Genomic DNA, 72089 nt, shown 5'->3' with positions numbered 1-72089 from the left:
TGAAAATTTTATGGATAGAAGATATATGAGTCTATTTTCAGGGAAAATTAACAGAACTTGATTTGGAGTTTCGTAGCTCCAGTTATAAATAATTTAGTGACTGTTGCTCAGGAAGACAGCTTGCAGTGAAATTATGATTATGTGGTAAACATTGACATAAATTTGTTAATGAGTTGCTTATTGTTTTCTTATAAGCTTACTATGATCTGTAGGTGTGGTTGGCCGAATATTGTAAGGGGTTAATACGTAGTTCGTATTTGAATAGTTAGATTAACATGTTAGTAATCAAATTGTAGGCAGTTCATGTGTGGATCTCGTCAGCATATCGTCGCAAACAGGTGTGTAACTAACACCCTCTTTCTTAGTCTAGATCGGCAAAAGTCGAAAATCTGAAATGCCGAAAACCGGTATTTTGTAGATTTACGAGTGTGCGAATATTCGTGAGGTAAATCGATTAATGTTTTTGGTAAGCTGCAATGTTTGGACTGCAAAGTGCATGATTTTTGTGCCCTCGATATTTTTGGGCTTAATAGGCCAAAATTGGAATGATGGGCCAACGGGCCCAATTCGGTAAGAACCCTCGGTACGTGATTCTGTAGTATGTGAAAGGTAGGAATATGCATGAAAAACCCTAAAATAGATAAATTACTGAAATACCTTTAAATGTAGAAAATTTACAGTTTTACCCTTAGGAGATAAATTACCGAAATACCCCTAGGGTTAAATTGACTTAAATGCATGTTTGACTGTTGTTATTTACTGCATGCCATGTTGTTATTATCTGATGCATGAGATTGGGATATTGACAGAGGAAGTACTGAAAGTGGCTTGTCCACGTACTGGAGCCTTTGCCTCAATTTACTGTTAACTGAGCAGCAATGCTGCAATTGTGGAGTGTTGGGCTGGGTGGGTTGAGCTATCCCCACATGAAGTGTATGGCTGGCACGGGTGGAGTGTAGTGGTTGGTGGGTTAGTAGTCTCCCCAAATGGGCTTGCATATGTTATTGATGTTGCATGTATTTTGAAATGGGCCTATGGGCCATATTGTTATCTGAATAAGGGGCTAAGGCCCAGTTTATTGTAATCTGAAAAGGGCTCTGGCCCAGTACCACTGTTACCTGAATGGGCTTAGGCCCAATGGGCTGGAGCTGACTTGGGCTTTGAATGGGTTTTCCTTACACACTGAGTTTCCCCAAACTAACCCCTTTTATTTTCATCCATGCAGGAAATCCCCAACCATAGTGGGCTTGGAGCTGTGAGGGAATTTGGAGTGGCCACCCGTTCTGAAAGTTTGATTTTCTTCTGGTGAACTGGACATCCTTTTATTTACGTTTGAAGTTTTGGGTTTTTAAATGTAATAAGGCCGCTTAATTATTTTTGATGGTTTTAATATGTATTACTAAGATAGGTATTACTTATTTTAACTGTTGAAATTGGATAGCTTTAGGGCGCGTTTTCAAAAACAACAATTGATTTCAAAATAACACGACAACAAGCAAAGCTTCCGCAATGAAAGTATTTTCCAAAATTAATCACTTTTCCTAAAAATTACTTAATCAAATCGGTTTCCTAGAAATATCCATGACGTTAAGGTGTGGCAATGGCGGTATACATGTCTAGGATTGGATCCGAAGGGAGCTTGGTACTTAAGCAGTCCGATGGACTCACCACCTCTTTTCCAGTTTCCTACCTGGTGCACAGCTTCCATTCACTTTAACCTATAATGAAATTATCTTTTAAAACACTAAGTAAGTTTTTCTGGATCAACAATATAAAATGTTTTGAACGCTTCGATGTGGCATGTCAGATCCGGTCATAACATCTGGACCGGGCTTGGGGTGTTACAATTCAAAACTTTTCGAACACATGCATAACAAACAAAGCTAATTATATCATCACATCAAAACATAGGACATGACACGATTAATTAAACTTATAAACCATAATGGATAAGGACTACATCTCATGATTTTATATGATAACTCAATGCAGACTTATACGTATGGTCAAAATCATAATAAAAATACATATCACAAACCAACTTCCTATACATGCCGCTCACTTGATATTTCTAATATTTGAATTAATTTTCCCAAAAATGATAGTTTGATAGTGTGATTTTGCCTCCGACGATCTCCAACCTCGAGCTGACCTGCCAATACTAAAGAAATGGAGAGGATGGGTAAGCTTTACGCTTAGTAAGTTCATATGAAAATAATAAGCAATTACTACCATGCTTTTCAAGATAAAACGCTATAATTGTACAATTACACATATTCAGGACAGGCTGTTTTCTGGAGTCCCGATGTTAAAAAAAATTATATATCAAGTTAAAAAATTCAAAATCCAATTCCGTAAATTTTTTATGAAACTAGACCCATATGTATACTTACTAATTTTTTTCTAGAATTTTTGGTTGGGCCATTTAGTACAGTTTATTAGTTAAAGTCTCCCCTATTTCAGGGTATGACTACTCTGACCCCTGTGCACTACGAACCGAAATTCTCCCTGTACAGAATTCCAACGACCATTCCGTTTGTTTCACATAAAATTAGATTCAATAAGGAATCCATGCATGTAAGGTATGACTCTCAATAATTTTTTTTTTACAATTTATGGTGAATTTCTAAAGTCAGAACAGGGGATCTCAAATTCATTCAGACCCTATTTTACAAGAATTCAAATATCACACAATATAGAATTCTTTTGCTTCCCTGTTTCTTTCATGTGAAAATAGACTCATTAAGCTTTATTTCCATAATTTTTTTTAAATTTAATTCAACTTACACAATTTTTGGTGAATTTTCAAAGTCATGCACTGCTGTTGTCTAATACTATTTTACTACTAAAGTTCACTTTTACACAATTCACTTAATCCATTCTATTTTACCGAAGTTCGCTCAAATATCGAGCATATTGCTCACAAATTAAAATAAACATATACTTGCACTTGTTCATCACATAATCACTTTCACATGTATTTTCATTTAATCGATTTCCCATTGAACTCATCGGAATAATAACAGATACACAATTGCCTGCACATTTTCCCATTTCCACACTTGTAGCCGAAGCTATCTGGTACGCATAGTTGCCTGCACTTAGTACTACACATGCGACCAATTATCCAGTACACATAGTAGCCTGCACTTAGTACTACACACGTGATCATAGTTTTCGGGTACGCATAGTAGCCTGCACTTAGTACTACACATGCGACCTCACAATAGATCATTCGTATCGTTTTTATTCCGAAGGTTCAATCGGGAAATTCCTCACTTTTCAACATTTTACTAAATTGTCCGTAATCAATTTAAATTCATAATTTACATCAAATAACCATTTGATAGGCAGCCACATTTCATATGATATCAAAATATAATAACATAAAAAGAATCGATAGATTATTTATGTACGAATTTACTCGAAGTGTCGATCTCACTATCCATGGTACAAATTGTCCATTCATAGTATAATAAGACACAACTCAAATATCAAATCAGCTTTTAAGAATTTACATAACATATATCACATATTTCATATATCACTTGTCATGTATCTTCATTTTCTTGCATTTCATGTAACATTCTTTCATGTCATATTTCCACATCATAAACACCATTCCATCAACTTTTCCAATATATTAAATCATAAAATATATGCAATAATAGTAAGAAATATAATTCAAACATAACATTGCATTATTATTATCATACGAACTTACCTCGATCTAGAAACAGTAATTTACCATTTTAGTCCATAACGTTATATTTTCCCGATTTAAGCCCGAATCTCGATTTCCTTCATCTATAATACCACATTTAGCCTAATAATTAGTCACACTATTCATACGGGTCCAAAAATCATATTTTTAAAAATTTTCATTTTGACCCCTAAAATTTTGCATATTTGCACTTTTGCCCCAAGGTTCAGAAATTAAACTTCATCCTATTTTCTTATGTTTTATGACATGCTGATCATTTTTCCATTCTATGGCAATATCAAATTCTCACTCTAACATGTACTTATAACTATTAGGTATTTTTACTGATTAAGCCCTTTTACTCGTTTTCACTTAAAACCGAGTAGCACAAGTTGTCTAACATAATTTAAAACCTCATATTCTATCATAAAACACCAAAATACACAAATTTCACCTATGGGTATTTTTCGAAATATGAACCCTAGGTTGAATTATTGCTAGCATAAGCTAAATCAAGTTACCGGGACTCCAAAAACGTAAAAATCATTAAAAACGAGGCTAGAACGGACTTACAATCGAGCTTGGAAGCTTGGAAACCCTAGCCATGGAGTCTCCCTTGGTATACATGTCCATGGTGAAGAAGATGAGCAAAATTGGCTTTTAGTTTTGTATTTTAATTCATTTTACCCCTAAGTGACCAAAATACCCTTACTACTAAACTTTCCAAAAATTCCATTCATGTCCAATATTTGTCCATAAACTTTGAAATTGGTCAAATTGCTATTTAAGACCTCCTAATTAATATTTCAAAGCAATTTCATACTAGAAACTTCTAGAATGCAAGTTTTGCAACTTATTCAATTTAGTCCCTAACTTCAAATTAAGCACTTTATGCATAGAATTTCTTCACGAAATTTTCACACAATCATGAAATCATATCATAGACCTCAAAATAATCATAAAATAATTATTTCTATCTCGTATTTGTGGTCAAGAAACCACTATTCTGATTAGGCCCTAATTCGGGATATTACATTATTAGAGCACATGTCGTTATAAGGGATTTAGCCTGAACTGGTAATCCCGACATTGCCCTATGAGTTTATGTTATGGGGCATTTAGCCCGGACGGGTAATTTGATTTAGGATCTAAATTTAGCCTGGACTAGCAATTTAGATTCGAGCTTATTAGAGCACATGCCATTATAAGGGATTTAGCCAGGACTGGTAATCCCGACATTGCCCTATGTGTTTATGTTATGGGGGATTTAGCCTGGACTGATAATCCCGCAGTAAGAGCGAGGTTCACGGGAGTGTATACTTGCAATGATCACTTGTATGATTTGATAGTGAATGGGATATCCATCGAGATTCCGAGAAATTCAACGGGATTAAAATAAGAAATGAGAATGGAAATTCTTGAATTAATTAGCTCATCTATGATTAATGCTATAATATATTGACAGGAGACTAACTTGATGATTGAGTGTATGTGATAGGGAAATTATACTATACTAGTTGGAATGAATGTCTAATATAGTAGTATGTTAAACAACTGGTAAGTTTACCTTCTATTATCTAAACTTACTAAGCATGTTAATGCTTACCCACTCTCTTTTCTCTTATCTTACAGAGCTCGGGGACTCGTGAAGATTGGAAGACAGTTGGAGTACAGATCACACTATCAACTTGTCTTGCTTGGGTATATAGAAACTTTTATTTTGTTATAATGGCATGTATAGGATTCTTGGTCATTTTGTTTTATATGTCATTTGGCTAGCCAATGTAAGGGCTTAAAGGATATGTTTATTCATTTTGTATATGGCCATGAGATATGGCTCATGTCGATGTAGGTTGTAAACCTACTATTTGTGCATGTTTATGCTTGAATCTTCATGAGATGGTTAATGTGATATACAATGAATGGATATGTGTATATGGCCAAATCACTTGACGATGGTTTAGGTCATAATTGGCATGATGTATAAAATGAGCTAAGTATAAACTATGGTTTGAAAAAGGGTAACTCTAAAACAAAGAAGGTAATATCAATATAGGTTAAGAAGAGATATGAAGCACCATGCATGACCTTGGCTAAGAAGGTTTTAAGGGTACATTTATACCATGAAAGATGTCCAAGGAACATATTAGTGTGTATGGAAGTTTGAGGGTGACCAAAGGCTTGAAATATAGCCTACAAAAAAGTCCACACGGGTAGGCGCACGAGCATGTGTCTAGGCTGTGTGTGACACACAGTTAGTCCCTATGGGCGTGTTGTACGGCCGTGTGTCCTCTACACCTAAAATTTTAGGTCAGTACGCATGGTAGTAAACACACGGGCAGAGACACGGTCATGTGTCTCAACCGTGTGAAAGACACGGCCTAGTACACGGGCGTGTTCCTCAGCCGTGTGCCCCTGAATGAATGATGACGTCATAAATAGAATGTCCAGGTTTTTAGACACAGGCTATGGCATGCAGGTGTCGTGGCTGTGTGAGGGACACAGGTGTGTGCTCGGTCGTGTGAAAACCCCTGTAGGTTCGAAGTGGAAAATAATTCCACACGGGTAAGGGACACGGGCATGTAAGGCCTAAACCTAAGAGTTTTTCTAAAAATTTTCTTAAGTTCTCGGTTTAGTCCTGGACCTCTTTTAACGCATGTTTTGAACTTCGTAGGTTCATAATAGGGACAATATGATTTTGGTTTGATTTGTTTTAAATTGAAAAGAAATTTTATAGCCCATTTTTCCTGGAATGTCCATGTTTGTGTACGGTAATGCCTCGTACCTTGCCTCGGTCTTGGGTATGTGTAAGGGGTGTTTTATTTATTGGTACCAGAGCTACAGTTTAGTCGATTCTCGGACTAACATAGCATGTATCGAGTCTAGCTATGCATGCCATTATACAAGTTATGATAGTGTGACAACTCTTAACCCTTTTAATTGTATTTTAACATAGTAAATGTCTTCTGATCAAGCCCAATATCAGTCTGAGGGAGTCGAGAGTCATGCTCCAGGTTCCGTTCAGCGAGCTACTTCTAGTAGTAGTAGAAGGCCTATGTTTGAGGGCCGGAAAGAGGTGAAGGCTGCCTTTTTTGAAATGATGGATGAATGGTTTGGGGTTACCTAAAAAATCGCCTCAATATACCATGACCTCCTCCGCCCCCTGCTCGACCTAAAGAAGAAGTGCCACAAGCTATGGCACCCGTGAGAATTGGTAAGGCCACAGTGGATAAACTTAGGAAATATGGAGCTGAAGCGTTTAGGGTCACGATTGATGATAACCTAGAATGTGTTAAATTTTGGCTTGAGAATACCATGCGAGTTCTCGATGAACTATCATGTACTCCTGAGGAAAGCTTGAAATGCGCGATGTCGCTATTGAAGGACACTGCATACCACTGGTGGAAGACTATATCCTCAGTGGCTCCGAGAGAGAGTATCACATGGGAATTCTTCCAAATGAAATTTAGGAAGAAATACATCAGTCAATGGTTCTTAGATCAGAAGCGAAAGGAGCTCCTGGAACTCAAATAGGGAAGTAGAACCGTGTCAGAATATGAAAGAGAATTTGTAAGGTTGAGTCAGTACGCAAAGGAATGGGCCCAAATAGAGATAGAAATGTGTAAGCGCTTCGAGGAAGGTCTGAATGAGGAAATTGAGTTGTTAACTAGGATCCTCGAGATACGAGAATTTGCTGCACTATCTGATCAAGCCAAGAAGGCTGAATAGCTCAATAATGAAAGGAAACAAGCAAAAAGAGAATCTAGAGTTTTGAGTAAGAGATCTAGCAACAGAACACACTCTTTCCCCACGAAGAAATCTAAAGGTCAACAAGAACGTTCCACTACATTGGTGGGATATTCAGGTAGGACAAGAAGCTCTAAGCGTCACAACCCGAAGTCTTCTTCCCCTATGGTAACTAGTGTGGGAAGTGTAGATGATCAAAAGCCGAGATGTAAAAGTTGCAACAAATTTCATTTCGGATAGTGTCGAATGAGGACTGGAGCATGCTACAGATGTGGTTCTCTTGACCATTTCCTTAAAGATTGCCCAGAGCTAGCTGATAAAGAGGTCGAATTAGCCCCCGAAGCCGAATACTCTTATTTCTAGAGGTAGACCTCCAAGACATTCTGGAAGTGCAAGCGACAGTCAAATTGTTGCCAAGGATATTACTGCAAAATCTAAGGCTCGATCCCCAGTGAGAACTTAAGCGATATGCGCTCGAGAGGAAGCCTCTGCTCCCGATGTTGTTACAGGTATATTTTCTCTTCATAATGTCCATGTCGTTGCCTTGATTGACCTGGGATAGATCCATTCATACATTTGCATGAAATTGGTGTCTAGCATGAATATGTCTGTGGAACCTACAAAATTTGTGATTAAGGTGTTGAACCCTCTAGGCAAGTTTGTTTTAGTCGATAAAGTTTATAAGAATTGTCCTTTGACGATTCAAGGTCATTGTTTTCCGACTAACCTTATGCTTTTACCTTTCAATGAGTTTGATGTAATACTTGGCTTGGATTGGTTGGCCATTCACGATGTAATAGTAAATTATGGTAGCAAGTATATTGCATTGAAATTTTCAAATGGCGAAGTTCTCTGAGTTGATTCAAGTGAGTTGAATACACCACCGGTTGTGATTACCTCAATGATGGCTCAAAGGTTTATGAGAAAAGGGTGTGAAGCTTACCTTACTTTTGTACTGAATACTAAAGAATCAGAGTTGAAGATTGAGTCGGTACCAATAGTGCATGAATATCTGGATGTGTTTCTAGAAGACTTGCCTGGTTTCCCTCTTATTAGAGAAGTAGAGTTTAGTATTGAGCTTGTGCTAGGAACAACACCTATTTCTATTGCCCCGTATAGGATGGCACCAACCGAGTTGAAAGAGTTAAAAACACAGTTGCAAGAACTGAGGGATAAGGTTTTCGCAAAACCAAGCTTTTCACCTTGGGGTGCTCCTGTATTATTCGTAAAGAAGAAAGATGGTTCGATGAGATTATGTATAGATTACCGCCAACTCAACAAAGTAATTGATCGCGTGATTTGTAACAAGTAATAAATATTTATAATGAAGATCAAACCTAAAATAACTTAACTTGGGCTCAGTAGGGACACGCCCGTGTCTGATTACCTCAGGCCGTGTTTGAGCCTATTAGAATGGCACGGGCATGTGCTATGCCCGTGTGAGTCGTGCTCTAATTCTGCCAGATTGACACGGCCGTGTGATCTGCCCGTGTGAGGAGGTCCAGGCCGTGTTGATTTCGTACTTTGGCCCATTTTCTCTGTTTTTGGCCCGTTTCTTGTTCCTTTCGCTCTCCTATGCTCTCCTAAGTATAAAACATGAAATTAAAGCATTAGGAGCATCGAATTCACCAATTCTAATAAGAAATCATCCATAAAATGTATTAAATATGGGGTAAAAATATGTATAATTTATGGTTTATCAGTAACTATTAAGAATAACTATCTATTGCCAAAGATTGATGACATGTTTGATCAGTTAAGGGGAGCCATTGTGTTTTCTAAGATAGATCTAAGATCCGGCTACTACCAGTTGCAAGTTAAAGAGTCGAACGTGCCTAAGACTGCCTTCACGACAAGGTATGGTCACTACGAGTTCCTTGTCAAGCCTTTTGGTCTAACAAATGCCCCAGCTACGTTTATGGATTTAATGAATCATGTTTTCCAACCATACTTGGACAAATATGTTGTGGTATTCATAGATGATATTTTGATTTATTCCTGAAATGAGTCCGAACATGCAGAACATCTAGGAATTGTTTTACAGGCCTTGCTGGACAAACAGTTGTATGCCAAATTAGCAAGAGCGAGTTTTGGCTCCGAGAGGTAGGATTCTTGGGTCATATTGTTTCGGGTGAAGGCATCCGAGTTGATCCAAATAAGATATCTGCTATTGTCGAGTGGAAGCCACCAAAGAACGTAACCGAGGTTAAAAGCTTTTTGGGCTTAACTGGGTATTACCAACAATTTGTAAAAGGATTTTCTATGATTGCAACTCCTTTGACGAGATTGCTATAAAAAGACATTAAGTTTGAATGGTCAAATAAGTGTTAGTAGAGTTTCGAGAAATTGAAGACATTGCTGATTGAAGTTCCAATTTTAGTACAACCTGAGCCGGGAAAGGAATTCATGGTCTATAGTGATGCATCCTTGAGTGGACTGGGTTGCGTGCATATGCAAGAAGGTAAAATGATAGCCTATGCTTCAAGACAACTAAAGCCACACGAGAAAATTTATCCAACACACGACTTGGAGCTAGCTGCCATTGTATTTGCCTTGAAGATTTAGAGACACCATTTGTATGATGAAACTTGCCATGTATTCACCGATCACAAGAGTTTGAAGTACTTGATAACTCAAAAGGAATTGAATCTGAGACAGCAAAGATGGTTAGAATTGATTAAAGATTATGAGTTGATAATTGATTATCACCCGGGAAAGGCGAACGTAGTCGCTGATGCCTTGAGTAGGAAGTCCTTGTTTGCACTGAGGACTATGAACACACGATTGACATTGTGTGATGATGGTTCGGTTTTGGCAGAGTTAAGAGCCAAACCAACATTCTTCCAAGAAATTTGTGCAGCTCAGATCAATTATAGTGACTTGCAAGTCAAGAGAACTCAATGTGAGTCAGGCATTGAATCAGATTTTTGGATTAGCTCCGATGGTTGTTTAATGTTTAGAGATAGGGTGTGTGAATCAAGAGACGACGAGCTTATTCAGAAAATTTTACAAGAGGTACATGATAGTCATTTGTCTATTCATCTGAGGAGTACCAAGATGTACAATGATTTAAGGAAAATGTACTGGTGGAATGGCATGAAAAGAGACACCTCGAATTTGTATTGAGATGTCTGATATGTCAACAAGTCAAGGCTGAACACCAAGTACCTTCGAGTTTGTTACAACTTATGATGGTCCCCAAATGAAAGTGGGACAAGATTACCATGGATTTTGTGATTGGATTGCCGTTAACCCAAAAAAAGAAATATGCTGTTGGGGTTGTGGTTGATAGACTAACGTCTGGATAGATTGACCGACTTGTACATATCTGAGATTGTAAGACTACACGGGGTACCGTTATCAATTATCTCATATAGGGACCCGAGATTCACTTCAAGATTTTGGAAGAAACTACCACAAGCCTTGGGTACAAAGTTGAGTTTTTGTACCACCCACAGACTGATGGTCAGTCTGAGCAGATGATTCATACTCTCGAGGACATGTTATGGTGTTGCATCCTTGAATTTCAGTGTAGTTGGGAAAAACACTGGCCATTGGTGGAGTTCGCTTACAATAATAGTTTCCAGACGAGTTTGAAAATGGCACCTTATGAGGCATTGTATGGCCGAAAGTGTCGAACTCCATTGTATTGGACAAAGCTCAAGGAAAGTCAAAATCATGGGGTTGAATTTAGTCAAGGAAACTGAAGAAAAGGTTAAAATCATATGGGACTGTTTGAAAGCGGCATCGAATAGGCAAAAGTCATATGCTGATTTGAAAAGAAAAGAGATTGAATTTCAAGTTGGAGATAAAGTGTTCTTGAAAGTATCTCCATGGAAAAAAGTCTTGAGATTTGGTCGAAAAGGCAAACTGAGTCCAAGATTTATCGAACCATATGAGATTACTGAGAAAGTTGGACCGTTAGCCTACCGCTTAGCACTACCATCCGAATTGGAAAAGATTCACGATGTATTCCATGTGTCTATGTTGCGTAGGTATTGATCAGATCCCTCTCACGTGATTTCACCGACAGAACTTGAGATTAGACTGGACATGACTTACGGTGAAGAACCGGTCAAGATTTTAGCTCGAGAAGTCAAGCAATTAAGGAATAAGAATATAGCCTTGGTGAAAGTTTTATGGCATAGACACGGAGTGGAAGAAGCCATATGGGAACCTGAAGAAGTCATGAGAAGTCAATATCTAAACCTGTTTTCTGGTAAGACTTTTGAGGATGAAAGTCCCTAAGAGGGAAAGAAATGTAATATCCCGAAATAGGGCTTAGTCAAAATAGTGGTTTCGGGACCACAAATCTGACGTAAAAATATTTATTTTATGAATCTTTTGAGGTCTAGGATATGAAAACATGCTTGTGTTAAAATTTCATGAAGAAATTCTAAGTATAAGGTACCCAATTGGTAATTAGAGACCAAGTTGAATAAGTTGCAAAACTTGGGTTCTAGAAGCAATTTGTATGTTTAGAAGGTCTTAAAGAGTAATTTTCCCAATTTCTAAGTTTTTGGACAAAAATAGGCATGCATGGAAAATTTTTAAAGGTTAGAAAGAAAGGACATTTTGGTCATTTGGTAATAAACTAAATAAAAAGAGAAAATGAAAGCAAAAATCAACCATTTTTCTTCTCCATGCAACCAAAATTTGAAAGGTCTCCATAGCTAGGGTTTTCAACATTTTCAAGCTCAATAGTAAGTACTTCCTAGCCCCCTTTTTAATGTTCTTTGTATTTTTGAGATCCTTGTAACAAGCTCTCTCTATTTCTACCCATATTTCAAGCTAGGGTTCATATTTAGAAATTTACCCATGCATGAGATGCTTGTGCTTTGATGATTATAGAGGAATATGAGAGTTTAGACGATATTAAACAACTTCTACTAAGTAGTTTTTCATGGAAATGGCTTAAAGGACCATTTTGTAAAAGTTGTGAAACTGTGTAGTAAAATATGAAATAAAGGAAAATGTGGGCTGATATAAGCATGAAAAATATTCGGCTAGGCTTGGGTAACCTAGACATTTCGTGCATTTAATTATACGAGCCTTAGGACTAAATTGTAAAAAGTGTGAAAGGTTAGGGGCAAATTGGTCATTTTGACCGGGGGTGAGTTTATGCCGAAGATGAACAATGTGAGGTATTAATGATTTATTTTTACTAATATAGACCCCGAGGAACCAATTCCGGAGGTTCATCCCAAAAAACGAAAGGTTTCGGAATAACTGAAATAGACACCCGAAATAATTACCAGGTAAATTCGTATAACTCGAAGTAAACTCTTAGTATACTAAAAATGTTTATTCTTGAATGTATGATAATTTAGATATTCATTGCATGATAATACATGGAATGTGGTAGTATAAGTTACCAAGAGAATTGAAGATCCTGGTTGAATAAAGAGGATATCTCATGGATTTCTCGAAATGAATTGATGGTAAAAAGGATCTAGCCTAGACGGGTGTTCCTTTAGTGATCGAGCCTCCCGAAGAATATGTGTGATAGTGGATTTAGCCTAGACGGGTAATACGATTTAGGATATGAATTTAGCCTGGACTGGTAATTCAGATCTGAGCTCATTAGAGCACATGTCGTTATAAGGGATTTAGACTGGACTGGTAATCTTGCTGTAAGAGCGAGGTTCACAGGAGTGTATACTTAAAATGATCACTTGCATGATTTGACGGTGAATGGGATATCCATTGAGATTTTGGGAAATGCAACGGGATTAAAATGAGAAATGAGAATGGAAATTCTTGAATTAATTAGCTCATCTATGATTAATGCTATAATATATTGACAGGAGAGACTAACTTGTTGATTGAGTGTATGTGATGGGGAAATTATACTATACTAGTTGGAATGAATGTCTAATATGGGAGTATGCTAAAAAACTGGTAAGTTTACCTTCCTGTTATCCAAACTTACTAAGCATGTTAATGCGTACCCACTCTCTTTCCTCTTATCTTACAGAGCTCAGGGACTCGTGAAGATTGGAAGACAGTTGGAGTACAAATCACACTATCAACTTGTCTTGCTTGGGTATATAGAAACTTTTATTTTGTTATAATGGCATGTATAGAACTCTTGGTCATTTAGTTTTGTGTGTCATATGGCTAGCCAATGTAAAGGCTTGAATGATATGTTTATTCATTTTGTATATGGCCATGAGTTATGGCTCATGTTAATGTAGGTTGTAAACCTACTATTTGTGCATGTTTATGCTTGAATCTTCATGAGATGGTTAATGTGATATACAATGAATGGATATGTGTATATGGCCAAATCACTTGAAGATGGTTTAGGTCATAATTGGCATCATGTATAAAATGAGCTAAGTAGAAAATATGGTTTGAAAAAGGGTAACACTAAAACAAAGAATGTAATATCAATATAGGTTAAGAAGAGATATGAAGCACCATGCATGACCTTGGCTAAGAAGGTTTTAAGGGTACAGTTATACCATGATAGATGTCCAAGAAACATATTAGTATGTATGGAAGTTTGAGGGTGACCAAAGGCTTGGAATATAGCTACAGAAAAGTCCACATGGGTAGGCGCATGGGCATGTGTCTAGGCTGTGTGTGACACACGGTCAATCCCCATAGGCGTGTTGTATAGCCTTGTGTCCCATGCACCTAAAATTTTCGGTTAGTATACATGGTAGTAAACATACGGGCAGAGACACGGTACAATTCTTACATTCTTTATCAACTAGAACTAACTTTCCTAGAGGGTTTGACACCTTAATCATAAATTTCATAGGTTCTACACACATGTCCATGCTAGACACCAATTTTATGCAAATGTATGAATGGGTTGATCCTGGATCAATTAAGGCAATGACACAAGTATCTTAAATAGAAAATGTACCCGTGACGACATCGGGAGCGGAGGCTTCCTCTTGAGCTTGTATTGCATAAGTTCTTACCAGGGCTCGGGCTTGGATTTTGCAATAGCATCCTTGACAGTAGTTCGACTGTCACTTGCATTTCTGGGATGTCTCGAAGGTCTACCTCGAGAAATAGGAGCATTCGGTTGCAGAGCTAATTCAACCTCTTTAATAGCTTGTTCCGGACAGTCTCTGAGAAAATGGTCAAGAGACCCACATCTGAAACACGCACCACTCTTCATTCGACACTCTCCGAAGTGAAATTTGTTGCAGCTTTTACACTTCGGCTTTTGATCATCTACGCTTCCCACACTAGTTACCATAGGGGAAGAAGACTTCAGGTTATGTCACTTGGAGCTTCTTACTCTGCCCAAATATCCTACTGATGAAGTGGAACTTTCTTGATGACTTCTCGATTTCTTTGTGGGGAAGGAGTGTGTTCTTCCACTAGACCTCTTACTCGAAACTCGAGCTTCTCTCTTAGCTTGTTTTCTTTTATTATTTAGCTCTTTGGCCTTCTTAGCCCAGTCAGCTAACGCGACAAATTCTCACATCTCAAGGATTCTGATCAACAATTTAATTTCCTCATTCAAGCCTTCCTTGAAGTGCTTACACATTTCTATCTCTGATTGGACCCACTTCGTTGCATATTGATTTAACCTCACGAATTCCCTTTCGTACTCTGACACAGTCTTATTTCCTTGCTTGAGTTCCAGGAACTCCTTTGCTTTGAGTCCAAAAACCTTTGACTTATGTATTTCTTTTTAAACTCAGCCTGAAAGAACTCCCATGTAATGTCTTCTTTCGGTACCATTGAGGATACCATCTTCCACTAATGGTATGCAGTATCTTTTAGAAAAGATACAGTACACTTTTACACTTCTCAGGAGTACATGACAACTCGTCCAAAACTCGCGTAGTGTTTTCAAGCCAGAACTCGGTTCGTTCAGCATCATCATCAACCTTAGCTCTAAACTCTTTAGCCCCGTATTTCCTAAGTTTATCCACTGGGGCCTTACCAATTCTCAAGGGTGCCATACCTTGTGGCACTTCTCCTTTAGGCTGAGTAGGGGGCGGAGGAGGTCGCGGTATGTTGGGGCAATTTCTCAAATAATCCCCAAACCATTTCATCCATCATCTTGAAGAAGAAAGCTCTTGCCTCTTCCCAGCCTTCAGACATATGTCTTCTACTACTACTAGCAGTAGCTCGCTGAACGAAAGCTGGAGCATGTCTCTCGGCTCCCTCGAACTCATCTTGAGCTTGATTGGAAGACATTTACTATATTCAAATACAAATAAAAAAAGGTTAGGAGATTACACACTATCATAACTTGTATAATAGCATGTATAGCTATACTCAATACATGCTATGTTAGTCTTAGAACTAACTAAACCTTAGCTCTGATACCACTAAATGTAACACCTCTTACCCGTACCCTAAATCGGGACAAGGTACGAGGCATTATCAGACATATACACGGACACTTTCGAAAAATACGGGTTATAAAATTTCATTTTAATTTAAAACCAATCAAGCAACGTCATAGTGTCCCTATTATAGGCCCATGACATTAGAAGTGATTCGGGACTAAACTAGGAACTATAGAAAATTTTAGTAAAATTTCTAGGGTTATGCCTCACACGCCCGTGTGGAGGTAAAACACACGCCCGTGTGCAGGTAAAACACACACCCGTGTGCTTAGGGACACGCCTGTGTGTCTCACCCGTGTTGAATTATTTGGATTTATTTTTCACTTCGAACCTATAAGGGATTTCACACGGCCAAGCACACGCTAGTGTCCTTGACCCGTGTCCCTCACACGGCCTAGACACGCCCGTGTCCACAAACCCGGACATTCTATTTATGACATCATCATTCATTTTGAGGCACACGGCCAAGGCACACACCCGTGTGCTAGGCCGTATCCTCCACACGACCGTGTCTCTGCCTGTTTGTTTACTACCATGCAAACTGACCTAAAATTTTAGGTGCAGCGGACACACGGCCAAGCAACACGCCTATGGGGCTATCCGTGCGTCACACACGGCCTAGACACATGCCCGTGTGGACCTTTCTAGGGCTATTTTCCAAGCCTTTGGTCACCCTCTATCATCCATACACAGTTAGAGATTTCAATGGTATGTAACATGGCCTAATTATACTCTTGAAAAACCTTGCCATGACTTATTGCATGCTAACCTCATCTCATCGGATTAGTGCATGCTAAATTATCCTTTTCACATTAGGGATTAACAGAGCACATTTTATACTTAGGTCATATTATACCCATATATCATTGTATACTATGTCCACTCCCAAATTATTAGGTTTCATATCAAGCATCCATTCATGATGAACCTTATCATCATATCTCGTGAAACATTTAAACATAAACATGTATCAATAGTAGGTTTACAATCTACATCAATATGAGCCATACCTCATGGCCGTATACAAAAGAATAAGTTTACCATTTAGGCCCTTACATTGGCTAGCCTAATGACACATATAACAAAATAACCAAAAACCCTATACATCCATTGAACAAGATAAAAGTATCTATATAGCAAAGCGAGACAAGTCGATAGTGTGTTGATTATCCAACCGTCTTCCAATTCTTCACGAGTCCTCGAGCTCTGTAAGACAGAGAAAAAGAAGGGGGTAAGCATTTATATGCTTAGTAAGTTCATAACTGAAAAGCAAACTTACCGGTTAATTAGCATACAACCATATTAAGCAATAATTCCCACAAGTTGAAATAGTTTCCTTATCACATGCACTCAATCATCAAGTTAGTATCATAACAATACATCATGTCATTAGTCTTAGATGAGCTCATCAATTCAATATTCTCATTCTTTATTTTAGCATGTTAATTCCCGTTGAATTTCTAAGAAATCTCAATGGATAACCGTTTACTGTCAAATCATACAAGTGATCATCTCAAGTATGCCCTCTTGCGAACATTACATCTTATGGCTGGATTACCAGTCCAGGCTAAATCCCCCGTAGTACTAACTCATAGAGCAATGTCGGGATTACCAGTCTAGGCTAAATTCCTCTTAATGACAATTGCTCTCATAAGCTCAGATCTGAATCGCCAGTCCAGGCTAAATTCAGTTCTCAATCGAATTACCCATCCGGGTTAAATCCTTAATGCACCATGTTCTTCGGGAGGCTCGATCACTCAAGGAACACTCGTTTGGGCTAGATCATTTCTATTTTGAGATCATCGGATTACCCTTCTGGGCTAAATCCTTTTCTGCAACACATGCAGGATCTCATGTCATGTAAGCCATAATTTATCCATTGGATCTCCCTTTCTATTTCAATCGGGACAATTATCATCTTTCAATTTCATTACCACCTTTCATGGATTATCAAGCAATGAATATCTAATCTTTCATACATTCAAGAACATGCATATTTAATTATATTAAGAGTTTACTTCAGGTTATACAAACTTACCTTGTAATTGCTTCGGTTTCGTGCCTCGGTTATTCTGAAACCTTTCATTTTCCACAGTTGACCTCCGAAATTTGTTCCTCGGGGTCTATATTAATACAATTAGATTATTAATACATGAAATTATTCATTTTAGGCGTAAAACTCACCTACGGGAAAAATGACAATTTTCCCCTAACCTTTCACAATATTTACAATTTAGTCCTAGGGCTCGTATAATGAAATGCATGTAATTCCTTGGCTACCCAAGACTAGCCGAATATTATGCACACTCATAGAAGCCCATGTTTTCCCTTCATTCTATATTTTCCTACCTATTTCGACAACTTTTACAATTGAGTCCTTTAAGCCATTTCCATGAAAAACCACTTAGTAAAAGTTGTTTACCATCCTTTAAACTCTCATGTCCTTCCATAAATCATCAAAACACAAACATCTCATGCTTGGGTAATTTTTTGAGCATGAACCCTAGCTTGAAATATGGGTAGAAATAGAGAGAACATGTTACAAGGATCTCAAAAATACAAAAAACGTTAAAAACGGGGCTAGAGAGCACTTACTATTGAGCTTGAAATTGTTAAAAACCTTAGCTATGGAGACCCTTGGAATTTCGGCAACATGGAGAAGAAAATGAGCTGATTTTAGCTTGATTTTTCCCTTTTTATTCTTTAATTAACCAAATGACCAGAATGCCCTTCTTTACTAAACTTCCAAAATTTTCCATGCATGCCTATTTTTGTCCAAAAACTTAGAAATTGGCCAAATTACTCTTTAAGGACCCCTAATTAACATTCCAAAGCAATTTCATACAAATCGCTTCTAGAATCCAAGTTTTGCAATTGATTCAATTTGGTCTCTAATTTCCAATAGGACACCTTACACATAGAATTTCTTCATGAAACTTTAACACATGATCATTTTCATATCCTAGACCTCATAATAATCATGAAACAATTATTTTAACATCGTATTTGTGGTTCCAAAACCACTATCCCGACTAGGCCTTCATTCAGGATGTTACACCACATGCGGCAGTGGTTTGTAGTGAGATGGTGCTTGTGAAAAATACATGGGGTTCATGAATTGAACAGGAATAAGTTAAGCTAACTAACCTATATATTGCATAGCCATAGGTGGTGTATGAATTGAACAGGAATAAGTTAAGCTAACTAACCTATATATTGCATAGCCATAGGTGGTGTATCTTTTACCAGAGCCTATGACGAACCCGTCGTGTGACTGCATCCCCTCCTACGCTGCTATGGTAGTCGACATTGCCTTTTTGGTTGAATTTTCCTACTCTTCGCCTCTGGTAAACTAGATATGGCTTTCTGATGGCTCTAAACCATGTCAAGTAATCATTAGGTATTATTGTGTCCGTTGAGAAAAATGGTTCGTGAACGGGTATAGTTTCTATCTTACGATCCCAAGCTTGGATGTGCTCATTGTGCTTCTCCGCCCAATCCTCATTGTTCTTCCCTTACATGTCCACATTGTCCAGTTCCTTCATGTCTCGCGTAGTAGTGGAATTTATTGCCTATACCCAAATTTCCGTAGAACTCGGTCCGATTTGTGCATTTCCACTACTGCGTACACTATCAATGGCACATTCGTGTCCCACATCTCTCGATTGTCCAACACTTTCGACAAAATGAAAAATATGATTTTGGGGTCGGCATACAACATCCATTTAAACTGAAAATCATAAATTTTAAGTATCATTATGTACGGATTTTTTAAACAAATAATTAATATAAGTTTTAGGAAATTAACCTCGATTTTTTAGTGTTGATCTAACAGCAACCTAACATCTTCCAACTCGTCGGGCAGTCCCATGTAACTCGACCCATGGTTCCACTTGTACAAGCTATATATTAGGTGAAACATATAATAAATAAAAATATTTACTGCACAACTACATATTTATTAATAAATGATGTTTACCTCGTCTCTAATAGGAACGTGTATGGGTCGGTCACTCTGGGATGTAGAAATGATATTCGCCACTAGGTCCACGACTGTAGCAGTAGCAGGCAACCACCAATCGACATCTTATCCAATTGCATTGCCCGACAAAGCTCCCGGTATAAGATTGATAACACGACAGATCCCCAACTTAGTTTTGTGCACTGAAGTTCATTAGATGTAGAAGCCACTTTATGTGCATAGAATTTCTAGATTTATTAGGTATTAAAATTCCCTCTATTAACTGCATGATGAATACTCAGGCGTATTGTTGTATGACCTCTTCTGTTGCGTCATCGGGAAGCTTATAGAAATTTTTCTCCAACCAGTTGATCGATATCCAACCACCTTCAAACCTGTTTGGGACCTTCCCCAACATTGCTGTCCAGAGTCCACTTTCCTTTGAACCACCACTGATCCCGTGATGACTGACCCATCCACCGATAGATCGAGCTGTAACGCTACGTCCTCGAGTGTGATTGTACATTTGCCGCATGGAAGGTGGAAAGTGAGTGTTTTGGGCCTCCATCTTTCTACTAATGCGTTGATTAATGTGGGATAGAGTTTGCAGCCCCTTTGTATGCGAGTGCATGCAAGAATCCAACCTTTTACAGATACCCATGAATTTCAAGGATCAGAGGCTCCCCCACATTATGTATGAACGCCTCCAGCACATGATTGCCCGCCTATTTATAACATAAAAAAATCATTTAGATTTATCAAAAAAATTAAGATAATTACAAATAATGTATTACTATTGCTAATTGGGTAGAGGAAATATGGTTGTCGTCGAAGCAGATTAGAAAGGCGTCCATTCTCGAGAAATTGATCTGAACGAATAAAATATGATATAATTAAAAAAATAATATTTTTAAATGAAAATATAAATAAATTTTGAATAAAAACTTGGGAGAGTTGAGAGAGTTTGAGAGAAGGATGTGAATGAAAAAAAAAATTTGGGGGGTATTATAAGTTAAAAAATTTTACCGTTGGGTTTAAATCTTTTTTTTACCATTTGGCGTGGCAACGATAAAAAAGCCGTTGCAGTTTACCGTTGAGAGAAAATGCGTCTAATTGGGCACACCTTCCTACCATATGTGCAGAAAGTGTAGCCAATTGGATGCGCTTTCACTTTCTCTCTCCTAAAATTGGCCTATTTTCCTAATTAATATTAAAAATGGCCTAAAAGCCTAATTAAAAAAAACCTATAGCCCTTATTTAGCTCAAATACTTATCCCAACAATTTAGGTACCTCTCTTTTGACCAAAAAATATTTAGGTACCAAAATGGGGAAAAAGGGACATAGTTTAGGTATCAATTTGTAGGTTAAGTTTTTTTTTTTAAATAAATTTAATAATTTGACTAACAGTTGTACTAACGAAGGTACAAACTTGAGAAAGAAAAAAGGTAGTTTAGTACCACTTGTGACCACAAAAAGTTTAGGTACCAAGATGGGAGAGATGATATAGTTTAGACATCAATTTGTTGATTAAATCAAATATAAAAGAGGAAAATAAGGGGAATAAATTCATCTAAAAATTAATATGTATAGTTAAATTATAATTAAGTTTTAAATATTTAACATATATTTACATAAAAATATTAAAAAAGAAATAAAAACAAAATATACTTATCATTTGATAATAAATTTTAAAAATAAACTTATATCATTTAGGCCTTGGTTTATTAGTCAGGTTAATGTTTTAGGAACGGTAAGAACCCATATTCAAGTTTCACTATGTGTAAATAATGGATAGGTTCTCGATTCATATTTATTTTAGTTTACATCCCACTATGTATGAGTTTTGTATAAATCTCTTTTAGTCTAGGCATAAATATATTCTGATCAACAATTTGGTTGTTCTTTTTAATTATTACTTCTAGTTATAGATCAGATTTATTTTTTGTAATTGCAATTGTGATTGCACTTTTAACTTTAAAAAAAACAACTTATAGTAAAACCTCTAAAAAATAATACCTTTGGGACCCAAAAAAATTATTATTTTATCAAGGCTAATTGTTTATCGATAAATGAATATTTTATTAATTTATCAATAAATTAATATTTATTAATTTAGAGAATATTTCATACTTTATGCATGAGATTTTTTTTTATCAAAATCCAATATGCATGTAGGTGCAATAAATCAAAATTAATTGGTTCATGTAACAACAATAAAAAGTTAATTAATTGGTTCATGTAACCAAAAAGAAAAAAAAAAGAGTTAATGGTTTCAAAATCCAAAACATTTATATTCATTCGATAGATTAAAAATTTTATTATAAATAAGCACATGTACGTATCAAAATATTATAATTCATATAACATTTTCCTTCATGGCTTCCCATTCGAAAGGTGTAAAAAAGTCTACATTGACAGATGAGATGAGAAAAACATTATGTGAGTACAAAAATGAGCATCCCTCTTCAAGTCAAAAAGATTTACAACAGTGGGTTCAACAAACATTTGATCTCTTTGTTAGCTAATTAACAATAATAAATACTCTTAAAAGGTTATCTGAATATTTGTCAAAAAAGATAAAAGAATAGTAATGTTAAAAGGCACAAATCAACCAAATATCCCGAATTAGAAAAGGCATTGTATGAGTGGTTTCTCCAATATCAAGAGAAAGTAAACATGATTAGAGAAATGATTCAAACTAAAACAAAGGAGATTCGACAGAAAATGTATGGTGATATAAATTCCGAATTTAACTTCTCAATTGGTTGGCTAGAACAATTGAAGGCAAGACATGAGATAAGTCTTATAGAAGATTTGGTGAAAGTGGTTCAGTTATTATGGAGAATATTGAATATGCTTTACCTCAAATAAGAGCTAAATTGAAAAATTTTGATTGGAAGGATATCTATAATATGGACGAAACAAGCTTATTTTATCATTTGTAAGCAGATCATTCACGGGCTACAAAGCAATTAGAAAGACAAAAAAGGATAAGACTTACAATTGTGGTTTGTTGCAATAGGGATGGTTCATATAAAGTGCCTCTTTGGGTTATTGGTAAGTTTGCTAATCCTAGATGCTTTAAATATGTAAATATTGACAATTTTAACTGTCATTATCGAGCCAACAAAAAAACATAAAAGACTAGATTACTTTTTCAAGATTTTGTTATCTAGTTTGATGCTAGAATGACTGGTAGAAAGGTGTTGCTTATAGTAGACAATTGCCCAGCCCATCCCAAGGTATTGAAGGCTTGAAAACATTGAATTATTCTTTTTGCCTCCAAATTTAATATAAAATCTTCACTTTATTTTTATGTATTGTATATAAAATGTTCAATATATTTAATAAATTATTATTTTATATTTTCATTGCCCCTTAAGGATTTTTCTAAAAATTAATATCTTTTGCATTTAGTGAGGTTTTTATATTTAGCATATGAGTATATTACAATTTAATGTGATTTATAATTTAATTTAATAATAATTAAAATATTTTTATAACTAAATAGATTTTTATTATTTTTAATTAAATATTATTAGATATAAATATTGAATATAATAAAAATAAATAAACCAATAAATAATTTGTAACAACCCTTACCCGTATCCGACGCCGGGACAGGGTACGAGGCATTACCAGACTTAAACGTACACAATTTCATAAAACCGGGCCATAAAATTTCATTTAAATTAAGAACATTCAATCACGTGCATAATGTCCCATACACGAGCTTTGGAGGCTCTAAACATGCATTAAAAGCGATTTGGGACTAAACCGAGAACTTTGGAAAGTTTTTGTAACACCCCTAACCTGTATCCGTCGCCGGAATGGGGTTACGAGACATTACTAAACAAATGCATGATTCTAAAAATTTTCACTTTAATTTAAGTTTTAAATTACATCAATGCTTAATATTCAAACTAATATCTAATCATAAATTTATTATCAATCTCCACATAGCTTAAATAAAACTTAATCCAAAATATATAAATATTAAAAGAATTCATTGCATATACAGAGCTTGTAATTAATCAATAATATCCTTACAGAATATATGACCCCTTTTTTTATATATATACTTAAGCAAGTCATGCATATTCAGAAGTTAATTATCCATTAAACTAAATTTCATTACTAACTCCTTTCATTCATATAGACTATGCGACATTAATAAGCTAGACTGTGGGTAAATTATTTGTTATAATTATTAGCATGCTTTAGAAACAAACATTCGTTTATAAATAACTCTTTTTAATTCTATGTCCACTTGGCTATTTTTAATTTCATTTATACATAATTAATAATTCATAATTACCAAGCGAATTACACTGCCATGCACAAATATATATAAACTAAAGGTGAAAGTATACGTGTATATATATATAGTCATATAAAAGCTCATCAATATGTCAAAGCTGAATACCTAAGCACACATATTCTTGTCCTTACCAAACTTCTTACATTAATCTAAGGCCCAATATGTCTAAATTACCATGATAATTAAATTAAATACTCTACACTTCATTAATCTAGCCTATTCGGCTATCATGGATCATTTGTACCTATTTGCAAACTTATAAGCAACTTACAAATTTATAAATACAGCCACAAGCATATTCACAGATACACATAACAACCATAGTATAATCACCTTATACACAAGTAAAGTATAAATAAAATTTAACTAAAACAATGTGGCCAAATATCACATATACGCATGTTCCAGTATAAATTTATAATGGTTATCAATTTATTGCAAGCATATGTCATAATTTTTGCTTAACAAACACATGGCAATCTTAGCATAATTAACATCAATCAAAGACTTATGACCGAACCACAAAGCACCTTTACAAGCTAAATATACTTAATTACACCTTCAAAATAACACAATTTTAAACGATCATAACATGCAGCATATTTATCAAAAGACTTAAGCGATAATTCAACCCAACCGAATTCAAGCCTAAAAAAAATAAAACCATTTTCATTATACAAAATACTTAACACGAATCAAATCATAATCAAGTATAAATGCATATATCAAACCAAAATCATGAACATTATAACTAAGCACACATAAAATCAAATCCCAACATAAATAGCAAGCCATTTTCGCATGGCTTTTAATACATAACCAAAATTAACACTTTTTAATATATTTTCCAGCCTATACATGTCATAATTTAAGCTTAGCTAAAATGGTACCAAAATAGTAGATAGTGTGATGAACTTGGCTGACAGTCCCTGAGCTTGTAGCTTGACTCCAAATCTATAAAATAAAGATAGATATACACATAGTAAGCTACTTAAACTTAGTAAGTCATAAGCAAATAAACAAGCCGATAATATAATTAACTTAATTTAACCAAGTTTCAATATCATTAACAAGCTTACTCTCAACTTATATCTTCAATAATAATATACCAACCACATATATTTATTACCTTAGCCGAATATTCACAAGTTAAGTCATAAAACCACTACTCAATTTTCAAAAGCCAAAATGTCATAATATAATCAACGTACACTTACTCAATTATTTAAGTCCAAGAACCGTAATTTAATATTATGTACATATAACTCTTATAAGACCGATTATTTATGATCACTTATATATGCATAACCAAAAATTAATTCCATAATATACTTACCATTTGTTCAAAGCCGAATACACTTATTTAATTCATGTATATATTTAACCTTACATCACATATAATTTATCAACTATCAAGTCACATACATACCTTATTATCGATAGCTAACAAGCTAAATCATACCTGGCCTTTTAGCCCATTTTACACATTCAATCACGATTTACCTTTGCCCGATGAACCATTGGGAATTGGATAGGACACTTGGATAATAACATAAATCGTACAATGCCAACGTCCCAGACGTGGTCTTACATGTAGCCACAAATCGATGCCACTGTCCCAGACAGGGTCTTACTCGTAAACACATATCAGAACCACATATCAATGCCATGGTCTTACTCGCACACATATATCGGAATCCTATGTCATGACATATGTATCCTAATTATTCCTAAGGTTCATACGGAGCTTTCGAACGTTGTAACTCAGTCGAATCGAACTTGAAAGTGTAGTAGCCAAATTTAATCATGTTCGACCATAGCATATTTAAATTCTAACATTTCATAACAGCATATAAATATAACATTTAATTTCCAAATAAACACGTCTATTTGCTTATAAACTTACCTTGGACAACGAAAAACCGATACGGATCGACTAGTCGACAACTTTTGATTTTCCCCGGTCCAAATCTGATTTCTTTAGTTCTTGATCTAAACATATTCAAATTAAGTTCATTCAAACATATTTTCATTCAATTTAGTCTAAAAACACATAAATAGGAAAATTACCATTTTACCCCTGACATTTACAATTTTTACAATTTAGTTCCTATTGCACAAAACACAAAATACACCAAATTTCTCTATACTTATGTTGGGCCGAATTTTACCCACTCTCAAACAAGTCCTTATATTCAATTTATTTTACATTTTAGTCCCTCAAATTATTATTTTTGCAATTTAGTCCTAATTACTCAAAATCATCAAAAACTCCAATACAAAATATGTTAATCTAAAACATATATTTCATTTTTCATCATCAAACAAAAAAATCACAAGCTATCAACAATGGCATAACTCAAAATATTCATCAAAATAAAAAATTCAAGCATGGGTTTTGTAGTACTCGAAGCAACGATCTCAAAAATGTAAAAATTATCAAAAACTGAGTTGAACACTTACCTTAATCTAGCTTGAACAAGGCCGAACCCTACTTTGTTTTCTTTCTTTTTCTTTGTTTTAGTTTCGGTGCAAGGATGAAGAAAAAAACATGAATATGGCTTATTATTTTATAATATAATAACATATATTAACTTATTATTAATTTACGTAATTAACCTTAATGAAATAATAATAAAGTTATATAACCTATGTCCATTATAGTACAAGCCACATGTTAATGGAATAATTACATTATAAATACTCCAACTTAGAAAACCACTAACTATTTGGCCCTTTTATTTTAAACTATCAAATTTTCAATTTACGCGATTAAGTCCTTTTATTTAATCGGATGCCTAAACAACAAAATTAAATCACAAAAATTTTACAGATATAAATTCACACAAAATAAACACAGAAAATAATTTTTAAATATTTTTCTGACTTAAATTCGTGGTCCCAAAATCACCATTCCGATTAGGGTCTAAATCGGGCTATTACAGTTTTGGGAAAACTTAAAAAAAAATTTCATGAAACAGGGTCACACGCCTGTGTGGACACAGGGACAAGCCCGTGTGTCTTTAACACGCCAATGTCTTCAGGCTATGTAACTCTCTGTTTATGACGTCAGCCAAATAAATTGAACCACAAGGCCAAGTCATACGCTCGTGTGCTAAGCCCCGTCCTCCGCACGGCTAAGACACATGGCCATGTCTCTGCCCGTATGGCCAACACTTAGGCTATATATTTTTTCAAGCCCTTTGTTACCATTAATACGTCACATACTTAAATACATTATAGACACACATAATGTAACATCAAGTAAATGATTAAACATCCTCCATTAAGACTCAATTGTAATATTCATATGTCATCATACATGTGTTTTGCTTACTCATTTTATATGTCTAAACACACCAATTCACAATCAATTGAACATGTCATTTTGATTATCACTTATACATTTATACCATGCTTGCCTAAGTCATTCCACACCAATTTCATGTTCAAGCATTATTGACTTATTGCCATATCACACTTTTATTCTCCGATTATGATCACTTCATTTGGTCATAAGACATTCATCAAGCTTACATACCGCAACACTAATCATTCATATCAAACAAATATAATCACATGACCACATCACAGGGCATTGAATACATAGCTTGGATAAATAGGCTTACAAGCCATAACCCATATAAGCCACGTCTCATGGCTAAACACAACGAATCAATTTAAGCCAAAAAATTGGCCAAATCAAAAGGTTACACATCATAGTAACTAAGTCCCTATACATGCCACTCACTCTAATACACTTAAGGTTTATCAATACCCTAACAGTAATAGTTTGATAGTGCAATGCTGCCTCCGACAATCTTCAACCCCGAGCTAACCTAACATCACTAAAGAAATGAAAATGAGGGAGTAAGCTTAAAACTTAGTAAGTCCGTATGAAAATAATAAGCAATAGGTCAACATGCTTCTCAAAGTAATACAGTCCTAATTACATTTTTTTGTACTTATGTTCTGGTCAAGCTATTTTCTTGAGTCATAGTCACTCAATTATTTATATCTTGAGCTACAGAACTCCAAATCAAGATCCGCTAATTTTCCATGAAACTAGACTAACAAATATTCTTACCATAAAATTTTCAAAATTTTTGATCTAGCAAATAAGTACAGTTTATTCTTTAAAGTTTCCCCTATTCTACTGTTTAACAGCTTCGATATCTCTTTAATAAAAATTAATTATCTCATAGTATGGGATCCGGATAATGTTTTCGTCTATTTCTTTTGAAAATAGACTCAGTAAGGATTTATTCATATGAATTATAACACATAATTATTTTCATACAATTTTTAATGATTTTTCAAAATTAAGATAGGGGAGCCTAGAATCACTCTGACCCTATCTCCCAAAAATTAAAATATCTCACAATATGAAATTATTTTTCTTACACCGTTTCCTCTATGTGAAACTAGACTCAATAATATTTAATTTCATATCTTATTCAGTCTCTAATTCGATTTCCATAATTTTTGGTGGATTTTCAAATTCAAATTACTACTGCAGTCCAAAAATGTTTTAGTGCAATATCATGATAACTATCATATGATGACATAATAAACATAAACATAAACATAAACATAAGTTTATTCATTATTCAAAACCCTTGACTTACTTGTCATCCATATACCTCTTTATCATGAACCATCATATATCATGTTATTACTCGTGAATTTAGTGTACATACCCGTATCGAGTCGTAATACAGCATATAATGATACCTTTTTTAACATGCCCTCCTTAGGGCTTTCATCCCATCATCCATTACATTACCCGTTGAACACTCGGGATGCCAAAGGACGTTCGAAATTATCATACACCAAATAGAATACCAAAGCCATATCCCATACATGGTCTTACATGGATCCACATATCGTTGTCATATCCCGGATATGGTCTTATGCAATGTCTCATGTCAGTGTCGATGCCATGTCCCAGACATGGTTTTATACTAGCAAACATATCATCACCGATGCCATATCCCAAATATGGTCTTACACTGACATACAGATCATTGCCGATGCCATGTCCCACACATGGTCTTACACTGGCACACATATCATTGCCGATGCCATGTCCTAGACATGGTCTTACACTGGCACACATATCATCGCCGATGCCATGTCCCAAACATGGTCTTACTCTAGCACACATTCCATGATACCCGAAATCCTAAGCATTCTTCAGAGTCACACGAGATTTCTGAGATACAAAGCTATCATCACATTTTCATTAAATCATCACAAGTCAGTGCCAATAAAAACATATATCCACATCTCGTACAATATCAAGTATTAAGCACATGATAATGAAGTTGATGAATTACTTTCATACAAACTTACTTGTTTCAAAGGAACATCATGTTCCATCAAACTTCCAATATATTCAATCATCACGTGTCATGTTAACGACATTTGAGCTATTGATTACTTCATGGGGTTCATTACTTTCCCTCACACTATATTATTAACATATAATTCAATACAATCATAGCGAAATGGATTTCAAGTATAATAACAATAACACGAATAACATGCTTATTTAGTCACACAAACTTACCTCGAATGCAATTACAACCAACTATTCCAATTTAATCCATAATCTCGAACTTTCCCGATTTAAGCCCGAATCTCGGTTTTCTTGATCTAACATTTCAAATATAGCTCATTTATTATTCACATTATTCAAATTGACTCAAAAATTATACTTTTACAAATTTTCATTTATACCCCTAAACTTTCACTTATTTACACTTTGGCCCCTAAGCTTGTAAAATGATTTTTATTTAATTTCTTTGCACTTTAAGCCAAGCCGAATATTTTCATAACTATAGAAGCCCACAATTTCCACTAAATCACACTTTTATGACAAATTTTATAACTTTTACAAAACGGTCCTTTTAAGCATTTCCACTGGAAATCACTTAGCAAAAGTTGTTTATTTGACACCCAACATTCACTTTCTACCATTAACATCAAAACACATGCATATCACTCATGGTTAAAATTTAAACATGAACCCTAGCTCAAAATAATGGTAGAAATAAGTAAATTGAGTTACCGAGACTTTAAAAATGTAAAGAACATTAAAAACGGGGCCCGGGATCACTAACAAATGAGCTTGGAAGCTTGAACCAAACCCTAGCCATGGCTTCCATGGTAGATTCGGCTGGAAAAGAAGAAGATGGACAAATTTGGCTTATTTTCCCTTTTTAATTCTTTTAATTATTAGATTACCAAAATGTCCCTAACTTAAAAATATTTTATTTCACTCATTTCATGTATACTTTTGTCCAAAAATTAACCAATGGTCTAATTACCATTTAAGTACCTCCAATTTAAAATTTCATAACAATTAGACACCACTAACATGTAGAACTCAATTTTTGCACTTTTTACAATTTAGTCCTTTTGACTAAACTGAGTGCCCAAACGTCAAAATTTTCGAACGAGATTTTTGGGAAATCATTCCGTGAAATTGTAGACCATATAAATATAATAAAAATGAATTTTTTTACGTCAGATTTGTGGTCTCGAAGCCATTGTTCCAACTAGGCCCTAATTCGGGATGTTACATAATTAATAATAGATAAATTTATTATTTTATTTTAATTTTGTTTAATAAATAATTTCCAAGGTGAGTAAAGTTTTTATCAAAATTTTGAAGGCTTAAATCACAAAATGGTATCTAAATTATATCAAATTTTCTAAAATGGTACTAAATTTTTTATTTGGTGACAAGTGATACCTAAATTATACTCTGTTACTCAATTACCCCAAATGTTAAAAGAAATCTCTTAGCCAATCATTCTATGAAACATGACATTTTTAACTAAAAAATTTAAAAAAATGTTGAATAATTTTCCTTTAACATTTTTTTTGTTGGACAAAACACGTTAGCGAATAAAATATTTAAACAGAAATAAACACATATTTATATATGAAATAAAATATAAATAGAATAATTTATTCAATATGAGAGGATATCAGTATGAAAATTTTTTTCAGAATTCATAGTCTTTTATAGATATTTAGGACTGTAGAATTTTGGTTATAGAACCCAAATTTCGGTGAGCTTTTTTTTTTATTGTTATTAAACCTCAAATTTAATTCATTTCTCACCCTGATATTATTTTTCTTAAAAGGAACTTTTTTCACAGTTTACATAAATTAGTTAATGATGTGTGAACCTTTATAATGAAAAGACTCAGGTAAAATATGAAATCTAAATATCAGGAAGAAGTTGAGTTAAAAAAATGGTTAAAGGATTGCAAAGAAAAAAATTATAATGGTTAAAAAAAATGTATTAAAAGAGAAGAAACAATCTTAGGAAGGGAAAGAGGGTAAATTTTTTTCGAAAAATTCTAATTTAATTAAAGAGTAATTATTTGATATATTAGTAGTAAAATTTTTTAGATTTTACAAGTAGGTGGAGATTGTGACAAGTGTTATATTTATTTATGTAATTATTATATTTTATTTTTTAATACATCTTATAATACACTTGTTAAATCCTTAATCTGCTTGTAGCGTTTAAAAAAAAGTTCACTATTAATGTATCAAATAACTACCTTTAATTAAATTAAAACTTTTCAATTTTTTTTACACTCTTTCTCTTCCTGGGATTTTTCTTCTCTTTTAATTATTTTTTTAACTATTAGAAAATTTCACTAGCCATGGGTCAAATAATTTTTTAATCAAATAATTTTTTAATTACATTTTATTTTTATAATTTAATTTAATTTAAAAGTGTCATATCTCAATGATTAATTAAATATTTTTTAAAGGCTAAAATAATTTAAATAATAAAATATATTTTAGGTACCAGTGTAGATGATATGGTATAGTTTAAATATTAGGTGGATTAAGAAAATTTTAATTTGTTAAGTTTTGACTTCCGCTTTACGTTTACCGTTGTGAGTTATTACTGATGCTGCCTACGTTATGGTTTCACCACTCGCCGTCAAGACTTGGATCGGCTGACTCACCGCGAGTAGCGCCTTGTTTCAAGCGCAGAGTAGAAATGAAAGCCCTGCAATACCCCCCCAACGGTAAACTTTCATCAAGAAAAATATATGGTCCTGTTTATTTCTCTATTCCTTCTTTAAAGGACTCTTCACCACCATTTCCCCAAAACAAGTAATTTCATTTTCATTACATTTTTTAAAATTTTTGTTGTCCTCTAAAGTCAACCAAATGTCTTAATATTTGATGATCTGGGAATCAATTCGTCGTTGATTCTGTTTGCACACTTATTGTCGATGGATTTTCTACTTGGAAGAAGAAACAAATGAAGATGGCTGAAACAGAGCAACGAACAAAGAATCAGTGGCTGAGTTCTCAACCATCTTCAACAGTCGAAATCAGCGGTCACGATTTGTTCATCGCGGAACCAATGATAACCCGTATTAATGGGAGTGAATTCTGTGCTCCTCAGCGTCAAAAAGATAACGATGCGTGCAATTTGAATTTAGGGATAGGAGAGAAGACTTTCTCTGCTGCCGGTGCCGCCTTTTTATCCGCCATTATCGTTAATCCTCTCGATGTTGTCAAGGTAATGATAACAGGCACAGACTTTCTTTTTCTTTTTGTTTTTTTTTTCTGTCGTATTATTGTTTGTTATGTAGATGTTCATTGTATCGGTTGTTTTGAAACATTGCTAAGTGTCTTTCTTTTCCTTTGCGATTAACAGACAAGGTTGCAAGCTCAAGCTGCCGGAGTACCTTATTCGCATCCACTAAGTAATCTTATTGGTCAAATGGCATATTTTGGACCGAACACGGTACGGATGCAGTGCTAATCCCTTGCTTTTCGTTTTCTAGAAAGGAATTACATGTTAGATTTGTGCTTAATTTTGCCGTGTGTGAATGTTTTGGATTAGATGTTTGCGGATTTAAGATGCTCACCGATGCTCACCATCATGCACACGTGCTGGAGTCCATGGTACAGTAGCAATTTGTCCTTCTGATTGTTTTCAAGATGTCTTCAACAAGATAATTCGCCAGGTTGGTGTTGCAATAACCTTAAGTGAGTGCTTTGTCTTGATCTTAGTGTGTTTGTTATGCGCTTTCCTTTTTGTTTTCTACTGTTTTCAACCACCTTATAGGAAATGTTCTGCAGGAGGGATTTTCTAGGTTGTGGAGAGGGACTAATGCAGGCCTGGCCTTGGCTGTACCAACTGTGAGTTCCTATTTTGATTAGTTATCCTTTTAGAAGTCCGCGCAAGTATTTTTGGGTACATTTGTACTAAATATTTATAAAGCTTTTGTGAACATCACTCACATCGTGTATAGGTGGGAATCTATTTACCTTGCTATGATATATTCCGCAACTGGATGGAGGGGCTTGCAGCAGAACATATACCTATTGTGACTCTCTATGTTCCTTTGGTTGCTGGCTCATCGGCAAGATCAATAGCCTGCGCAACATGCTACCCTATTGAGCTTGCTAGAGCACGCATGCAGGTAATTTTGACGTTAATTCAAATACTCACTCATGTTATTGATTTTATCATAGTAAAAGTGATTGCTTCACTACTGCTGTTATTTAATGCTAAGTTATGTGTTTTTTTTTTTCATTTTTAATAAAAATTGGTTTCTTATTTTGGTTACTTAAAATTTGATATTTCTCTATTCATTGTCTAAAAAATGTAATTACCTTTATGATTGCATTGTCTAATCCTTTGCAGTTTTCTTTTCAATCACAGGCAGTTAAGGACACTCAAATCCAAAAGAAGCCTCCTGGAGTTTTTAGTACCCTTGTTGGAGTCCTCTCCAATGTAAAGGGCACAAACCCTCAGAACAGTTGTATGTTAATCTCCACAGTACCTGTTTCTGGTTTATTTTTCAACAATTAAATGCTGAAAGCCTTCAGTCTTTTCACTATATATATTGCATATATATTCTTCTTCTTCTGCCTGTCTGTTTACTTGCTACGTCCTAAACCTCTAAAAGTCCATTAGTCATTGATACTAACTCATAACCTCAAATGTTCCTATTAGAGTTTTCATGACCAATTGGTTGGCAATTGGCATAAGTTTATTGCAAGTTCTTCTTACATGTTTACAACGTAGACTTATGTTTCTCTAATTCAGCAGATTTTGTCTGACTTAACAGAAAATTGAGGAACTGATGTATAAGGTTTAAGCTTAATTTTATCGTCGAACTTTAGCTACTTTAGAAGCGAGCATGGTATATGTAGTCTAGAGTAGTACATTCTTGCGTAGATAGTTTAACATGACAACATGATGGCTTGCGTCTTCTATGATTAATTTGGGCAATATGAAATGTCTATGCTTTTATGATATTTGTTAAAATCATAATTGATAAGTGATGTTTTTCCTCGGAGTTTTGTTAGAATTATTGCTTAACGCTAAATGATCACTGCATAATTCCGCTAAACCTGTTATTTTAGTAAATGTAAATGTGAAATATTTTGCTGTGTGCTCAAAGAACTGCATTCCTAGATGGAAGTGATTCCGATTTGTTCCAACGAGAGTCACAAATGGCAGTTTTTTGCTGATAACTATTCTCTTTCTACCACCTACATACAGAAAAAGGAAGTCCTGATTTTCTGATGTTTACGTTGACAGCTCTAGGTTATCGTGTCTTATGGACTGACGTGGGAGCACAGCTTGCTCGTGATGTTCCTTTCTCTGGAATTTGTTGGTCAACCCTTGAACCTGTGAGTTTCCATTTGTTAGAACTTGAAACTCCTATGGTCATCTACTTCCTTCCTGCCTCAAGTAACATAACTTTTAGGGGAAAAAACAACCTTGGCATTTTCAATAAATAGGGTAAAGACCCCAGAAACTGAATTGCTTGGTTTTTGTATCTATTTATGCAGCTTAGGAGAAGACTTCTGTCCTTGGTAGGCAAAGAATCCAATATAGCTACCATCCTTGGGGCAAACTTTTCTGCTGGGTTTGTTGCTGGAAGTCTTGCTGATGCTGCTACCTGTCCTCTAGATGTTGCTAAAACTCGGAGACAGATAGAGGTTTTTGTCCTTCAAAAGCTTGCTGATGGTTCTTAATGTTGCTCAGTGTTGATATGTAATTATTAGTTACTTTTGCCATTTTTGCCTGGTATCAGAAATATATTAGAAGTTGAAATTGACTAAATTTGGTGCACAAGCCGTTTTCTAATGTGGCATCTGTCTTCATTTTCAGAAGGACCTTGTGAGGGCATTGCGAATGACAACACGACAGACGCTGATGGAAGTTTGGAGGTATCTTTCCTAGTTACTGTTTGTAAAATGAATTAAGCTTCTTTGATGGTGATGATACATGTGCATAAAAAATGGTTTCAATGCCCCAAGACTCAAACTTGTCTTATGACCTTCAATAATAAGTTGCTAATAATTTTCTTAGGCATTCTTCTAGGGTGTAAACAAGTCAAGTTACATGTGAGCTAGTTGGGCTCGCTATAGTGGAGTCACTGTTTGTAAAATGAATTAAGCTTCTTTGATGGTGATGATACTGTTTGTAAAATGCTCTCTTGAAAACTTTCAGATACATGTGCATATAACATGGTTTCAATGCGCCAAGACTCAAACATGTCTTATGAACTTCAATAATAAGTTGCTAATAATTTACTTAGGCAGCCTTCTAGGGGTGTAAACAAGTCAAGTTACATGTGGGCTAGTTGGGCTCGCTATAGTGGAACTCAAGCTTTACATTATCAAGCCAAGCTCGAGCTGCTCTAGTAATGAGTTCAGTTTGGGTATCTTTAACTCTACTGGAGAAGCTTTAGGTCTTATTGAGCTTTTATTTGTCAAATACATATTTAATATGTTTATATAAGTTTATTACTAAAATATAGCCATTAGTATTTATATTTACAATATTACTGAGCCTTACAGACCCGAACTCAAGTTGCTTGAGTAAATTGTGAGTCTGAGCTCAAGTGTGAAAAGTGTTGTCTAGCACTGAGGTGCAACGGGTAGGCATTCCTAGGCTTCTGCACACGCCTTGACAACACTGGGTCGAATGAAATCAGCTTGATTCCCCCCAGGCGGCACTATGCTTGAAAAACAATTACATCTAATATGGTGGTAGGACTGGAATCAAACTTGATTATATTTCTGTTTGAAGCCTTGCTTGGATAAGTTTAGGGGTAGAATCAAGCTGAGCTGGGTTTAAGTTGTAAGAAGCTTGAGCTTGGCTTGAGCTCACTAGAGTATCACTTTGAGGGCTCGAACATGATTTGAGATAAAATTTGAGATGCTCGAGCTCATTCAGGTTCGATTCAACTTGTTTACCTAATAAAAATAAATTCAAACTCATTTATGCTGCGCTCTTGAACTGAAATTGTGAATACTAATTAAAATAAAAATGTATAATTAAAAATAACAAAGCTCCATTAGACTCTCAAGTTATTTGATTTAAGCATTAGGATATTTGAATTCGACTTGCTTGGTAGCTTGAGATGCTTGAGCTTAAGAATGGCTGAATTGATTTCAAGTGCTTTTTTTTAGTCAAATCTGAGTAGCTTTCAAGCGAGATATCTCGTTTACACCCCTAGGTTAGTCTCGAGAATATTTTTCTGTTTTTGGTGTTAATGGATTTCATTGCTTTTATTTGTTTGGTTGTGCTACTGGCATGAGTTTTTTTTTTTTTAAATTTATATTTGGTTGTGCTGCATTGTATGTGAGAACCAATTCGTTGAGAGATTTGAGTTAAAACAACTTGTTTAATTTGGGATGAGGGTTTCCTTACCGTATTTTCTTTGAAACAGGGATGGAGGGATGAGGGGTCTTTTTACAGGAATTGGTCCTCGTCTTAGCCGTGCTGGCCCTTCAGTTGGGATTGTGATTTCGATCTATGAAGTGGTAAAATATGTGCTGCAAAACCATTATGCAACTTCATGATGAACAAAAGCTGCCGATTACCAGTTTTTTATGTCTACCCAGCATTTGCGGGAGACCAATATTTTGATGCGGATAATGTAACATGCTGATGAGGTGTACATCCTTTGCTCTAGGTCTCACGATTTAGTGTTACATGTGGATAAAGATATCTAGGTCTTCAAATGGATCAAGCAGGGTAGCACATAAGTTTTGCTTTTTACAACAATTTTGATAAAAAAAAAATTTCTGTTCCTTACTGATCAAGTTGAGCAGAAAATCTAATTAGTTTAGTTAAAACTTAAAATGCTTTTTGCTGAGGTGAGCTAAAAAATGTAACACAAACACGAACCAATGAAAAAAATCAACGGCTCTGATTTCTCAACATCTTTTTAGTTTTTAATAAAAGCTACTGTACATAACATACTAGGTATGATTTTCCATAGCATTAGCCATTTTTTTTCTTTGAAAATTAGAATTCATTAATAAGGGGATTAGCTCAAAAAATAACTGACCAAACAACGCCCCAAAGAAAATGAAAAGACAACAAAACAGAAACTACCTAACAAAATAGGAAAACGAAAGCACACAGAGAACCAAAAACCATAAACGAAAACCACAAAACAATCCCCAAAAGAACATCCAACAAAGAATACCAGCCAAAACCTTCTCGTTGAACAATAGAAAAACCATCGTAGCTAAAACGGGAAAGGAACCAGCTTTGAAAAACCAATTATTGGAGATTCAAGGAACCTTCTCCAAACTTCAAAGCTCAACAAAACCCCCTCAACATTGACGAAGCCAAACAGACCAGTCCTCTGCTACCAATTCTTCGACAGAATCTGGTGCCTCTTCAACCTAAAAACATGGAGATAGTCGTCTACGCCCCTCCAAAGCCATAGTATGCGCCACCCTATTAACATCTCTTGGGACAAAATGGTAAGCCACTTCCTCTAAATAACCCTCTAGCATCTGAATACTCTGAGAAATTGGTCTGAGAATGGATCTATCCTCCCTTTTAGATTTAAGTTTTTTGATAATCGTTAAGGAATCCCCTTTCAAAATAACCATCCTGAAACCCATATCAATCTCGAAGAGGAGCGCTCGTTCACAAGCCTTAGCTTCTGCAACAAAAGCATCTGCAACGCCTACATAAGGGTAAGTACATGCACCCATTATTTGACCCACATCATTATGGGCTATAACAGTCGCAATAAAGGTATTAGATTCACCATTAAAAGAGGCATCAAAATTTAATTTGATAAACCTAGTATTAGGGGGTCACTAGAACTCAGTCACTTAAGATCTAAGAGAAAAAACAGAAACTTTACTCAAACTCAACTCTTATGCACTGAACAAAACCTAACAGATCCTGCATAGAGAAATTGAGACCTTCATACCATCTTATTTCGTTTAAACCAAAGGACCCAAAAAGAAATGATTAACAATTTTTTGGTACCCTCATCAGTTGCAATAAAAATGCTTACTAATCGATTTTTGTAATGTGAGGTATTCCTGCTGAGATCAATCGAGAGATTTAGAGACTGCCAAAGCTGCCGTAATGCACCACAAAACCACAATAAGTGGTCAGGATCCTCCGGAGCCTCCTTGCGCAGAGGGCAAACATTGACAACTCTTAGACTTCGCTTGATTAAGTTATTAAAATGAGGCACATAATCTTTAATTAACCGCCACATGTGTATTTTAATTTTAGAAGGAAGTATATCCCAAAGTAACTTGTAGAACTTTTTGTAATTGTTTGTAGTATTCGAGTTGTATTCAGACAGCTGAAATTTTCTTGTAACCAAAGCCCAATACCTACTCTTCACAGAGTACTCCCCGGTGGCATCATGATGCCAAACCAACATATCTTGAGCTCTGAACTTTGCAAGGGGAATATTGAAAATGCGTCTAGCTTGTTATTGGTCAACAATCCTGCAGATCACGTCTTTGTTCTAGGTACCCGGATTTTCATCAATTAAATGGTTCACTGTAGACCAATGAGTACTAATATTCTGAATTAATAATCCACTATTACCAGGACCAGGCAGCTAAGGATCATTCTAGATATTCACAGTCTCACCACTGCCAATTCGCCAAAGTAAGCCATCCGCAATCAACTCCCTAGCACTGCATATGCTTCTCCAGGAAAAGGAGGGGTGAGAACCAACTTTAGCTGACATAATATTAGTAAAAGGATAATAACGAGCTTAAAAAATTTTGCCGAAAGACAATCGGGTTGGGATAAAAGTCGCTAAACTTGCTTAGCAAGTAGAGCTTTATTAAACAAAAAGAGGTCCCGAAATCCCAGCCCGCCTTCAGCTTTGGAAGTACATAGTTCACTCCAAGTACTCCAACGAATACCTTTAGTTGATTTACTATTAGACCACTAGAATTTGTTTAAAATACCTTCTAACTTTTGACATAAGGTTTTAGTAAAGCAAAGCATTGCATAACGTAGACAGGAATTGCTTGTAACACCTCCTTGATGAATACTTCCTTACTCCCCATCGAAAGGTACCGGAGACTCCAACTCTCAATCCTATTTCTGAATCTGTCCACAAAATTTACAAAAGCCCATCTCTTCCTTTCCCAACCATCATTGGTAAGCCCAAATATTTCTCCGGGTTTGTGACCACCTGCACTCCCAGAATGTTGGTGACTTGATCCCTCTCATGTCGGCCCACACTTGCTCTAAAGTAAATAAGTGATTTATCAAAATTTACTTGTTGCCCTGAAACTAATTCATATTCCATGATTATATTACGAACTATATGAGCCCCATCCTCCGAAGCATCACCAAAAAGAATGCAATCATCCGCAAACAACAAGTGATTAATCGCAAATCTTTCCCTTCCAATCGGAGCTCCCCTCATCAGATTTTTATGTTTTGCCTCATTCAGCAATAGAGAGAGACCTTCAGTGCAGATTAAGAAAAGCTAAGGGCTGAGCGGGTCACCTTGTCGCAACCCCCGTGTCAGAGAAAAGCCTTCACTAATACCCTCATTAATGCCTATAGTATAGGTAATTGAACAAACGCACCGCATGATAAGAACGATCCAATCAGGTTGGAAACCCAACCTAGACATCATACCAGCCATAAAGTCTCTTTCAACTCGATCGTACGCTTTACTCATATAGAGTTTAAGTGCAAAATTCCCTTATTTACTCCGTTTCTTTATTTTAAAGGAATGTAAGACCTCATAAGCGATTAAAACATTATCCGATATGTGTCTTCCTAGTATAAAAGCCCCTTGAGCTTTATCAATACAGTAACCCAGCGCTATACTTATCCGATCCACCAAAACTTTTGTAATAATCTTATAAATCATATTATATAAACTTATAGGATGAATTTGAAAGAGATTTTTTGGTTTCTCAACTTTTGGAATTAACACTAGGTGGGTTTTATTGATTTCGCCCATATCAATCTCCCCTTTTAAAACAGACAAGCAATAGCTAGAAATTTCAGCCCCAACAAGATGCCAATACCTTTGATAGAACATTACTGGAAACCCGTCAATTTCTGAGGCCTTAAGGGGCACTATCGTCTTCACCACTTGCCAAATTTCATCCTCAGTAAAAGGTTTTAGCAACTCATAATTCATGCGCTTTGTGATCCTTTGCTCAACGAGACCAAGCAGTTGGTCATCACCATCAGATTCGGAAGCCGTATAGAGATCACCAAAATGCTTCAAAGCAACCTGCATCATCTCCCCAGTTTGAGAACCTACAAACCATTCTCATCTTCCAAACCCAAAATTCGATTACGATTATGACGAGAAACAGTAACTTTGTGAAAGAAACTCGTGTTTCTATCACCATTTTGCAACCAATTCACCCTCACACGTTGTTCCCAAAAAACTTCCTTTTTGTTAGCTTCCAAGTTCAAACCTAATTGCACCTCCATAATTTCTGCCAAAATCTCATCAGTAGGATCCTGATCATAGAGGTCAAACAGGCGTTTCTCCAAAAAAATTCGATGTTGTTTTTGCATCTGAGTCTTTGAACAGCTCCAAAGTTTAAACTGTTGACCTGCCTTAGTTAACTTACCCGGGACACTAACAGTTGGATCAGCCCAAGCCTGTCGACTAGCCTCTTCAAAAGATTGGTCAAACACCATTGGGCTTCAAAATGGAACAGCTTAGACCCATGGGTCTCTCCACATTGCAGATTTTCGATTGCATCCATAAGGACTAGGCAATGATTTGATATAGAATGACTCAGATGCTAAACCTAATATTTTCGAAAAAGATTCATCCAATCCAGACTAGCAACTCCCCTGTCAAGCCTCTCCTGAATATTAGTGGACAGAAATCTTCCTCTCTCCCACGTGAACCTCCTACCAATAAATCCCAAATCATTAAGACTACACTCCTCCAAAATGTTTCTAAACTCAGCCATTTGTCGTTCAGATCTAAGTCGTCCCCCTTTCTTTTTAAAAGAGCTTGTAATCTCATTAAAATCCCCAACCACGAGCCATGAGACTGATTGGTCAATACCCAAATGACGAAGTAGCTCCCAAGACTTCCGTCGATATCGTTCATCAGGGTTTCCATAAAGCCCAGTAAGTCTCCAAGTTACGCCATTTTCATTGTCATGAATGCCAACATCCACATGGTAATGAGAGTAGCTTTTGAGAGAGACCAAAGAATTAATTTTCCAACCCAGAGGTAATCCTCCTTTGGAACCAACTGCACCAATGTCAATACCATTTGTAAATCCGCATTTCAACCTAACCAATTCCATTTTCTTCACGTTTAAATTTTGGAACGACGAAAATGTGAAAGTGTACACAATCGCAATAAGTAATAAAGTGACAAGTAAATGTCGAGTTATCGTACCCACAGGGACTGTGAAAAGAATTATTTATGAATGTTATTTAAAACACTTTGGTGAATAAAAATATTTTGTTTGAAGAGGGTGATTAAAAACTAAGATTTTAAACTAAGTAAACTAAAGAAATAAATATCAAATACACGATTTCAAAATACGATTTAATCAAGACGACATAATTGTGTTGGATTAATTACATTTCTTTAACTTAGAATTATTAAACTCATGTTTATATTGTTATGAATAAATTCACGGCAACTCGGTAATTTTCTAACTTATGAACATACTCACCTACACAAATCCATTCATCTCTTAACATATCCCTATGTTAATTCAAACGGTTAAATAGATCTTAATAAGCAAACATGTTATTGCACATACATACTCATTAAATTGAACTAATCTCTTGCATATCCCTATATTAATTCAAACGATTAATTAAATCTAATAAGCACATAAAAGACTATGTGAGGTAACAAGTTATTCTTACCTTGAAATAGTTTAATCACTAATCTTGCAAGTATACAAGGCAAGTGTATCGCCAGATACATTGTTAATTTAACCTTCAGCTACCTTAGAAGAATAAACATGCACTAACTAAGTATTGTGTCAATTAATTACAATTTCAATCTGTTTAAATAATTAATTTATTAGCTTCCACACAATCGTAATGCAAGAATAACTTAAGCATGATTTTACTTAATCAAGCATTTTACCGAGGCCTACAACAGCATAAACACAATTTTAATAATTTAAGCATATGAAATGCAATCAAACCAACACAAATTAAATTCAAGCTAAGCTGATTAAATTAACCATTCCAACAACATAAATATTCATAGATATGTTCATCATAACAACAACAAAAATTAAAGAGATAGGGAACAAGAATCAAATCCGATGTTTCTCCGTGGCTTGACTAGTTTCCTCCGTCTTCGTTCTTTGTTGTCCTAGCCGATCAAGGCTGCTATGAACACTTCGGTGTTGCTCCAAAATGGCTGATGAATGCCCCTTTTTCAATAGGAGAAATCGACAAGAGAGCAAGGGACTTGGAATGGGAAAATGAGAGGAGAAAGTGAGAGAGGAGAGGAGAGATGTGAATGAATGAGAAATGCTTTGAATGATCAGCCAAAGGGGTTTTTATAGCTGAATGTGGCAGCTAAAATTTGCTAAAAATAGCAGCCAAAGAGCCACCCCTTGGCTGGCCACCTACGTGGCAAAGTTGATGGCTTCAACTTTGCTAAATATGGCTTGGGGCAAATCTTCAAAGCCACCAATTGTGGAGGGGTTGCATTGCAATTTGAAGAAGTCTTAAAGGGCTTCTTTGCAACTTAAATAATCAGCTAATAAGCTGAATTGGGTCAGCACTTGGACGGTTTTGGGTTGTCCTTTTCTTGGCTGGTTCGGTTCACTCGGTTCGGTTCAATCGGACCACTTTTTCATAATTAATTAATCATAATTTATTAACCCAGATTAAATTGGATATAAATTAAAATTACTTATATTATGAATAAATACATATAATTTTGGACCGTCTTAGGATGAAATTTAGTTAGCCTCAATACTTCAAATTGGCTCTCGGTTTTGTGCTTCTAGCAGTGTCTACTGAGCCATTTTTCGCCTTTTGTGCAATTCTGTCGAAAATAACCAAAATTAATTATAAAATTAACTAAAATTCAATAAGTTCATATTTTAAGTTCACTTTAATTATTTTATAAAATTTAATTAATTTCGACAAGAATTTAACCGAATTCGTATGAATTTAAGTTAAAAAAAGTATGAAAATGTGTGTAAATTTTTGTGTTTCCAACTTTGTTTCCATAAGAAACAAAATTTGGGGATTAATGGCCCTTAATCTATTTTTGAGTTTGTTAACCGTCCGTGACCTCCCCCAACCACGAACATTCCAGCTAAGGAACTTCATTGCATTCGACTGCTCTGCCCTTCAAAGCTAGTCGATATATCATGATTCCCTCCAACAGAGGCAATGCTTGGAAGATTAGCTGAAGCACTCAGCACACGCTGGTGTTTCTTTCCTTCAATAGAATGAAGCGGGTTATTTGCTTTATCCACTTGTAAATCCATAGGCCCATTTCCACATTTGGCCCTAGACTGCTCCCTAGCATCCATATTTGGCCATTTATCAATTCCTTTAATTAACATCATTTGATCATATCCAAGACGAGTCAAAATGGGATTTTGTAAGATTTAGCCGAATCACTCCCACGATTATGCCCAGAATCCCTCCCTTCCCCTAAAATGTTGTCTTGATTTTCTCTTTCCTTATTCAACATACCGCATTCTGATCCATCTACTTCCCAAAGCCACTTGCTAACCATTGTATTTCGCCTGATGCACCGTTGCACGTAAGGAGATATCCCAACCAAAAACTATTTTGGATGGCTCGATTGTGGTACGAAATGGGCAAAAACTCTCACCATGCCCAAGCTTGCCACAAATGAAACAAGACAAACTGAGTTTTTCATACTGAAATCTAGCATAGACAACCCGATCATTGCCAATTAGAATCTTCTTCTTCTTTTTCAATGGGATTGACACATCTAATCGAACCCGAATATGCATAAAAATTTGAAAACCCATTGACTGAAACGCCGTGTCATAGTTAAGAAACTGCCTTATAAAATTCCCAATTTGTTTAGCCATAGATTCAGTCATTAATCCCGGGGGAAGGTCATAAATTTGGGCTCAGAATTCTGATAAATTTAACGAGACCAGCAACAGATTTTTCCCTGACTGGATTCTATGAAGCAATAGTAAATGATTGTTAAAAATCCATGGTGTTCCCACAACTACTCTTTGAACTTCAACCTCATGAAAGAATTGAAAAAGGTACCGTTTCTCTCCCAAGTCAGAAATACAAATTCCCCTGATAGGGTGCCAAGGATCTGCCAAAGTATTTCGTAAAAAGGAAAAATGAACAACACTATCAGTCAAACAACGTCCTACCAAACTGAGATGATAGTTCTAATCAACCGCCACAGTGTCCTCCTGGAATGCATCCTCTTCCCCATCAACCAAATTCAGATTAGCCAAATCTTCTTTCATCACAAAGAAGACAACAAAACAAATCACTCTAGAATCAAAACAAAAGGACTAAAAACAAAAATTGTGTCAACAGACAGATGAAACCCTCATGTCAACAAACAGACATTGTATTAGTATAGCATTAGCCATTTTTTGCTCTTGTTCTCATTGATATTATCTAATGAATGACTTCATAAAGGTTTAAATAGGTTCAGAATGTGTTACTGTAGTAACTAGAGATTTGTGCTCTGCCAAAGCCACTATGATATGTATTCTTTGAGGCATCTAGACCAATAGAATGTTGCTGGATAAGTAAATTAGAAGGATGGTTAGATAGGATCAATGATTACTTATGCATAAAGTCATCCAATCTTATTGTCAAGTACTCCCTATTAACTAATTTTCTTTACTAAAATGGGTGGAACATAGATGTTACATTTTCTTTACTAACATTTTAGGGGCATATCTCCAACTACTTCAGCATCTGTTTTAAGACTGTCTCAGATATATAAGCTTTCAAAGAATTAGGCATCAAAATAGTTCACGGCTGTTTTAAGCCAAGTTTATTTACTCAACAAGGGACTCAAACCATGAAATCATCATGGCTATGGCGTGGATGATACTAACGAGCTCGTTGCAAACTCCAAGTCTCCAACAGTCAACGTGAAAGTGAAGTTTTTAGGAAAAAAATTTCTTTTAATGATGGTGTCTCCTTAGTTTTCTCGTCAGCTAGTCGAAATAATGTCTGCCTTAAACACCTCTCGCTTGAAATTCTACATGTCGACATTAACGCCGTTAATGGTACCGTGCTTATTTCCTTCACCATCAATGGTAAAACTTAATCAACCTCAACCATATATATTTGATAATTTAAAATCCTTATAAAAAACATGCATGTACTGCCTTTAAACTTTAGAGGTTTACTAGTGGCCACCACTACTTTACTACATATTTTTATTCTGACGTTTATTTAATTTAAATTTAAGAAAAATATGATTACATATATGTTAACATATTAATTTAAATTTTGTGACAATATCTGTAACAGTTTCCTTAAGGTGTGTGAAATTAAAAAGATTAATCCTAGCAATTCGAACATAATTTTCTTTGGTTAAGAAAAGAAATAATTTCTTATTAACTAATTTTATGATAAAGACAAATTCTACAACTAAGACACGAAAATGAAAAAGCAAAATCTTACAACTTCTGATATATATTCTAAACTAACAACATTTATTCTGGGTTAAAAATTTAGTTTGACAAATTGTGCAGAAGATAAATTTGATTAAACAACGAATAAAGTTGACGTGAACCTGGTTATGAGTTTGAAATTTGATTCGTGGTTTGAATGGTCTTGATCATCTAAACAAGCACTTACTCGAAATATGGTTAATTATGAAGAAAAATAAACAGTAAGGTAAATTTAGGATATAACTTACGAACTTAAACGAACTAGAAAAGAATCGATGTTATAAAACAACGCGATCCAAATTCTATAAGATTGCTTAAACTCGCAAAGTTTGGAAATGGATGAAACCTTGACCCACTATATATATTGAGATAGGAACCAAAGGTATATGATGATCGCCACACTTTGGAATAGGTTTAAGTGATAAGATTGGGTTTGGTGAATGCCACAAGAATGGAATTCTTGATAAGTTCAGGAAGTTCTAAAAAGAAAAAAGAATTGAAACTCAAAATGTATTTTTGATAAAAAAAAAGTCTAACCTTACAACAACGATAAAAATGAAATATATATAGAACACCTAGTAGATGGATGGCTAAATTCAGCCTTAAATGATGTACATGAACTTCACTTAACAATTAAGATGTGTTAATATCTTCTCTATAATCGAACAACCAAAATGGTATTCATTAAACCATTTCATCAAGAAGCACATTTACCTCATTTGTAGATTGTGGCATTCAATTGAGCATATGAATGATCAATAACCATCTTCTAGAAGGCTGCCAAAGAGTCTTATTCATTCTCTCACTTGGACAGTGCATTAAAGGAAGCAATGTTTTTACCGAATGGTCACTTATCATGCCCACACGAACAACCATTTTGAAATATTCTAGTAAGGCTACCCAAAAATTCACTAAAGCAAATGATCATTTTTGCAACTTGAATCACCTAAAATCCCAATGAATGAATCATATTCAGGTGAAAGAATATTGCATCGACAATACACAAGTATGATACAACTTATGTATCATGCTAGCATTTATTGTATCATGCTTACAATAAGATTACAACTTCATCAATGCTAGCATAATGCTTCAAACCCTAAACTCTATCTACCATAACAGCATTTATTGTATGATACTAAGTATATATATACTCTTTTTTTTTGGAATAAGGGATATCATTGCATTATTGTACCTTTGTTCTTGAGAAGTAACGATGGGGTGCAACAAACGCTCAGGGAGTACGTAACTACGCCGACTCACTCATGCAGCGACAGTCTTTGGCCAGATTGATTTTTCTAACGCTTGTATTAAAGTGTTCCCTTTTTAACATTCCATACTACACCCACTTTGGAGTATCTCTACTTTATAACTATTTATACATATATAAGCAGCTGTAAAAGGTGGATTTATTCAAGATTTAAGGAATGATGACAGTCATCCATTACTCATGCAACCTAATCCATTCGTCAAAAAATTGAAGCTACAATCTTCTGTCAAATTTATCCAAGTCATTCATTAATAAGTTATGTGTTTCAAAAATTAAACATCGAATGTAACAAAAATTTTCACACACATTTGCAGTAACCATAAATAAACCTTGCATATTTCAAAGAAAAGTTTTGAAATGCGGGTGTAATTCCAAACCTCATATGCATTCCCCCAAACTTAAAGTTTGCATTGTCCCCAATACAGTAAAATTTAAATGCAATGACAATAGAAATGCAACGACAATATATACTTATCAAAATAAAACCTATAGCTACATGCAATGCATGAATACTACAACTAAAGTTTAAAACAAACTAACTCAGTTATCTGTAGCCGTCGATGTGGCTGCATGATGTTTCTTTATCCTCATTCTTTCATTTTTTTTATCTTGGAGCGCTTCATTTTCTTTTCTTTGGGCTTTGCACGGTCTACAGATTGCTCCTTAGTTCCTGGTTCAGCCCCGGCATCATCGGCTGCTATTTTTGTAAGAGAGTCCACTTGGAGTGGTCTAGTGTATACCACTATTACCAATGAATTGCATTGCTCCTCACTGGTGATCTCAGCAACTTTCGCCAGTCTTACTCCAATTCGCTCCAAATTCATAATATTTGCACCCACAGATTTAGATGTGGTGACAAACTTCTCAACAAAATATTCTTCTTATTTTTTTTTCCTTTTCAGCATTTTCTTTTTCTTGAGCAATAACTTCTTCTTTTGCAGCATCAACTTCCTTCTCAACAATAGTGTCTTCTTGATCAGCAAAAATACTATCCTCAAATAAGCTATCAATCTTTCGCAGGCATTCGTCGATTTCCCTGGATTCTTCTTATTTCTTAGTATCAGAGACCTGAATAATGGGTTAGGATGCCATTGGTCTATCTCAGTCTTCTAAGTCATCATTCGAGGAAGAGAGGTAATAGTTAGGAATGATTGGTAGAAACATAGGGAATTCCAGTAGTGGGGATGGGCTTAGTTGGCCTAATGTGGCTGCAATAGAACTGTTCCAGGCTCTGGTATAAGCATAAAACAAATTCTAGGATCGCTCCATATCTTCTACTATAACAACAAGCTTGATCTGCCTATTGTTGATGGAATTTACCATTTTTTTTACATTATTCAGTTTGCGCCATAATGATGTCTCTGTATTCATGCTTGTTTCTTTTCTGTCGACTTTGGCTTTGCTCTTTCTTGTCTTGCTGGTCTCTGCCTCCTTCACTATTGGTGTGCCCTTACCTCGAGTCATTCTTTCTATAGAAGCTTCATTGATTGGGCACTTATTTTCTAGGATTTCCTCACCAGCACGGGGCATGATTCCTGTTTGCTAGCACAATAACATCACTAGGGATGTGAAAATAAGATCCCAGTCTACCTTGTAGCACAGTTAGCTATTTCTTGGTGAAGAATTGCACCCACATCAATTTTTTGGCCCTTGACTATAGAATGTATTAGGCACATTCTGTCTAGGGTGACTGTGGTGTTGTGAGTGTAGGGCTTTAGTCTGCAGTTGACAAAGTGAAACCAAATTTTACTTTGCAGTGTCAGGAAGCGACGATGCATCGTATAGTTCTTTTGATGAGAACCTATCCAAACTGCTTTCTTTACGAACAAGTCTCTCACCAACAGCTTGCATTTTTCATCTGTGATGTCATCCATGAACTTAGAGTGTTTACCGACATCGACCTTGGTGTTGTATAACTCGTTGATGTTTGCAGTGTCCCATGGTATTAAACATTTTCGAAAAAAATAAAATCTAACTCATGATAGTAGAGATTGGCATAGAACTCACGTACCAGTGAAGGCAAGTAGCTTCCAGGATGGTTGCAAAAAGTTTCCACTTTAAGTTCGAGATGGTTTTGGAGACTTGTTTACCCAAATCTTGTTGTGGCGAAAGAGAAATGCCCTACTCAGGATGAAAGTTGCACTTCAATATGTTGTTGTCAAATCGTTTCTTTGCCGATTTATTCAAAAAGAGTACAGGCTTCCTTGCCTGCACTGGCCTAGGGGATTTTGATTCACGGATTGTGGCAGCAGACGATGCATGTTCCCAATTAGATTTGGTGGCTTTCTTGACCGAGCCTCTTATTTTTGGCATATTTTGTTGCGAGAAAATGATTTAAAGGTAAAAAGATAGGATTTTTAGAAGAGAAAAGAAATAAAACTAATTAAAAATTAAAACTTTTTGACCAATTTAATGGTCTCTGCCTGCTTTTGATAAGTATTGCCAAAATAGTATTTTAGCCTCTGTCCATTCACTTTGAACTGGTGTCCATCATGTAAATCTCGAATTGTGACTACACCATGAGGAAATACGACGACAACTTCAAAAGGTCCTGACCAATATGAACACAATTTACCTGGGTGCAATTTGAGTTAAGAATTGAATAATAAAACCTATTGACCCACGACAAATTGTCTCTGTAAAATAATCTTGTCATGCCATCATTTGGTCTTTTCTTTGTAAATTGTAGCATTTTCATAAGCATTTCTCCTAATCTCTTCCAGTTCAGAAATATCCAACAATCTTTTCTTTCCACCTGCTTCATAGTCCATGTTCAATTGCTTAATTGCCCACATTGTTTTGTGTTCTAGTTCGACTGGAAAATGACATGCTTTCTCAAAAACCAATTGATATGACGACATCCCTAATGTAGTTTTGTATGCTATCCGCAATGCCCATAAATCGTTATCCAATTAGAAAGACCAATCTTTCCTCGAAGGGTTTAGAACCTTCTCAAGAATGTTCTTAATTTGTTGATTCGATGCTTCGGCTTGCCCATTGGTTTACGAATGATAAGTATTAGCCATTCTATGATTGACTCCATATCTCTTTAGTGCATTCACCACTTGGTTGCAATGAAATTGTGTACCCTGATCACTAATCAATGCCTTTGGTGTGCTAAAGCGGGTGAGTATATGCTTGTGAAAAGAATTTTAGCACTGTCTTTGCATCATCCTTTGGGACTACAATAGCTTCCACCCACTTCGAGACATAATCCATAGCTACTAATAGATAAAGATTTCCAAATGAACTCAAAAATGGTCCCATAAAATCCATACCCCAAACATCGAATAATTCAACTTCCATAATTGGCTGTTGCAACATTTCATTGTGTTGGGATATAGAACCGGTGCGCTGACTCTTATCACATTGATTCACAAAATTGTGGGTGTCTTTGAATAATGTCAGCTAGTAGAATCCTAATTGGAGAACTTTAGCAGCAGTTCTCAAACCACTGGAATGACCTCCACAAGGAGCATCATGACAATGCCTCAGGATTGAAAGTATCTCATATTCCAGAACACAACATCAAATGATGTTGTGATTGTATACTTTGAATAAATACGGCTTGTTCCAATGATACTTCATTATGTCATGAAGAAATCTTTCTTTTTTGTGGCCTGTGACACCCAATGAGAGTTTTCTACACATTAGATAATTAACAAAATCTACATACCAAAGGGTTGCATCTATTACAAATAACTTCTTTTCTAGGAATGCGTCGATAATTTGAAGTATGTTGTTGTCTTCACTGCCAACTTCCTGTGGAGACAGATGGTCTGCAACTTGATTCTCTGAACCATTATGATCTTTTATCTCGATGTCAAATTCTTGCAATAGTTAATATCTAGCATATCAGTCCTGGTTTGACATCCTTTTTTGCAAAGAGATATCTCAACGCCGAGTGATTAGTGAATATAGTAACCTTTGTGTAACATCCCAAAATAGGACCTAGTCAGAACAGTGGTTTCAGGACTACAAATTCAATGTTGAAATATTTATTTTATGATTATTATGAGGTCTAGAATATGAAAATATGCATGTGTTAAAGTTTCATGAAGAAATTCTATGAGCAAGGTGTCCAATTAGAAAATAAGGACCAAATTGAGTAAATCGCAAAACTTGGATTCTAGAAGAAATTTGTATGAAATTGCTTTAGAATATTAATTAGAAGTCCTTAAGGATAATTTTCCCAATTTCTAAGTTTTTGGACAAAAATGGGCATGTATGGATAAAAGTTTAAAGAAGGGGCGGCTTAAGGGCAATTTGGTCATTTGGCTAATTAATGAAATAAAATGGGAAAATGAAGGCAAAAATCAGCCATTCATCTCCCTCATCTAGCCGAATTTCTCAAGCCCTCCATAGCTAGGGTTTTCAACATTTTCAAGCTCAATAGTAGGTGCTTCCAATCCCCGTTTTTAATGTTCTTCGTATTTTTGAAATACCGGTAACTTACTCTCTCCATTTCTACCCATATTTTGAGTTAGGGTTCATGTTTGCAAAGTGACCCATGTGTGATATGTTTATTCTTTGATGATTTATGGAGGAATATGAAAGTTGAATGTGTGTTAAACATCTTTTTCTAGGTGATTTTCATGAAAAACCCCTAAAAGGACCTTCTTGCAAAAGGTGTAAAATATGTGGTAGAAATGTGAAATAATGGAAAAATGTGGGCTGCCATAAGAGAAAAGAACATCCGAATAGGCTTGGGTAATGTAGAAAATTCATGCATTTCATCATACGAGCCTAGGGACTAAATCGTAAATAATGTGAAAGGTTAGGGGCAAAGCGATCATTTTGTCCGGAGGTAAAATTTAGACTCGAGAAGTATAATGTGAGGTATTAATAATTTATTTTTATTGTTATAGACCTTGAGGAACAAATTTCGGAGGTCGATCGAGGGAAATGAAAGGTTTCGGAATAACCAAAACGTGGAACTGGTAAGTTTGAATAACTTTATTCAAATACTTTAATATTACTATTAAATGGTCAGATGTAGTTCGGTTGGAGAATACTTCATTTTAAACAAAATGGTCCTCATTAGTGTCGGGAGACATCACACTATCACATATTTGTGGCATGTATAACTAAACTCTCACACTTGCTATGTTAGTCCGAGAATCGACAAACCTGCTCTGATACCACTAAATGTAACACCCCTTACCCTTACCCGAGGTCGGGATAAGGTACGAGGCGTTACCGGACAAACATACAAACATTAAACTAAAATACGGGCCATAAAATTTCATTCATATTTCAAAACGTTCATTCACTTACACATAGTCCCTTATTTGAGTCTATGAAGCCCAAAACATACTTTAGAAAGGGTTCGAGACTAAACTGAGAACTTACGAAAATCTTGGAAATTTCATGCTTTAAGGCTCCACACGCCCGTGTCCCAAAGTCATGTCCCATACACGACTGAGACACATGGTCGTGTCTCTGCCTATGTGGAATATACCTAGGCTATTTTCCAAGCTTTGGTCAACTTTAATCTCTTACACACTTATACAAAATCAAAAGCATATAACATGGTATTCATTTAATGATTAAATATTCTCAATTAAACCACAAACATAGCATTTGTATATCATCATACATGTGTCTCTCATACTCATTTTACCTCGTTTATTCTAGTACCACTTATACATTTATACCAAGATTATCATCTTACCAAATATCTTCAGCTTAATCATCAAGCATTCATATTTAAAACAAGATCATATCTTTATAAAATACCACAATTTAGATGCGCGAATAACATGTTTGCCTAAAACATTTTAATTCAACTCCATACCCTACAAGCATTACATTGAGACTAGTCATATATATATACATGTCATGATACATATCATTCTCTTTCAGTTTTCTTATAAACACATATCATTTATTTCAATATATCAATATTTCATATACCATAGTTTCCATGTATTCCACATATATTTATTTTCCTCCTCTTCCTTTCCATTTCAGATCCTTAATGTATATAGCATTCTTGTAAGTACGATTTCACAATTTACTAATAAATGCTCACATCAAACTGTCCACACGAGTCATAGTCACTTACTTATTTATAATTTGAGTTGCAGAGCTCCAAATTAAGATCCGTAAATTTCCTATGAAACTAGACTCACATATATTTGCACCATAAAATTTTCATAATTTTTTGTATAGCCAATTAGTACAGTTTATTCATTAAAAGTTCCCCTATTTCACATTCTGATAGTTCTGACCTCTCTTCAGTAAAAATTAATTATCTCACAATACATAAATCAGATAATGTTCTTGTTGATTTATATTGAAAATATACTCATTAGGGATTTTAAAAATATAATTTTAAGCCTCTAATTATTTTTATCCAAATTTTTGTGATTTTCCAAAGTCAGAATAGGGGATCACGTAATCATTCTGAACCAGTCTTACAAAAACATAAATATATAAAAATATAGAACTCCTTATCTTCTCTGTTTCTTTTATATGAAAATAGACTCATTAAGATTTAATTTTATATCTCATTCAGTCTCTGATTCAATTTCTACTATTTTTGGTGATTTTTCAAAATCACGTCACTGCTACTGTCCAAAACAGTTTTATTGCTAATTCACTCTTTCACACTTTCTTTGTATTAACCTCATTTTAACATACATATCACAAATCATTTTCACCATATTTCATACATCACAAGTATAGGCCCATGATCACAAGGTCACCATAAAATCATCCTCATGTATAACTTACTTGTTTATAACCTTACCACATCCTGGTCACTTAATGAACACATCATTCACATAACCAAGTTCATGCACTTATTCATCACAAAACTCACCAAGCAATACATAGAGAGTCTCCCGTTGAACACTTCGGATCAATCCTCGATACTTGGTGGTTTCATCACATAGCTCCACCCATCATAGAGTTCGGCTCTCTTGTACACATGGTGAACACTCAGTACCACCCATGTGACCTAGCCAATTTATCTCGTAGCTCTCTTGTCTACATGGTGTCCTTCACCTGAAGCCACACATGCGACCTAGCTACATATATCCCGTAGCTCTCTTGTCTACATGGTGTACACATAGTATCACCCATGCGACCTAGCTACATCATAATGTCTTGTAGCTTTCTTGTACACATGATGTGCACTCAGCACCATACATGTGACCTAGCTACATACTATCTGTAACATCCAATCTTTCCGAAGGTTCGACCGGGATTTCTCTCTTTTCCAACAATTTCACCAATCAAGTAATTATCCACAAACATATTTCCAATATTATTATAAAATATCATAATACAAGTAAAATTGATGTATTACTTACATATAAACTTACATCTCATTTAATATCAAGGCAATAACATTAAATTACACATTGCCTTATTAAAAATCATATGAACTTACAATTATCCATAATATCCATAATCATAGAAATCAAATTTATGTATCATAATTCAATGCACTTCATGTACCATAGACATATTTTTAAATCAATTCATAAACTTGGCACCATAATCATTTAATTTAACATAATTCAATTAATTCACTAAATTTAACTTTCAAATATAAATTACAGCATTATTGCTGTATTATTATCATACCAACTTACATACTTTCAACACCTCGAAAATTATAATAAAGATATCAATTTTACATTGAAACATGCATAAATTAATGCTTATTATACATTTGAACTTACCTCGATACTAAAACGATCATTTTACCAATTTTCCCAATTTTCGATTTTTCTCTCATTCTAGGTTCAAATCTCATTTTCCGGGATCTAAAACATCATATTTTACTTATTTAATTAATGTACTATTCAAAACAGTCCTTAACTCAAACTTTGGAAAAATTACAATTTTGCCTCTAAACTTTTGCATATTTACATTTTTGCCCCTAGGCTCGGGAATTAAACTTCATCCCTTATTATTATGTTTTATGACATGCTGATCACTTTTCCCTTTTATGGCAACATCAAATCCTCACTCTAACATATACTTATGACTATTAGGTATTTTTACCGATTAAGCCTTTTACTCGTTTTCATCATAAAACATAATTTAAAACCTCATATTCCATCATAAAACATAAAAATAAACACATTTCACCTATGGGTACTTTTCCAAATATGAACCCTAGCTTAAATTATTGCTAGAATAAGCTTAATCAAATGACCAGGATTCCAAAAACGTAAAGAACTTGAAAAACGGGGTTAGAACGGACTTACTATTGAGCTTGGAAAGCTTGAAAACCCTAGCCATGGTTTCCCCCATGCTAATTTCGGCCTCCATGAAAAAGATGAGTAAATTTTGGCTTTATTTTCCCTTTTTATTTCTTTTAATTACCAAATGACCAAAATGCCTTTCTTTACTAAACTTTCAAAAATTCCATCCATGTCCAATTTTTGTCCGTCACTTAGAAATTGGTCAAATTGCTATTTAAGACCTCATAATTAATATTTCAAAGCAATTTCATACTAGAAACTTCTAGAATACAAGTTTTGCAACTTATTCAATTTAGTCCCTAACTTCAAATTGAGCACTTTATGCATAGAATTTCTTCACGAAATTTTCACACAATCATGAAATCATATCATAGACCTCAAAATAATCATAAAATAATTATTTTTATCTCAGATTTTGTGGTCCCAAAACCTCTGTTCCAACTAGACCCAATTTTGGGCTATTACAATCAAAGTCATTTGGGATGTATAATTAGGCCTTGTCATGTGTTATGGTAATCTATAAGAGTATGGGGATGATAAAAGGTGACCAAAGGCTTGGAAAATAGCCTCACAAGGTCCACACGGGTAGACACACGGGCGTGTGTCTAGGCTATGTGTGACACACGGACAGCCCTATGGGTGTGTGATATGGCCGTGTGTCCCCTGTACCTAAACATTTTAAGTCAGAATACATGGTAGTAAACACATGGGTAGAGACACGAGCGTGTGTCTCAACCGTGTGGAGGGCACGGCCTAGCACAAGGGTGTGTGTCTTGGCCGTGTGCCCCTAAATGCATGCTGATGTCATAAACAGAATGCTCAAGTTTTTGGACACCGGAGACCACACGGGCGTGTCTAGGCCGTGTGAAGGACACAGGCTAGGGACACGGGCGTGTGCTCGGCCTTGTGAAAACCCTTGTAGGTTTGTAATAGGAAATAAATTCAATTAATTTCACACGGGCAGGGGACATGGGCATGTCCCAAAGCACATGGGCATGTGCATTGTCTCCATACGGGCGTGTGAGACATTAACCTAGAAATTTTCTTAAAATTTTCTTAGGTCATCGGTTTAGTCCCAAACCTTTTTCAATGTATGTTTTTGGCCTCGTAGGCCCATAATAGTGACACTAAGATGTTGTTTGATTGGGTTCAAATTGGAACGAAATTTTATAACCCGTATTTCCCGAAAATATCATATCCGAGTATGTGTCTAGTAATGCCTCGTACCTGGTCCCTGTCTAGGGTACAGGTAAGGGGTGTTACACTTTGCATCGACAAGATAGGAACGAAACTTGTCGAAAGCAAAGACTACAGCCAGCAATTCTTTCTCACCGGTGGTATAATTGAGTTGAGCCTCTGTAAGAGTTTTGCTAGCATAGTAGATGGCGTGAAATATTTTTCCCATTCGTTGTCCTAGAACTGCACCCACGACAAAGTCGCTTGCATCGCACATAACTTCAAAGGGTTGAGACCAATCTAGTGCAACGACAATGGGTGTATTCACTAGCTTTTTTTTGAACTTAAGAAAGGCATCCAAGCATGTATTGTCAAAGAAGAATTTTCGATTCTATTCCAGCAATGAGCAAAGGGCTTTGCAATTTTCAAAAAATCTCTAATAAACTATCGAAAAAACCCCTCATGTCCTAGAAAACTACGAATACCTTTCACATTTGTTGGTAGAGGTAATTTCTCAATGATTTCCACCTTAGCTTTGTGGACTTGAATGCCTTGGCTAGAAATGCGACGTCCTAACACAATGCCTTCAGTTGCCATGAAATGACATTTTTCCCAATTCAAGACAAGATGTGTGTCTTCATATCGCTTCTGTATTTTATCCAAATTGTTAGCGCAATGATCAAAATCATTCCCATAGACTGAGAAATCATCCATAAATACCTCTAAAGAGTCTTCAATCATATTTGGGAATTTTGCCATCATGCACCTTTGAAATGTGGCTAGTGCGTTGCAAAGACCGAAAGGCATACGGTGAAAAGTGAAAGTACCAAAGGGGCAGGTGAAAGTTGTTTTCTCCTGATCCTCCGGTGCAATAGAAATTTGATTGTACCCATAATAGCCATCTAAAAAGCAATAATAGGCCTTTACAACAAGCCGATCCAGCATTTGGTTGATGAAGGAAAGCTGGAAGTGATCCTTCTTTGTGGCTGCATTCAATTTACGATAATCTATACAAACTCATCATCATGTGGGAATGCGTGTAGGAATTAATTCATCCTTATCCTTGTGAACCATAGTGATGCCACTTTTTTTCAGGCACACATTGCACTGGACTTACCTAATTGCTGTAAAAAATTGGGTAAATAATTGCTATAAACAATCTCGTTTAATCTTCTTTGCTGTTCAATCGATTGCTTGCCTTCATCTTCCAACTTGATCTTGTGCATGCAAAAAGAAGGACTAATACCTTAAATATCGACAATACTCCAAGCAATAGCTTGTTTATGTTGCTTGAGAATATAAACCAATTTCTCTTCTTGAGTTGTGTCCAGTGTTTACTGAGACAATAATTGGGAGAGTATTGTGATCACCTAGAAAAACATATTTAAATGAGGAGGTAGTGGTCTCAATTCCAGAGTAGGAGCTTATTTAATAGATGGTTTGAAAATTGAGGTTGTTTTGTTAGCTAGGTCTAAGGATTTAATCTGCCATCCATGCTTGAGTTTAGATGCTAGCTTCAACCATGATGTCACAATTGTCTAAGCAATCAACATTAGATGTCACTACAAACTCTTTAGAAAGTGATGTGGTTTAGTCATTGAATTCTTCCTCAACCAGATCATCTAGAACATCAATAGTAAGGCATTCTTCTTTGTCCTTGCATTGAACAGATTCAAAAACACTGAAGAAAACTTGCCTGTCAACTTACGACACTCTCCAGAATGCCTAAGCTCATAGTGTGCACAAATCGGCCATCTAGAACCACCCATTGAACCACCAGTACTAACCACAAAACTAGTTTTCTACCTAGGATGACTCGATCGAGACCCCCATGTCACAACCATACCGGAACTATGACTATCACAACCTCACTTAGGCGGATAACTAGATGCACCAGTAGAAGCTCTCTTACCAAAATCAATAACCACAGAACGAGGCAGCTCAACTAAAGTCTCCTTAATTACCTTAGCTCTGTCCATTAAGTCATCAAACATCTCTACATTTTGAGCTACCAAGTAAACCCGAATCTCATGGTTAAGCCCAAATCGGAACCTCTTACATCAGTCCCTCTTAGAAAGTATCATCTCAGAAGCATACTAACTAAGTTGCACAAACTTTGCCTCATAATTAGCCACTGACAAATCACCTTGAACCAAATCCAGAAACTCACTCGTACGAGCCTTTATATGCTGCTCACCCATAATCTTCCTCTTAAAGACCTCGAGAAAGTAATTCCAAGTTAATCTATCAGAAATAATACCTCTCCTAATTGTATTCCACCAACGATGAGCCTCACAGTGGAGTAAGGACACCGTACAACCTAATTTCTCCTCATCAAAACAAAACATCTGCTCAAGGATCCTTTCAACTCCTTTCAACTCCTTCCAACCAATACTCAGCTACAGTCAGATCAGTACCTTTCACTCCATAAAATTTCTTACCACCTAACACCCGAAGACGTTCAAGCAACAACCCATAGTTAATAGGTGCAGGAGCATGGTTAGCATAGTAATTTGCTAAAAATTTCCTATTATAGCTTTCATTAAAGGGCCTACACCCTCATCAAGTATGTTCACTCCACGTGATAGCATAGGAGGTGTAGAGGATATACCATCCTCTTGAACGCTAGCTCTTACATTAACACGTCTAGGAGACATATCTAATAATCTGGTATACAAACAAATAAATAAATGGTCTGAGTGGTAAGAAGATGATCTAAGTCTTATTCCTGTAAATAAACTTTAGGATTAACGCAATGTGTTCCCGTTCCTACCCCATATGCAATTCAACAAACTATTTCAAGCAATCTCATGCCATTCAATTAGAGTTATATCCATAATTTAAAAAAACCAAGGAGATTTAGACTCATGAGTTTTGAAACTCCAAACACACAACAATCACCTAGGCCCGAGAGTCAATGAACCTAGAGCTCTAATACCACCAATTATAACACGCTATATGCAGCCCGATCGCCGAGCCTAAATATTAGGATGCTACACTACCGTTTCATGTCTTACACAACAATTAAGATCTCAATCCTATAGAAATGTTTTTATTATTATCATTCGTATAGGTTTTAGTCAACATGCTCTTTAACTATCATCACCACATGCTAAATATTCATCTAAAAGTCTTATAATCATAGTTACACATGCATAAGATGTAACACCCCAAACTCGGCCCAGACGTTACGACCGAATCTGGCGTGCCACATTGAAGCGTTACTATAAAATTCATGTTTTATCTAAAATCTTTCTTAGTTTTTAAAGAATGATTTCATTATAAGTTAAAGTGAATGGAAGCGGAGCACCAGGCAGGAAACAGAAAAAGAGGAGGTGAGTCCATCGGACTGCTTAAGTACCAAGCTCCCTTCGGACCCAATCCTAGACATGCACACCACCATTGCCACACTTTAACTTAGTGTATGTTCTTAGGAAACCAAATTCAATTAAGTCCAGTTTAAGGTAAAGTGATTAATTTTGGAAAACGTATTCGTTGCGAAAGTTTTGCTTTGTTGTCGTGATATTTTAAAATCAATTACTATTTTTGAAAACGCGCCCTAAAACTAATTAGTTTCAGTGATTAAGATAATATCATACCTATTCTAGTAAAACATATTAAAACCATTTAAAATAATTAAAACGACCTTATTACAGCTTCAAACCCAAATCACAAAAGAAAATGAAAAGATGTCCAATTCTCCAGAAGAAAACAAAATTTGTAGAATGAGTGGCCACTCCAAATCCCTCACAGATCCAAGCCCACTATGGTTGGGGATTACCTGCGTGGATGAAAATAAAGGGTGAGTTTGGGGAAACTCAGTGTGTAAAGTATCCCAACTAGAGCCCAAATCAGTTCAAGCTTTACTGGGCCTAAGCCTTATTCAAAAATCAGAGCTATTTGGGCCTTGGTCCATAACAATATTAATCTAGGCCATAGCCCCTTACAGTATCAGAGTATACTAGGCCTAGCCCATATTAGTATCAATCTGGGCCGTAACCCTATAACAAAGTCGAGATATATTGGGCCTTACCCATATTAACACAGTTGGCCCACAACAAAACAGTCTCATATGATCAATACATAATAACCCCATCCAACCCTGCACTTGCCTCCATCCATCCCTACACTTCCTGTGGGGAATAAATCACCCACGCCATCCCTACACTTATAGTGTTAGCACCGGTTGCGGCACTAACTATAATCCGCAGCAAAGCTGCTTATATTAGAATATTTGGCACAGCCACCAGAACGGGTTTTTCCTCCATAACAAAACCCAACCCCATGCAGTATGACATGTATGCAGAATATATATAATTAACAAGGCATGCTTCAGAAAGGCAGTCAGATTATAGTGTAAGAACAGTTATTTACCCTCGAGGGGCGTAATCGTAAACTTACCCCTTTAAGGATATTACAGTAATTCTACCTTACAGAGGTATTTCAGTAAATTTATTAGTCTTTTTAGGGTTTCATGCTCATTATAGTTATTAACGTGTTAACAAAAACACTTACTGAGCATTTTTACCGAATTGGGCCCGTTGGCCTACTAACCTGATTTTAACCCATTAAGCCCAAATATATTGAAGTGCACGAAATTGCGCACTCTACAATCTTACTGTTGAAGTTACCAAAATTATCAATACAAACAATCCCACGAGCGCTCGCACGCTCGCAAGTTCTCGAAATGCCAGCTTTTCGACATTTTGGCATTTCGACTTTTGCCGATCTAGTCTACTAGTAGGTGTTGTTTACACACCTGTTCTGTAACGATATGTTGACGAGATCCACACACGAGTTGCCTACAATCGAGTTACTAAGACGTTAGTCTAAATATCAAAAACAAGCTACGTACAAGACCCCTTACCATATTCGGCCAACAGTGCCTTAAACCCCAAAGTTCTTACCTTTCTGCTGAAATATGGGTTAGATCTAGATGTCCAACGGAGTTAACCTTCTAGCCCTTCATTGTACGCCCCCTTGTCCACACTAGCGCATACAAAGCCAAAAGAAAGAGGCAAAAATGCCCTTAGTCCCAACGTTAGCCACCCTTAAGGGGTTTTGGCTTTTTCTTAAACCATGAATAACTAACGGAAGTGATTCGAATACTTACCAATTGTTGTTCTGCCCAAGAGAGTGTTCTTATCTATGATTCTAATCTTGATCTACCATAGTCAGAAGAGACAGGTTCAAATAGCCGAAGATTCGGCTTCCTACACCATAGATATGAAGGTTTTCGGCTTTTGAAAAAAAAAAGAAAAAGGGGTTCGGCTGTAGCAAGATTCGACTTTTGAAAAATAATGAAGAAAGAAAAATAAGGGAAGAGACAGAGAGAAGAATATGGGTTCAGCTATGGGTAAAAGAAAAGATGAAAGAAAAAGAAAAGGAAAAATATGAATGAAAGAAAGGGGAGAAGGGAAATAATATTTGTCAAGGGAAAAATTAAAAAGAACCTAGACGAATTACTTAAGACCCTTGGCCGGCCAACTCTTGCCCCTCAAGAGTCTAACATTCGGCCAACACCAAGTCCTTGATCAGGCTCCTAAATTTTCTCCCTTATCTCATCCTTATCCAATCCCTTGATTAGCTCAAACTCTTCCACCGATCAGCAGCATCCTTATCCCCACCTTGCGCCGCTTCAGCATGCTGCCAGGAGAGTCCGTATCAGAATCCAACTCCTTCTGCACGCGTGCAGCAAAAACCCAAGCCTTCCGTGCGCGAGGTGAGACTCGAACCCCAGACCTTCGACTGCCCTTGCGCCTACGCCCGTGCTTCTTTCGTTATTAATATACGGTCACAATTAATTATAAACCTTACCTGCTGAAGCTTTGGTCCGCTTAAAAATAAAAAAGGGAATTTCGCCTTCCACACAACTCAAACCTGTGCCCTTGTGGAACTCCTAACACCCTACTGCCACTGCACCACAAGCGTCATTGTAGCATAACTCGGTCGCAACTGTTCTTAAACCTTACTTTAGTGCGACTTGGCTTCTAAAATAAAAACAAGCCTTTGCATGCGCCAACCCTCGAACCTAGGCACTATACCACACTCCTAGCGCCTCTGCCACTGGATTGAGCTTCCCTCTGTGTTACCTTTTAACTCCAACTATATATAAGGCTTTCCTGTGTCGTTCCCTGATATAAAGAAAAAATAAAACACTTTTGCACATGCTGGGAGTCGAACCCCAGCTCTACTTCCCACTACCTAGCATGCTAACCACCGGGCCAAGTACACTTCTTCATGCCCAGTCTTGCCCAATTTATTTTATAATCCTTATGCCTAGATTCCCTCTATGAGGCAAAAATTAAAACAATTTTTTTCCTAGAGTTTAAACACCAAAACAACAATACTTTTATAAATATATATATTTTTCCTATCTAATAATAATAATTATAATAATAATAATTTTATAAATATATCTAATAATAAAAATTTCAACTATCAATAATATAGTAAATAATAATAATAATTTTCATAAAAAATTTTCAAACATACATACAGTAATATTTTTCTAATAATAATAATTTTATCTCATAATACTAATTAAAATTTCATAAAAATTTAAAATATCCGTAATAATAAATACAGTAAAAATTTTTTAGTAGTAATTTAATTCAAAATTTTTTTCTTAAACGATAATATTTAAAACTTCTTAATTATTCAGGTTTTCTTCTATCTGAATCCCAGACTCAAAGCCCAACTTTTCTAGGCCCCAAACTCAGGGTGTTACATAAGCTCCATTTAGAAAAAAAATTCAAAACTGGCTACGTAGGTATCAATACTGAAGGTGAGGTATCAATAATTATTTCAAGTGGTATCGATACCGCTAGGAACATTGGCACTAAAATCGTTTACTATTTCTTGCTTAAAAACCCAAACCTCAAAAATTATCGATACCTCTGCCAAAGTATCGATTATTTTACCCCGAGTATAGATACTCGTGTTAAGATATAGATACCAAATTACGTTATTGACATCTTGCACTTTAAAAAACATGAAGGTATCGATATTAAAACCCTGATATCGATACCTCTGCTCCATACATAAAAAATTCAACAATTTTAAGTATATAAATCATGCCAACAAATGTCTAATCAACATGCTTCACCCATATCATCAAATGAGCAATAAAATGTCTGAAATAACTATCCAAAATATCAAAATTGATTTTGAGATGTAATCAACATAATATGAATCAAAACTCAAAATCCTCAGAGCAATTTAACCATGGAAACATCCTAAGTATTATATCTAATACTAGTGTAAAGTCTACCACATTGCCTTGTCCCCAAAACCTAAACAAGTAATAATAACACCTACAAAAACACGAAAATGGACTTGCTTGGATCACCCCTCGATACCACACTGCTCACACTGACATACAATTAATCTACAAGGGTTTTAAAAGGAGTGAGTGAGCTTTACAAGCTCAGTGAATGCCTAGAACAACTACTGTGCAAACATGTCATCAAATATTAGTAGGACACATACATGGCATAGTTAGAATAATCAGAACCTTCTCGACATATTACATTTACACATGCATGTTTAACAATTTATTGGTGAAGTCATTGCATACACTATCATATATACATCGCAATACATACAAACATATTCATAAAAAATTTTCGTAATAGTCACATGTCATATATACACATATCACAATACACACATATTCATATTTTAAGAGAATTGGAGATCATTTGGCACTTGAGTTATGAAATGTAAAAGTGGGCACTATCACCACTCATTGGAAACATGGATCTCCAACACACAACATAGACTCATAGAGTCAAACATGACCCGTAAGTGAAGCGTTAAGCTAACACTTTCCAACACACCAAACATGTCCCGTTAAATAGAGTTTAGCTCACATTATCTTATCTCTCCAAAGATGTCCCAAGGCCTCAACATCCAAATCACATATACATATAGGTGAGTACTCACAATCCTATGGTATGCCAACTATATCCAATGGTCTCAATTGTCACAAGGCCAAAATATTCGTATTTAAACACATTCACTGCACATTTGTATCATTTACACAATATTATCACTATCACTGAGAATGTATAACATGCCTACATATATAATTTTTCACAACAATAATCATGAACATATAACACATATATAGCATCTCATTTCAGTTCACAATTTCACAATAACAAAAGCACATATCTTACAAGACAAGCATGAGTACAAGAAAGCTTACACTCAGAATTTAGAGTAGGGGTTTAGGCTACCACTAAATTCCCAAATAACGTATTGAATCGTGTCCACAAGTAGTTAAGCTAAACACTCACCACTACGCTATCGCTGAAATGTCAAAAGCTCAAACTAGCCTTTCCTAGCTTGTAGATGGTCCTAGTGAATCCAAAACTTCAACACAATAATTCACACAAAAATACATTCAAAAGGTAGCTAAGAGCTCACCAAGAGTAATCAAAAACATAAGCCTATGCTATGTTCCCATATAATCGAAACCTTTAACATAACAATCTTTACATTCGAATATCTCGTTCTATTCTCAATATTTTCACCTAAAATCAATTTCGTTCATCTTTTAATTCACCTACGACTAATTCCCAACCTTTAAACTACACTAAAATACTCAGTTCATAGTATCGACTTTTTCAACATGTTTATGGCTATTTTTTCAAAAATTCATTAAAACCTAAGATATCTTTAATGAAACTTCAAAAAAAGTTTAGAAAACTCTTAATCATAACAAAACCTATTGATTAACACTTTCAAAACACATTTTTATTTAGAAATCTAAATTTCACCATTAATGACTCTATTTTTGGCTTTTAATTAAAACATGTGATTTAACAGCTAAAAATTCAGTGTCAAAGGCCTAATAACATTAAAATTTATAATAAACTGAATGGTTACCTTTGTGGAAGAAATAAGAAGTTGTTTTTATGCAAACCCAGAAAATCCACAAATGAAGAAGATGATGAAATTTATGGAATTTTGGGTGTTTTCTTGAAGATTTGTGAAGGTTTAATGCTTAGGGAATGATGAAAATAAAAAGATTGAAGATTTAACAAAGAAAATAAATTAAGAGATTTGGGAGAGCAAAGGGACGATAATAACAAACTTTGGAGAGAAAACTATCATGAAATAAAACTAGGAATGGGGGAGTTTTAGGTTGGTTTTTAAAATTTGGTAGAATTTCAACATAAATGCTCACAATTTTAACCCTGTTACAAATTAGTCCTTGCTTTAAAATTAAATTTCTTTAAAACTCATTCTAAAAAATTGATTTGATTTTCTAAAAATCATAGTAAAAAACATTACCGACACACTATGTTGCAAAATTTTGAACACTCTAAGGCTAAAATTCCTAATTACCCCTAAAACTCCTTGGCCCTATTTTGGGGTGTTACAACCATGCTCAAGTCAATTCACATATTGCTACCTATTGTGGTAGCTCTCGATTACAAGATTAGGCAAATGGATGTCATGATAGTGTTTTTGAATGACTACCTTGAAAAAACGCATCTATATGATGCAACCCACAGAATATATAGCCAAACAAAACAAGTATAAAGTTTGCAAATTGTTTAGATCCATATATGGACTTAGGCAAGCATCCTACTCATAGAATTAAGCATCCTACTCATAGAACTAAAGATTTGATCAAGCGATCAAGACTTTTGGATTTGAGCAAAACATAGATGAACCTTGGGTTTATAAATGTTTAGGAGATGGAAAGGTGGTCTTTCTCATTCTAAATGTCGATGACATTCTACTCATTGAGAATGATTGCAACACCCCTAACCCGTATCCGTCGCTGAATTAGGGTTACAGAGCATTATTGTACAATCAAAAATATTTAAATTTAACTTCATTAAATAACATAAACAAATCATAAACCAATAATATGCATACATACTATCCCCAAATCGAGCCCATGATGCCCTAAAAATACCCTAGAAATAATTCGGGACCAATTTGAAATCATTTGGAAAGTCTAGGAAAAAGTCTCAGATTTTGGAAACAGGGTCACACGGCCATGTGCCTCACACGGCTGCGGCACACGCCCGTGTCACAGGCCGTGTAACTTTTAAACTAGGGACACATCGCTGTGTCCTAGGCTGTGTCCTCAACCGTGTAACTCTCTGAGTAAGGTCACATGGCCGTGTCACATGCCCGTGCCTCAGACCGTGTGGACCTAAATTTACTTAAAATCAAGCTATTTCCAATATATGCATAAACATTTAGATCATTTGTGCACACCTAAAAGGCACTAAAACCCTATCAAAACATACATATAATTGCCATTTTAAGAGTCCTAATTTAACTAACCAATATGCCATTCAAAGGCACCACAAACAACAACCAAATATCATCTATTTAGACATGTTTATATGCTTAATTCCATGAATAAAATTCTAGACCATTTAGGTATTCAAACATACCTCATTTAGCCACTTTCATAACATACAAAACATACCATGAAAGACCATTATCAAGCCATTACAAACTTACCAAAAGAACCATATATACATACACATATTAGTGACCAAAATAACTTACCTAAGCAAGCATTGTAAGTTCATCAACAATCCATAAGCATCCAAACATGAACATATCAAGTTACCATTTTACATGTTCATAAAAAACATCACAATAAGGCACCCTATACATGCCATTATAAACCTTGGCCAAAATACACAAAAACTACCGAATTGACTTCTGGACAGTGTGATAGATTCCGATGAGCTTCCAACCAAATCAAGCTTTAGATAATCTAAAAACATAGGAAAGAAACTATGTAAGTAATTAATGCTTAGTAAGATATTATAAATCAAACTTAGCTTACCATTTCATTTGCATAGTATAAAGCATAAGCATAAAAATCAACCATAATCACAAGCTTGGCTTAAGCCTAAATAACATCATCAATCTACATGTTAGTACGCTTGTTCATATATATATGATATCATCCATAAAACATGTTTTCATCATGTATAAACATAATCTTTGCACCTTTAATGTTTCATAATTTCATGATTCAATACAATTGCATACTTACCTTTCCGTTCTCTTTTCTTGCCTGTTGAACCATCTAGAAATTTCATCGAATACTCGGGAAAGCTCACTCAAAGTGTGCCTTTACATATAACCGTACCTTTCTTTTACATCATTGCTCACACAAGCTGTGAAATGGGCCTGCTCACACGAGCTGTAGGTCGGAATGTAAGCTACACGATGCTGCTCACACGAGCTGTGGAGTATCCGCAACAAATGTAGGACCTCAGCCATTGGTAGGACATTCAAGACCAGTATCCGAAACATGAAATCCCTAATGACATGTCATTTATATCTTAAGAATTCCTAAGGTTCAACTGGGACTCAATAACCGTCATAGCATTGATTTGTTTATACATCTCTCAATTAACATTATAAGTAACATAATAACATACAATTTAAATAACATTAATACAATAACTGTTAATATGAACTTACCTTGACGACTAGGGGCGTAGAAGTTAAATCAAGCTAATTCGAAGCTTTTGCTTTGCCTTAATCTCAGTCCTTACGAGGTTTATCATGATCTAAATAAAAAATTTCAATCAATTTAGTACTTCTAGTATTCAATTTAATCCACATTTAATATCCATGTAAAATTACAATTTTGCCCTTAACATTTTAAAATTTTTACAATTTAGTTCTTAAGCTTATAAATTAAAATCTAACCATTTTAATCTCAATCCATGCTAATCAAATATGCAGGGGACCTTGAAACAACCCATGTTTACTATCATTTCACATTAAAACCCTAAATTTTATACCTTTAACAAATTAGTCCCTAATTCTAAAATTCAACAAAAATCACTTAACAAAACTTGTTTATTTTTCAACAAAGACTCATAATCTACCATTTAACATAAAAAACCATCCAAGAACATTCATGGCACCTTTAAAAATTTTACAAATTAACCCCCAAGTTAGCTAGATTAAGTTAAAATGTGCTCAAAAACATATAAATCATTAAAAACAGGATGAAAAATACTTACTATACAAGTGCTTAAGCTAACCGAAACTTCAAGCCTTAAAATGGCTACCTTTCCTTCAAAATTTCGGTGGTGATTAAAATTGGAGAAGATGATACCATCTTTTCTTCATTTTAATTCAGATTTATTTATAAAATTACTAATTTAACCTTGGTCATTAACCTTGAAAATCAATTAAATTATGTCCATAATTGTCCTCTAACCTTATGGATAGAATAATTACCCTTTAAGTCCATTTACTTTCAACCCTTTAAGTCCATTTACTTTCATTTTCATATTCATTTAACTCTTTTAACTTATAGAACTCAACTTTTTCACCTTTTACAATTTAGTCCTTTATATTTAATTAATCAAGCAAACATTAAAATTTCTAAATGAAATTTTAATACGACTCTACCAAAATCATGTAAACCTTAAATAAATAATAAAATAATGATTTACTAGTCAAATTTGTGGTCCCAAAACTATTATTCTGATATCACTAAAAACAGGCTATTACAATGATGTAGGGACATTGTCATCTATTAAAATGTAGTTAACCCAATAGTTTAACATAAAGGACTTGGGAAAAGCTAATTTTGTTCTAGGCATTCAAGTCCTAAGGGATCGAAAGAACAAAATGATAGCACTGTCTAATGCAATATATAGACAAGATATTAGAGCATTATGCATTGACCGATTCGAAAAAGGGAAATCAACCTTTGTATCAAAATTTCATCTCTCTTTAAATGACTATCATGAGACAGAGGAAGAAAGAGAGAACATGATAAAGTTTTCTTATGCCTCAATAGTAGAAAGTCTCATGTATGTTATGTTATGCATAATCCCAAATATTTGTTTTGTAGTTGGGTTGGTAAGTCATAATCAAGAAAATCAAGGACCAAGACACTGGCAAGCAATTAAGCATATGCTTAAGTATTTATGAAGAACAAGGGATTATATTCTTATGTATTTTAGACATCTTACTCCTGTCAGATATATTAATTCTAACTTCCAAATCTTTCGAGATTCAAGGAAATCGACATTGGGTTGTGCTTTTGTCCTAAACGGTGGGTCCATAGTGTGAATAAGTGTCAAGCAGGGTTACATTGCTAACTTCATTATAAAGAGTCAAATATAAGGTATAGAAAAGCTATGGCACTATAACAATATGATTATAGCTAAACTAAAAAGAAACCACATAAGAACAAAACACATTAAGGGAAACGATAGTGTTTGACGAAATAGTGCATGTAGTAAACGTATGTATCTGAGGACATACCTTGGGGTTTGTTTTAGAGAGTCTCTACTAGCTAGAGAGTTCTATGGGAAACATGTGGAGGGGCATAGGAATGCGAAACATGACTCATCTACTTCACCAAGGCAACTAGGAGACTATTGGATCTGGTGCCTTAATTGTAGTATTTTTATCTAAGTACACTTGTAATTTTTTCAAACAGATTGGTTAATAAAATTATTCATGAATTAAACTAATACTTTGTATATTTTCATCTCATGGTTTTTGCATGCAAAGAAAAATGGAAACAAATTTTTGCTCATTGGTTGTCTAATATTTAACTAATACTAAGCTATATTACGTGATCAAATTATAATACAAAAAAGATAGTTTATATTAGTAGAAAAACCTAAACATGTCCTTAGTGTAATCAAAAATGAGTAATAGATCTTGAACCCATTTATGAATCTATTCACTTGTGACGTTCATAGTATGGCATACATAAATCTTGACTGGATGACGGACTATTTATGCATTACTTATACACTTTGATGTAAGTAAAAGCCTGAGTTCAAATATATAAGGAACCGAAAGCTAGTGCATTACGTGTATGAGTTCTGAAATATGTAAAATCATTCAAAATAGTGGAATTCATAGCTCAAGACATGGGTAAATGATATCCTCCTATTGGCATTACATGGTTGATGAAAAATAAATGTGGCCACGGTTCGTTAATCTTTATGATAAATGACTTGATTACTATTTGATAGTAATTAAGTTTTCATGAAGGAAGATGTAATGGTTACCATAAGATAAAATAGAATCAAATTAGGAGAACAAATATCATCCTCAAGATATTAGGGATATCCTATGAGGGTAACACTTATGACAAGGTCATTGGATGAGCACTAATCGAGTTATTTTCGTAATGGTATGTCGATAGGGAGAGCTTGGTCATGACACTATAGCAGAATGACTTCGTGACTAAATGAGTTTATAATTAATAGGGGAAAAGATGGAACATAATTATAAATCATTTAAACCTCAATTGCATATGTCCAATCAGTCCCTCCGCTAGCTCGTTGAAACTAGAAATGAATTGTTTGTTTGAATCGAAATGTACAGAATGAATAGAAATAGAGAAATGAAAAACATTCAGAAATGTTTATGGTTTTCTCTAAAATGGATAAATGGAATCATTTGGAAATGAATGTGGTTTTCTCAAAATGGAAATGAAAATGAAAATGAGAAATGATTCATCTGCAAATAAATATGGATTACTTAGAAATGATCAGAAGAATGAGTTTATGTTTTTTAGTTATTTTAAAGCTTGAAAATAAAAATAAAACATTCAATCATAGTGAATAAGTTGAATGGTGAAATATTAAATATATTTTCTCGAAAATTTTACCATGGGTAAAATTGCCATAATTTTATTGGGGGTAAAATTTGGATGAGAAAATTATTTAATATAAATATTGAAGTTTATTTTTGGGAAATATAAAAATAAAAATTAGGTTGGATCAAATTATAAATTATTAGGTTAATAGCCCTAAAATACTTGTAATTGGACCCGATATGGAAATGGCCCAAAAGCCTGTTATGTTAATAGGGTGGACGGTTAACCCTAGTTAATATTAACTACGGTTGCCGCCACCTATATTCCTAATTAGAAAAAGAGTTTATTTTTCTAGACAAAATAAACTTCTCTAATTCAACAACGGTTTTACCTTCTCTCCCTATAAATAGAAGGCACCGATAGAGCTATTTACACAATTTTAAGATATTGTTGCTCTACCGAAAAATAGAGAGAATTTATTCTCAACTATTAAATTTATTTTTCTAGAATAAAAATTCTACAAGTTTCTATCTAAGAAAAGATTGTTTTTCTTTCCACATAAAAGAAAAGAATTTTTAGTGTTGTATTTTGATTCAATTGGTTCGAGCCCACACTTGAAACAGTTCATGATACGAAAATAGTGGAGAAGATTGTTTGGTTGAAAGCCGGGAATGACAAGGATCCGTCTATCCAAAAACACAAGTATGAATTCAATCTAGTGATTATTGCTATATGTATCACAAACTAGGTCAGTTTTCAAAATTTTTATTTTTCGCTGTGCAAGAAAACTATTTTGAAACTGGATTTTTTCCAACATGTCATGTCACTGAGCCTTAAGGTTATGACTTCAAGC

The 72089-nt window shown here is 35.2% G+C and overlaps 1 protein-coding gene, 1 long non-coding RNA gene and 1 pseudogene across 3 annotated transcripts; 1 reads left to right on the top strand and 2 right to left on the bottom strand.

Moving 5' to 3' along the window:
- The first annotated feature begins 31973 nt into the window (after positions 1-31973).
- Positions 31974-38743, top strand: LOC107922795 (mitochondrial carrier protein MTM1-like; annotated as a pseudogene).
- On the bottom strand, positions 37394-38783 carry LOC107922874 (uncharacterized). 2 transcript variants are annotated; one of them, XM_041075407.1, is made up of 2 exons: positions 38403-38783; positions 37394-38063 (listed from the first exon to the last, which is right to left on the bottom strand). In XM_041075407.1, the coding sequence occupies exons 1-2, from the start codon at positions 38781-38783 to the stop codon at positions 37974-37976; spliced, it is 471 nt and encodes a 156-aa protein (XP_040931341.1). In that variant the 3' UTR covers positions 37394-37973. The 2 variants fall into 2 exon arrangements, with proteins under 2 accessions (XP_040931341.1, XP_040931342.1); XM_041075408.1 differs by having other exon boundaries at positions 37394-38054.
- Positions 38784-60215: 21432 nt separating this feature from the next.
- On the bottom strand, positions 60216-62414 carry LOC107952856 (uncharacterized). Its single transcript, XR_001698954.2, has 4 exons — positions 61769-62414; positions 61563-61644; positions 61415-61457; positions 60216-60436 (listed from the first exon to the last, which is right to left on the bottom strand). It is a non-coding gene; the product is annotated as an uncharacterized lncRNA (long non-coding RNA).
- Positions 62415-72089: the final 9675 nt, after the last annotated feature.

Source organism: Gossypium hirsutum, chromosome A08, assembly GCF_007990345.1.
Source record: "Gossypium hirsutum isolate 1008001.06 chromosome A08, Gossypium_hirsutum_v2.1, whole genome shotgun sequence".
In the NCBI taxonomy this organism is placed as follows: domain Eukaryota; kingdom Viridiplantae; phylum Streptophyta; class Magnoliopsida; order Malvales; family Malvaceae; genus Gossypium; species Gossypium hirsutum.
This window is presented reverse-complemented; position numbering and strand designations above follow the sequence as displayed.

What these genes read in the sequence shown, in the direction of transcription:
- LOC107922874 (XM_041075407.1), bottom strand. Translation starts at nt 38,783, where the DNA reads ATGTTGGTTTGGCATCATGATGCCACCGGGGAGTACTCTGTGAAGAGT. An exon ending in CACATTACAAAAATCGATTA is followed by an intron (nt 38,064 to 38,402) that starts GTAAGCATTTTT and finishes ACCCTTATGTAG; the next exon opens with GCGTTGCAGATGCTTTTGTT.